Source organism: Populus euphratica, unplaced genomic scaffold, assembly GCF_000495115.2.
Source record: "Populus euphratica unplaced genomic scaffold, PopEup_1.0 scaffold383.1, whole genome shotgun sequence".
NCBI classification, from domain to species: domain Eukaryota; kingdom Viridiplantae; phylum Streptophyta; class Magnoliopsida; order Malpighiales; family Salicaceae; genus Populus; species Populus euphratica.
In genome coordinates, this window is record NW_011500175.1 from 109,594 (window position 1) to 166,015 (window position 56,422).

General features: G+C 30.4%; 4 protein-coding genes and 1 long non-coding RNA gene across 5 annotated transcripts; 1 reads left to right on the forward strand and 4 right to left on the reverse strand.

Moving 5' to 3' along the window:
• Nucleotides 1-11,424: 11,424 nt before the first annotated feature.
• Nucleotides 11,425-17,812, reverse strand: LOC105111426 (ARF guanine-nucleotide exchange factor GNOM-like). Its single transcript, XM_011006771.1, has 3 exons — nt 17,520-17,812; nt 16,457-17,233; nt 11,425-15,685 (listed from the first exon to the last, which is right to left on the reverse strand). Exons 1-3 carry the CDS (start codon nt 17,667-17,669, stop codon nt 12,014-12,016), a joined length of 4,599 nt encoding a protein of 1,532 aa, XP_011005073.1. The 5' UTR covers nt 17,670-17,812; the 3' UTR covers nt 11,425-12,013.
• Nucleotides 17,813-24,939: 7,127 nt separating this feature from the next.
• LOC105111429 (uncharacterized) lies at nt 24,940-26,648 on the reverse strand. Its single transcript, XM_011006772.1, has 2 exons — nt 26,034-26,648; nt 24,940-25,597 (listed from the first exon to the last, which is right to left on the reverse strand). Exons 1-2 carry the CDS (start codon nt 26,517-26,519, stop codon nt 25,511-25,513), a joined length of 573 nt encoding a protein of 190 aa, XP_011005074.1. The 5' UTR covers nt 26,520-26,648; the 3' UTR covers nt 24,940-25,510.
• A 1,298-nt stretch (nt 26,649-27,946) lies between these two features.
• Nucleotides 27,947-33,147, reverse strand: LOC105111432 (vegetative incompatibility protein HET-E-1-like). The gene is made up of 8 exons (XM_011006775.1): nt 32,741-33,147; nt 32,489-32,666; nt 32,250-32,347; nt 31,524-31,629; nt 31,065-31,282; nt 30,304-30,346; nt 29,090-29,343; nt 27,947-28,708 (listed from the first exon to the last, which is right to left on the reverse strand). Exons 1-8 carry the CDS (start codon nt 32,914-32,916, stop codon nt 28,297-28,299), a joined length of 1,485 nt encoding a protein of 494 aa, XP_011005077.1. The 5' UTR covers nt 32,917-33,147; the 3' UTR covers nt 27,947-28,296.
• Nucleotides 33,148-36,593: 3,446 nt separating this feature from the next.
• Nucleotides 36,594-45,822, reverse strand: LOC105111431 (V-type proton ATPase subunit d2). The gene is made up of 10 exons (XM_011006773.1): nt 45,441-45,822; nt 45,201-45,321; nt 44,708-44,815; nt 44,524-44,626; nt 38,737-38,817; nt 38,545-38,630; nt 38,302-38,361; nt 38,155-38,203; nt 37,488-37,622; nt 36,594-37,013 (listed from the first exon to the last, which is right to left on the reverse strand). The coding sequence occupies exons 1-10, from the start codon at nt 45,619-45,621 to the stop codon at nt 36,882-36,884; spliced, it is 1,056 nt and encodes a 351-aa protein (XP_011005075.1). The 5' UTR covers nt 45,622-45,822; the 3' UTR covers nt 36,594-36,881.
• LOC105111430 (uncharacterized) lies at nt 38,824-43,986 on the forward strand. Its single transcript, XR_839603.1, has 2 exons — nt 38,824-40,259; nt 41,031-43,986. It is a non-coding gene; the product is annotated as an uncharacterized LOC105111430 (long non-coding RNA).
• Nucleotides 45,823-56,422: the final 10,600 nt, after the last annotated feature.

The following is a 56,422-nucleotide window of genomic DNA, read 5'->3' on the forward strand; positions in this document are numbered from 1 at the left end:
GACATTTACCACAAATTAAAGTTATCTTATATTATTAGATATATTATTATAAAATATGCTTTGGTTAAGGAGTTATTGATACTTCAAGTGCAAAATGATGATATAAAACCATGATAAAAATGCACTTTTAAGTACTAATCAAAGTGATTGGAGAGGATTTAATATAATGAAGGAGGGTTTCAAAGGAAGTAAAGATTAAGATTTGTTCTTAAACCTTACTTTAAAAACCCATCATATTTGAGTTGATTGGAAGTGGTAAGAGGCATTACTCTCAATTATCTTTATGTATGTTTTTTAAATTTGAATGATGTCTTTAATGATTGTTGTTATGTGAAGTGAGGGGGTATGTTAGGATAAATTGAAATTGATTATGAAAATGCTATTTTACTTAAAGTTGTTAGGGTTTTTGTGTTATGAATGACATATTTATGAGACAAATTCATACAATTAAGGCCAACCATGATTGATGAATTTTAGGGAATTCTAAAATTAGTCATGAATTCATGTTTATTGTATGTGGTGATATGTATAAGTTTGCTTGTGATCATTATAAATTTATTTGTAATGTTTTTGAGATATTGTTGGTGTATTTTAAGAATGTTAGGTATGATAAATATTTATGTTAGGAACACTTAAAAATAGATGCTTTACAATGTGTTTGATAAAATTTATAAAGGATTATAAATGGAATTGTAATGTGTTGAACTATAGTTGTGATGTTTTGAAGAAATTATGTATGTATAATATTTATATAAGAGATTATTTAAATTTGATTCCTTACCAAGTGATGATATGTGTGAATAAAAGCTGACTTATTAAATGGAAGATTGGCAATCTTAATTAGTTGTGGGGAGCCAAGTTTTATAAATGAAACCATGGATTAGCTATTAAACTTTCCATGTTAGATTGACAGAATATGATGTTATTCATGGAATTGCTTTGAACATGATTAATAAGCAATTATGTTAGACATTGAATTGGAATATGAAAAAATAGTTTATGAAATGCTTGGAAATTGAATTTGAATATAAAAATAACTGACAAAATGCATAAGCGTTAAAATCAGAATATAAAAATTATTTATGAAATGCTAGGAAATTGAATTTAAATATGAAAATTGTTTATGAAATACTTAGATATTAAATTAGGTTATAGAAATACTTGATGACATATTAAACGTTAAAACGCTTGATAAAATGTTAGACATTGAACTTGATTGGTGAATTGTTAGACATTAGGATTAGTTAATGCATTGTTAGACATTACGTTTAGTTTACAAAATGTGGCATAATAAATACTTGAATGGAATGAATGAATTTGAGACCAACCATTGATTTTTAAACCATATTTTGTTCACTATAAATGTGTATATCTAGGAAGTTTTCAATTTTGAATATGACTTAGTGTAAATGGTATGTTTGAATTATTTTGTGTATGATATGATGATAATTTGCATGTTGGGGTTGATTATGTTGTTCTTAAAATAGATTATGATGTGTAAATTATTGTTGATTTGTTTAGGGAGTTTGGGTATTTAAGATTATTATATAGAAAAAGGGTTGATAATATTGCACAAAAAGTGTTTGATAAAATATTTGAATGAGATGAATAAGTTAATGATTAAAATAACTTGATAAATGTTTGAATGAGATAAGCGAGTTAGTAGCAAAATAACATGATAAATTTTATGCAGAATAAGTGAGTTGATAGCTTAAATAATGAAATGAATGTATGGGAAGCTAAAATGATATAATGGATAGCGATGTAAATAAATAGTTGAAAAAAATAAATTAGAATAAATGGGTACTAACTTAGATATATTCTTAAATGTTATGTGGGATATCTGAAGTGAAACTAGTTGCAAAAGGAGCAGGCATAATAAGAGCATCAAGTATGTATTCATCATCATATCTCGTTTTGTAAAAGAAATGTTTTTGGTTATAAATAAATTTAAGTCAAAGTTTAGAATGTGAATTCGATATGAATTTTCTGAATATGATTTGAAAATTTTAAGTCAACCACAACAACAAAGACTAATTGGATAAATTTTTAATTGGTTGCAACAACAAGGATTAATTATATAAATTCTAGGTCAACTACAATAACAAGGACTAAAATGTTTATTTAGGCTTGTTTTATTGTCAAGTAATTTGATGATATAATGATATAAATAAGGAATGGCTTAGAAAAACAAGCAATGTTATTGCTAGGATCAAAACAGAGCATTTAACAATGGCATAGAATCATTTTAATAAAAGAGAATGGGAAAGTTAACTCTTAAAGAGTAGCATGAAATAATTGGAAAATCATATCATATAAATTATGCCTACAAGGTGGGAAAATGATATAATATCAATTATTCCATTGGGACAGAATAATAACATTAAGTGAAAATATGCTAACATGATGAAAATAATATAAAAAGGAATACACTTTTGTGGTAGGGAAAAATAAATATTTGACAAAGTCAGAACCTGAAAAGAGAGTTAAGATATAAAAATTAAATTGACCGGAATAACTAAAGCTATTATTTGAAAATTTAGCTAATTATAATGGCATGGACTAATGGATGTCTTATATCACAAGATTACGAGTATTGAAATGAATCAATGAATATGATTGATGTAAAAAACTAATTATAATGATTGAAATTGATCTTTAAATATATGGTCAAAATAAGCACAAGCCTTGTGTAGTGAAATAGATCGATAAATGCATAACTGACATAATATGTTATGAATATCAAAATAAATTGATACATATACGGTAGACATAAAGTATAAGGCATAAATATTGAAATGGACCATTGAATATGGTTGATCTAAAATATGAGTTATGGATGATGAATCAGGATAGATAAACATGATTAATATAAAGTATGACCTATGATTATCAAAATGGGTAAATGAGCACTTATAATTATTGAAATGGAATAATAAATGTATAATTAAAATGAAACACGACTTACAATTATTAAAATAGAAAAATGAATGCATGGTTAACATAAAGCACAAGATAAGATTATTGAATTTGATCCATAGGTACAATTGATTTTAAAGTTATAAATATAAGCACTATTTTGAAGTAATGAATTTCATAACAGAACCCAAACATGAGTTATGAGCATTGATGGGATAAATGAATTCATGATTGAAATAAAAGAACGAGCCTATTGAAGTGGATTAACAAATCCATAACATAATTGTAGCACAAACTATAATTATTAATCTGGATAAATGAATGCGATCATGTAAAGTTAAAATCATGATTATGAAACTGAGTTTATAAACCTTATAATTAAATCATGATTATGAAACTGAGTTTATAAACCTTATAATTAAGTTAAAGTTTGAGTTACAAGTATTGAGTTAAATAAATGAATATTGTTATCTTAAAGCATATGCCATGAATACAAAAATAAATTAATGAATCTCAAAGTTGAATTAAAACATGAGCTATGAGTATGATATAAGATTTATGAATAGCTAATTGGATTAATAAACGAGCTATGATTATTAGAATAGGCTCATGAATACAGTTAATTGTAAAGTATAAACTCTGATTATTAAAATATGGTTAACTTAAAGCAAAAGTTATGATTATTTGAAATGAGTTGTTCAATATATAGTTGACAAGAGTTTAAGGTATTCATGATGATAATAACCTAATTTGTAAAAAAAAAAAAGGATAGTTTATCAGTTGATGAAGAGAATACAACAAATTCAAAATCTAGCATAAATTTAATATGCTAAAAAAAATTATATTTTCATGGCAACCATAGTTATCAAACTCGGTCAAGGGGCTGGGGCTCAGGTTAACCCCAAAAAATTAGAAAAAAATATTTGAAGTCTTAATATTTTATATGAAAAAATTAAAAAACAATTCATGTGTATATAGATTACACATGTTATAAACAATTAAGTTTAAAAAATTATTTCAAAATTTTTTTTATCCCACATTGAAAAAATATAATTTTTTTCTTGTGAACATATACTATATATACTAAAGGACTTCAAATCTCACATTGAAAAAATAAAACATTCTTCAAGTATTTATATAGTGAACTTTGAAATAAGTTAGTAACCCACAAAAAAAAATGAAAAACAGGGGTATTTCGGTAAGAGAAAAAAAAATTTGAAAAAAAAAGAGATCTTTATCTGATGGGTCGACTTGTTTACTTCGAGTTAATTGCAAGCCTGAATTTTGAAGGAAACAGACTCGACCAAGGGGTCACCCAGCTAAATTTTAAAAATATATTTGATTTTTTAATATTTTATATGAAAAAATTAAGAAATAATTCATATAAATATATGCTATATATATATTATAAATAATTAAGTTTAAAATATTATTTTAAAAGGTTTTTTTTATATCACATTAGAAATATACTATCTTATTTTTCTAAGTTGAAATATTTAAATAAAAAAGTTTTATTATCCCACATTGAAAAAGCATAACGTTTTTCATGTGAACATAAAATATATATATTAAGGAGCTTTAAATCCTATATTGAAAAAAATAAAAAGTTCTTCTAGTATTTATATAGTGAACCTTGAAATGAGTTATTAACCAATTGAATAATATGAGAAAAGAAAGGTTTTTAGGTAGGAGAAAAAACACAACGAAAAAAAAGGTCTCTACAGGATTTTTATTAGATCACTCGAGTTCCGGGTTAACCTAGCAAGTAGACCAGTTTACTCTAGGCCAATTGCAGGCTCAGATTTTAAATGAAACAGACTCGGCCAACGTTATTAGGTCCTGCTGGGCAGTAGGCCCCATCACTATTAGGTCCTCCTCATTAGTAGGATCCAACAGCATTGGAACTGCCGTCATGCCACACCCAATGCTTTGGGTCTGGTTGCGAAGCCAAACACAATGCTTTTGGTGGTTAAGTCAGATTGAATGCTATTCGGTCTACCTATCTAACAAGACCCAACAACATTGGGTTTCGCTACCTAGCCTAATCTAACAATAATTTTTTTACTAAACATAAAAAAGACAACGCCCCCCCAGGGCACTATAATGTCGTCCAAAGTTCAAATACTCTATATCAAAAAAATATTGATATAGTATTTTTTTTATTCTTTAAAATTTATTTTTTATATCATCACATCAAAATAATATAAAAAACATAAAAAAATATTAGTTTGATATAAAGAAAAAAATAAAAAAATTGAAAATTTTTATTACCATATTTGAAATGTAAAACCAAACATGTTTTAATAAGAAAATCCAACCCAACCTGAAATTTAAACAAAAATTATCATCACCCAACTTTTATACAATATATAAAAAATCACATCAATTTATTTTCTCTTTATAGTATAAAAAAATTAATAAGAGAAAAAAAAATAAAAATTAAAGAGAAAAATAAAATAAATTTGGAAATATATTAAAAGGGAAAAAACTAAAGGGAAAGAAATTTATTGTCAGTGTATTGAACATTGCTCTCTTATGTGCTACTCATGTTGCTGCTATAGAAAATACATTAATTGAAGATGGTATTATGCAAATATCTTTTGTGCTTTTAACATATCTCAAATACTTTTACATTTGAGAAAAAAATTATTATTGACCCGTTGTGGAGCGCGGGCTCATATGCTATTTATTATATTATTATGTAATGATTATTTTTTAAAATAATATTTTAAAAAAAAATATATTGAGATATTTTTTATATCATCACATCAAAATAATACAAAAACATCAAAATATATTAATTTGAATTAAGAAAAAAATATTAATTAATTTTTTTAATTTTTTTATTGACCCAATCTTCTACGTTTAGCTGGGCATCCATACCCAATACTTTTGAGTCCAGCTGCCCAGCCAAACCATTGATTTTTTTTTATTGACCCAATCTCCTGGATTTAGTTGGGCAATCAAACCCGATACTTTTGGGTTCGACTGCCCAACAGCCTACCAACATTGGATCTAGTTGCTCAGCATCAATTTTTGACTAAATACAGAAAAAACAACCTCCTTCGAGGTGCTAGATTGTCATCCATAGTGCAAACACTTTATGTCAAAAAAATATTGAGATAGTATTTTTTTATTTTTTAAAATTTATTTTTTATATCATCACATCAAAATAATACAAAAACATCAACAAAATATTAATTTAATGTCAAGAGAAAAATAAAAAAATCAAAAATTTTTAATACCATTTTTGAAACGTAAAAACAAACATGTTTTAATAAGAAAATTCAACCCAACCTAAAATTTAAAAAAACAAATTATCATCACCCAACTTTTGTATAATATTAAAAAAGTCACATCAATTTATTTTCTCTTTACAGTATAAAAAAAATTCAATAAGAGAAAAGAAAAAATTTAAAGAGGAAAAAAATTGAAAATATCTTAGAAGGGAAAAAATTACAGGGAAAGAAATTTGTTGTCGGAGTATTGGATATTGCTCTTCTATGTGCTATTTATGGTGCTATTATAGAAAATATTTATTTAAAGATGGTATTGAGCAAATACTTTTTGTGCTTTTAACCCAATTCAAATATTTTTACATTTGAGAAAAAAATTATTATTGAGAAAAAACTTATTATTGATCTGCTACGAAGCACGGTCCCATATGCTAGTTATTATATTATTATTTAATGGTTATTTTTGAAAATATTTTTTAAAAAAAAACATATTAATATATATTTTTTAAAATTATTTTTATATCATCATATCAAAATAATATAAAAACATCAAAATATATTAATTTGAATTAAAAAAATATTAATTTATTTTTTTTATTTTTTTATTAACCCAATCTCCTAGGTCTGGCTAGGCAGCCATACCCAATACTTTTAGGTTTGGCTGCCCAAGTAAACCTAGCAGCATTGGATCTAACTGTTTACCATCAATTTTTAATTAAATATAGAAAAGACAACACCCTCCATAAAGCTACAATGTCGTCCACAGTACAAACACTCTATGTCAAAAAAATAATGAGATAATATTTTTTATTTTTTAAAATTTATTTTTATATCAACTCATCAAAATAATACAAAAAATAAAAAATATATCAATTTGATGTAAAGAAAAAAATTGAAATTTTTTAATACTGTTTTTGAAACGTAAAAACAAACATGTTTTAATAAGAAAATCCAACCCAACCTGAAATAAAATAAAAATATATCATTACCCAACTTTTGTACAATATCAAAAAAATCATAACAATTTATTTCCTCTTTATAGATTGAAAAAAAAATCAATAAGAGAAAAAAAAAAGGAAAAAAATAAAATTGAAAATATCTTAAAAGGGAAAAAGTTAAAGGGAAAGAAATTTGTTGTCGGTGTATTGGATGTTACTCTGCTATGTGCTATTCATATTGCTGTTGTAGAAAATATTTTATTTGAAGATGGTATTGTGCAAATACTTTTTGTGCTTTTAACTCAACTCAAATATTTTTACATTTGAGGAAAAAATTATTATTGACCCTCTGCGAAACGCCGACTAATATGCTAGTTATTATATTATTACATAATGGTTATTTTTTAAAATATTATTTTAAAAAAATGTATTGATTTATTTTTTAAAAAAAATAATTTTTTATATAATCACATCAAAATAATATAAAAACATTAAAACATATTAATTTGAATTAAAAAAAAATATTAATTAATTTTTTTACTTTTTTATTAACTCAATCTCCTAGGTCTGGCTGAGCAGCCATGCCCAATTCTTTAGGGTTTGGCTACCCAGCTAGACCAGTAGCATGGGGTCTGGCTATCTAGTCTGACCCGATCAAATTTTAACTAAATACAAAAAAGATATCGCCTTTTATGATGCTACAATGTTATGCACAATATAAATACTCTATGTCTATTATGATCCACGGTACATACATATTGTTTTTCTCATGTCTTTTAAAGTATAGTATACGTGTGTATATCTATATATGTTTGAACTCATATATAATTATATATATAAAAAAAACTAAAATAGAATCCACTTTTACTATGTCTTATCTCACAAAATTATTGTAAACAACATCATTCATTTACATTACCCTTAATATTTAAATCAATTTATGTGTTAACATTCATTTTTATTTGCAAGCTATCACATATGTTGTATTTCATTGGTGAATTAAAGTTAATTTCATGAAAAAAATTAATTTGTTATTTGAAAAAAATTGAAAGAAAAAGAATAAAAAAAACAAGTATTTTAAGTTTTTGTTTAATAAGTGTGGAAAACTTTGATTTGGTCCCTAAAATTTTAATTTTAAATTATATTTAATCTGTGTTATTTTAGAATTTTATGTTGGGGTCTTAAACTTTATTTTGCTTATATTTTGGTCATAGAATATTGAGGAAGAAGGGAGAAAGTCATTGAAAAAAAAAAGTAGAGAAAAAATATTTGATTGGCTACATTTGACCACAAAAAAAAGTTAATCTTGATAGTAATGAATTTGTTAAAAAAACAAAAATGGAATTTCATGTGAAAGGTTTGAAACTTTCATATTTTCAAAACAAATAGATTAAAACTTGAAAAAAAATTTAATCAGTATTTTTTTTATGTTTAGATTGATTTTATGATATTTTAAGGTTAAAAATAATATTTTTTTTTTTTAAGTTGGAAGGATGTTTTATAAATATCTTTTGATTAAAACAATTTCAAAATGGATGTTTTACATCCGAGAACCTAATACGAGACAACATGTTTGGCTATGTTTTTTTACGCTACAACAGTTATGTTTTGAAGAAACTATAATTTTATGTTGTTTGGTTAAAATAGAAAGTAGTGTTTTTAGTTCATGAGACCCACCAAAAATCACATAAAAACACAGGCAAGGGAGAAGCAAGTTATACCTGCTTTGCTAGTACTGTTCACTTTTGTTAAGTGAACTTAATTCATTCTACACACTGCTCACTTTCAGTGCACTCCACACATTTGTTTGTTAACACGTTGACAGTGCAGTGAGTTTTACTTTCACTGTTTATATAAACAGTAAAAAATCTAATTTAAAAAAAAATATTTTATTAAAAAAATTAGTATTTAACGTCATTCATTGATATTGTATAAATTAAAAAGAAATTGCATGATAACGTAACCTTTACAGAATTTAATCACAATTCCAATTTTATTCCTAATGATATTTTACCTATTTTTGTTGTATGCTCAAAAAACCATGAAAACTGTAATTCTTCTTGGATGACGTGATGAAATTATAGATAGTTTAATGAAATAATAATTTTTTTATATATAAAGTATTATTTATTTTATGATATAATAGCAATAGTTAAATCTATAATATTTAAATTAAAAACCATCAATATTAATATATATCACCAAACACATTAAATTATTTTTTAATTAACTTTAATTTCAATCATGATTTTAATTAAATATATATAAAATATCAAATCAATCTCAATTAAAATTATTTTTATAAAATTATTTTTTAAATTATAACTATAAAAACTATCAATGTACTCAAAACTAAATGATGATGGAACCTTTGCCCAAGGCAAATGACATTTAATCCATTTTATTAAAGAAAATTAACTTTGGGTAAGATGCACAAACCTACATTGTAGGCTTGGACAGGCGTTGGGCTCTTTTTTTTATATTACTTTTTAATTTTAATTTTTATTATAATTTCTAATAAAATTCACTATAATTAAAATGATATTCAAAATAATATCCCGCCATGTTTTCAAATAAAATTATATTTTTTTACGGTAACATCAACAATTATTTTATAAATTATTATATATAAATCTAATATCCACGATTTATGAAAAGATATGCTCATGAATATTAAATGATAATAAAATATATTTTTTCATTGTAAAGTTTTTTTTATAAATTTTTAGATTAATTAATCTTTTATTTTTCTATCATGCACAATTATTGAATTATGATTTTTTTTAATTTTTTATTTAACCTTTCTTTCCATATCATGACAGGTTTTTGCTTAGAAAGCAATGATTCTTGTTAAGAAAAAAAAAACTTTGATTTTTATCAAAAACAAAAAAGAAATATATGAACAAGTTTTGATTGAAAAGATATAATTTTTCCTTCTTAATTTAAACGATTGACATTTTTATGAATATTTATTTAAATGATCTTTTGTTTTTTTAATTAAAAAAAACATGTTGCTAAGAAGAAAAAAAATATGCTTTATAAAAAAAAATACATTAATAAGAAAATGAAAATTAACCTAATAAAATATATTTCTTTTTCAAAATCTAAATCATTACATTTCTCTTAAGTATGTATTCTAATTACAACAAAACTAAATAAATATTGTTTTTGAAAACTACCATGGGAAAAAAACTAGTAATCATTAAAAAAAAATTAAAAAAAAACGAATATATATATATATAAAAGACAAGATATGCCATATTTGGAATTCTTATTATTAAAACATTAATATAATATAATGTAAGGATAGATCCAATTATTTACTCAAGGCTTACAACTAGCCATAATTTTCATTCAGAGATCCTATACTACGAGGACATTTAAATTGCGAAATCATCTAAATCAAAATATAATAATAAAGCGGTGGTAGTTCTAATAAAAAATTCTATTAAATTCTCATGCGGTGGTAGTTCTAATAAAAAATTCTAATAAAAAATTCTATTAAATTCTCAAATTTTAAATCTAATGATAATGAGGATGGGTCCCTTTTAACTCTAAGGAGACTCATAGAAAATGTTTTTGTGTTTCAAAGGAATTTTTTTTAAAAAAATTAATTTATTTTAAATTAATTTTTTATAATATTTTCAGGTTATTTTAATGAGTTAATATCAAAAATAACTTAAAAAAATAAAATAAATATTATTTTAATATATTTTAAAATACAAAATATTTTAAAAAATATCTACATTTACACTCTGAAAGTTAAGCTTAAACTGAAACAAAAATATCATTGCCCTTCCACTTAATAAAGGAAAAGTTCCATTGCAGGCGTTTCTGCAAAAGGGAGAAGCTGCAGTATTCCCTCTCTACGTCGTTCCTAGAGAAAACCTCTTCTAAGAACAATATATTAACCGAATGTGAATTTTAAAAATAAAATAAATATTTTTTCTAGTTAATTATATACTTTCCTATTTTCTATTATTAAAAAATAACATTTTTTGGCTGGACAATTTTTTTTTCTATTAAAAAGAAAAATAAATTAAATAGGTTGAAACCGCAATATATAGTTTTGTTCCTACCTAAAAATCATATAGTCTGAATTTATCCATTTAAGCATAGCAACAGAAAGGGTTGCCAATGTTCCTGTCAAGCCTGGAGATGAAAATACCTACTCACCATAGAGTAGCAGATGAGACGCCCAGGTCACCCACATGAGCGCGGGCTCCTCAGCTACTTTTCTTTTACTTTTATAAACAATCGCAACATCTCTGTTTCGATAATTAGAGAGCTAGTTGAATGCTCCGATCATAATAATCACCGGTCCACAGAGCATCCAGAATCTGAAGAATTGTATTTAAATCTGCAAAACCATTCGCATGTCTCCAAACAACGGTACACTACATTTTAATTCCGAGTATAACCTACTTGAAACATACAAGTTTCAGATTCAAATTCTGAGTCCTGTACATCAACCAGAAAGTCAATAAAAATTTCAAGCTCAAAATTCCTGAACCCGTGATGAGAGCATTCTTCCCTGGAAGAATTCAAATAAAAGAAAGACTATCGGGTTAAATCCTTCATCTATTAACTATGTAACATCTTCAAAGAAACCCACTTTTGATGATAGCATGCATGGAAAGTTCTCATAAATGCAAAACATAAGGACAATGAAAAACACGCGGGGTTCTCACCGACTGATCAGCTCTGATGCCTGGAGTCCTGGACAAGGATTTTCATCTGTTCGATTCACTTCTTGACTACAGTTTACATAAAACCAAACTAGAAGATAAAGCTGAATCTTTCAGTACCCCAGTTGATTCCAATATTGGAACCTGCAAAAAATACCAATGCTTCCAACTATGTGCCCTCAGCTACAAATATCAACAAACCAATCATAGCCTGCTAAACATTGTGCAAATGTTAACCTCCTGTGCCAGCAACTTCAGCATGCACTGATTCCTTGGAAGAAACAGAATCTGTTTCATCAGACACAAAACTTCCACCAGTTTCACCCAGCTTATGATGTGACTGCTCTCGATCTTGGTCAGGGAACACCTCAGCTTGCAAAGATGGGGCAATGTTATTCACATGCAGCCATGTAAGTTCCCACAAGCTATCCCCACCTACAGCACTCCTCTGCACAAGCACTCCCCTACTCTTCATTACAAGCAAAGTATTCTTAAGTAGCTCAGGCACCGTTTCCTGGAGATTTTCATTCTTCTTCCCTTTCACTTTCACCTTAAGATATTTTTCCATTCGGCTAAGCACTCCTAACCATAGCTTGCAGAAAGTTGTCAGCTGTGCAAGTTCATTAAGTAACTGTAAAAACACCTTTGACAGGAGTTTTACAGCAATGATAAGTGTCCCTTCCATATTCCGGTAGTCTTTTTGGTGTCCCTGAGCAATATCAAGCAAGTCATCGAGCATAGTAAAGATCACCAGATCAAAACATTGTAACCACAGACCATGTGGAAGGTTAATCTCATCCACTCCTGTCAAGCACTTTTGCAATGATAAAAGAGCATGGTTTCTGACCTCTTCTCTCTGATCCAAACAAACTTTCCGTAAACCTTGCACAAGTCTCAGCCACATTTCCCCAATATCCTGTGATAATTTTGCAGATTCCTCCTCTCCCATTGTTTCCTTTGCATCATGCGACCACCTAGCCAAACAATTAACAGAACCTGCCATAAGTTCAAGTGCTCGTACAGATCTCTCTGCCTGTCCCACACGAGACTCTGAAAACTGCCTTGCTGCATCAACACAGAGAACATAATTGGCAGGCAACAAATGAGCTGCATCAGTCATAATGAACAAAAGCGCATCGAATCCTGCTTCAGAAGCTTCTGGGTGACGAGCAGTGATGGAAAGCAAGGATGTAATTGTACGCCACCCCATTAGAGATCTTATGTGTGCAGCATTTGCTTTCACAAGGCGACCCACTTCCTGCGTAATTTGTTCACAGTATGCATCAGCAACACGGGCATCAAGCTTCAAGACAAGTTGCAGTGACCTCAAAAGTTCATCAGCCAGGTTCTCTTTGTAGGGCAGCAGCCGCTGGCAAATCCGGAGGAGTCCAAAAACAGCCTTCTCTACTAAGGCACAAGGCATTACAGTTGATTGAACAATATTAGCTATGTGCTCATAAACACCCTGCCACAATAGCACAATCCTGTCCCTGTTGTTCAGTGTAATTGCAATGAGCAATTCAAGGCAGAAAACAGCAGTATCTTCATCCTCTGGTGAACTGTTCCCTTTCTGAGGGCGACCTGCAGCCCAGATGAGTGCTCGTGCTAGCTGCAACAACGATTCAGCTTGCAAGAACTTGCTCTCAGTAAATATGCTGTCAACATGGCACTTTTGGATTGTCTGAAGGGTGCGTCGATGAGCAGCAAGTTGTTGTTCAGTGGGTTGTGATCTTTGCTCCTCAGTGTCTAGAGACAAGAGCTGACTGAATCGGCCCATTAATCCAGAAGATCTCCTTGGAGTTCCCATGGATTGCATGTGAACTGATGACAGAGAATTTGTAATAGGTTCAGCATGCCCAGGGTCAGCAGCAAGCTCTGATTCATCAGCAGCATCACTGGCCACACGAGCAGGGAGGAGACCAAGTTTGTGCAATCGCAAGATGCAGTCCAGGATATTCCTCCATCCTGTGCGAATGTAATCACCATACCTATTTGCAATGGTAAAAACTGTCACAGTTGCCATCCGTGCTTTTGCATCATCACCAAAGGCTAGCACCGGTTCCTCAGCTGAAGATGGATTCAGGAGGGTTGTGAACTTGCACAGAGACACAACTAGGTCATCCAACACATCTTCAAGATGATGGCATGCAGAGATTTTAGCAACAGCCAGGAATCCATCAATACATGTCTGGTAAACATCCTCATGTTCTGCATTATCAAACACCACAGAGATAGCAGCGATTGTTGGACCTGACATTATGGCAAACATATCGTGGTCAAGGTATGCTCTAGAATCAGATAAAATAAACGGAGCAGTCTTTTTGGACTTGTGCATTAGATCAATCCAACGGCTTGGGGTCATTTCAGGGTAACCAAATCCTTGTTCAGGAGTTGTGCGGATCTCATTTTTGCAAATTGAATGGTAAAGCTCCGTAAGAAATTCTCGAGGTAAGTCATTGCCTCCATTGATGTGTCTATTATTCCGGATGAAGTCCTCTTCCGTCATTTTTTTCTTCACCTGTACATTGTGCTGATCTGTGTTGAGCATGATAAGGGAATAAGACAGCAAAAGAGCTGCATCCTTGTTAGCAAGAATCTGTGGTGATTGCTCATAATATCTCTCAGAAAATGCCTCAAGCACCCTTTGTATTTTTTGTGATTCTCCAGGCAGTCTAAAAGTTTCCAAGAACAATCGCAAAGCAATATCAAGATTCATGTCTTGGAAATCAAAAGTCCAAGCAAATTCATGGAGAACCTGAACGCAAAACTCATCATGATTTCCCAAGAAATCACCAACAAGATTCTTATCTAACCCAGCAGTGTACCTGAAAAAGCAAGCCACACTTTGAGGGTCCAGTTTGTCAGGTAAGAGATGTGTTCCTTGGAGAAATTCTAGTCCTTTCTTTGGGTCACGATTAAAGTGATCAGCTCCGATCATCAACCTTCTCTTAATGTACTTCCTCCTGCGGACAAATGGAACCCAATGATTAGGATCATTATAGTTGTCACACTTCACCATCCAGAACGGGGTGTACTCCTCAAGATTCACTGGTCCCTGCTCTGAACTTACCGATCCATTGCCTATCCTTTCAGCCATCCCCTGAATAACAGCAATAAGGCCATCAAGAGCAAGAATGTGCATTGGAGACAAAGGGCAATTCACTGGAAAAGCACTCTTTGACAATAAATTAGCAAGCTCTTCAAACACGTTACTGCATGTTATGTCACAATCTAAATTGGCATACATCTCCACCATAAAGGTTTTCTGCCTGCAGAAGTCTACAAGAGCCTCCATGGCAACCTCTTGCTGCTGGTATGAAGCACCATATCTGCTCTGCGCAAGTCTCAAAATCACACATGAGAAGAAAGCCTCGAGCTGGAGTTTGAGTTCAGTTCGGAGATGGTGATACAGATTGAGAACTATACTACAGACCATTGAGAGAATAAGCGGGCTCGCTGACAAACCAAATTGCATCAGATTACGAAATAATTCATCCTGAATCAAACTCAGTAACCTAGGGTGACAACGAATAGAAGGGCCGCCCAATTCTATTGCAGAATTAATTAAACCCAAAGCAAAAAGTGGGACATCTTCGTCAAATGCTATAGTGTTTGATCTGAGACCCATTCCAATGTGCTCAACAACATTTAATAAAGAGCACAAGAAATGAAATATCTCTACCATGCAAGGCACTCCATATGGTTCTGTCATAAGGTGCAAATCAAATGGAAGGCCATCCTTTCCACCACCAGTCCCAATTGCATTTTCTTCCCTTGCCACCAGAGCTGTGGAAGCATTGGAACCAAAGCTCACAGTGGAACCTTGGCCATCCAATTCTGAATTACCATTTCCATTCTCCATCTGTTTACTCCCAAAAGTATAATCATTATCCAGCCCACCAATCTGCATAAGAAACAAGAAGCTTTACATATTTTTGAAAGTAGGGGAAAAAAGACAAAAAAGTAGATGATTCTGTTCAAAGGCACAAGTGCCAATGTTTATCTTTTCCACTCTTTTCATCCAGATCACATAGTTTTCCAAAAACAAAACGGTGCTTATAGTCCATCTGCAGGCCACAGTACATATACCACCTAATTTGTTAGAATGAATAATATTAAGACATAAATTTCCACACAAAATTTTCCAGGCTCTTAAATGCTATGTGCCAGTCTTCCAAAACTAAAAGAAATAATCTAAAGAAAATAGTAAAATACATAAACTAAGATCACAAAAGTAGCCTCACAATTTCACACAAAAGTAGGGGAAAAGAGCCAAACCACCTCTACCAACTAAGACTTTTGAATTTAATCAGAATAGGTTTTCACCTAGGTTTTCCCCTAAAGCTCTATTAATTTTCCATCCATGCAACATTGGAAAAAGAATACAGTTTTCTGTTGCTTCGACTACCAGGAACATGCAGTTGAGAATCCATAGCATACCATCAACCATTCATCACGATCATTTGAGAGGAAGTTTTAATCCAAATTTACCACAAGTCAAAAGCATCAATAAGCTATCAACGTCTAGCTTTCCAGACGAACCCCTCATCATGATTATTCTTTTCATTTCAAGTTTTCCAGCTTCTCATTTATCCTATGTCTAAGCAAATAACATAAGCATAATTGACAGAAAAGATATTGCAACAATCAAGATGAATATGAGATGCAATTATACCTCATGTTTGTGAGAAGTAACTCCATTAACCAATATCCGTTCAGCGCTTTCAACATCTGGAAGGTGAGAAAAAATGCACTTGACAAGTTCATGCATAGTGTGGCGAGAAATCCTCTGCAGCAACTCGCTTTTACTGCCTGCTTGATGTACTATACGAAAACAAGTGTTCACTATGGTACAAACATGTTGATTACTCAACATGACAGATGCCTTACTCTTCATGCAAGCCAGAAGAACCTGAAGTATCTTCATCAACACCATTTCTTCAGATGAAGGATCTGTCACCTCAAACCGGCAACTAGTCACAGCATCAACTACCAGCTGCATAGCATCTTCAACATTTACAGTATTTTGATCAATGACATCAAGAGTTAATATCTTGTAAACAGACAACAAAGCAACCCCGGTGATTGGTGCACCCGTTTCATCGGACCGAATGACATCCAAAAAGGGCTGAAGATAAAGAGCAGGGTTGATAGTATGCCACGGATTCTGCCATGAGAAGATTTGCTTCCTCAACGTCTTCAAAGATTGAATTAGAGAGTCTTCTAGCTGGTCATCACCTGAAATATAACGACCCCCCCATCTCACGTTTCTCCTCATGACCGCCAACACGGCACTGACTTCAGAATTAATCGAATATGCTAATAAATCAGCCCTATTTGATTCAACAGCAGCATCACGCTCCTCAGGCTCTTCCTCAATCGACTTAATCCCAGTGTTTAGCTTTAATCTCCCCATTTCCGTACAATGTAACCAAATGTTGCAAGTGCTTGACTGAAGCATACAGAAATAAATAAATCAATCAAAACCCTAATTTTAAGGGCAGAAAAAAACGCAATTCGACACTAAAATATTATGCCAAATGCAAACAACAGATAGCTTCTACTCTCACAACTTTGAAATTGCCTACAGGAGGAGAAGATCCAGCTTCAAAAAGAAAAATCGAAAAGATTACTTAAAAAAAATACTGCGGAAATGGAAGTGATTAAGCAAGCAAGAAAGACAGAGTCAAAGCATGGAGAGACAAAAGTGACGGATCAAAGAGAAAATGGTTCGTTACCTGTTCTGCGTGGATCGAGAGAGTGAGATCTGTACATACACACAGACACCCACCAACAATCTCTCTACCTGTCTCTCTCTCTCTCTCTAAGACCAAGAAATGAAATGACGACTTTTCTTTTCTTTTCAATTGTTGTACAGAACGCAACATAAACTTCACGATCACACGGCCATGATAGCTTCGAATTATTGCAAGATTTCGACTATTTTGTTTTCCTTCAACAGGTCCCTCTACGAATAATTTGGGTTCATAAAAACCTCCACGGTATTGTTCAAATCTTATAATAATATTTCTTATAGCTCTTCGATTGATTAGCTTCTGCTATTAATTTTTAAATTATATTATTTATTTGATTTTAGATTGATGCTTTGCATACATTTAAAAAATAGAATATTATAATAAATTTTTACTCAAGTGTTACAAATCTCGAAATTATTAAAAATTTATATAATTATTAATTTTAAAATTTATAAAATTAGTAAAAATATATATAAGTTGGTCCAAATAAATATATTGATAAAAATATATAATATTTTAAAAACATATTTATTTATTTTTTAATATAAAGTATGTATTTTGCAATGAAAATAACAATTCGAGCTAGTATTCAAAGGCTCATTCTCCTCCAATATATTAACTCAATAACTCATTTACTTGGATTTTAAGAAAAAACTTGATTTTTTTAATTAAAATAATATCATTTTATATTTTTTTAATTAAAATAATATTATTTTATATTTTTTTAAACTTATATTATCTTAAATTAACTTTCTTAACTCGCAACCTAAACTTTAAATCGAAACTATTTTTAAGTCAAATCATATTATAACCCCATGGTAAAATTTGATTTAACTAAAAAAATTATAGACAACATTGTCTTAAATTTATATTTATATATATATATATATATATATATATATAGTTTTAGGTCAACATGGGTCTTCAATTGTGACCTAACTTTGGCTAAAATTCAGCTTGTTTTTTAAAAGAAAAATTAAAACAATATTAGAATTGTCACACATGTACAATGTAATAGAGATCATCCTCCCAGATTGAGATCTTTGAGATGATAGGTGGAAAAAATAAAGAATTCTTGTTTCTTATCAAAAAATAAATTGAAATCGTCATCTAGTATTTTTAGTTACTATGAACTGTAATTAATTTTAAAGTCTGGATAAAAGGATTAGTTGTGTAAAAGAAAGATACATCATCTCTAGCACATCTTATCAAGGGTAACCTGTATTATTTGTTTGTTTGATATAAACTAAGGTATTATTATATTTTATAACCCATTGCTCTATCTAAGATTTAAGAAAAGTCATCATCGGTAAGGGGGTTCTTATCTTATAAGATTAAAACTTAATTATTCTAATATCAAAATATATTTTTGTTTACATTTTTCTTTTAACATCAAGAATACATTTTATGTATAAGTTTATAATCCTTATTATTCGAACAAACAAAAGAAGTTTTTTTTGTATTTTTAAAATGAAGACCAAGTTCTCATGGATTTCAGAAACATGTTAGTAAACTAAAAAAAAAACATGCAAAGATATTAACAAAAATATTTTTCTTGAATTTTAGTATTCATGTATGCTAAATCATGTCATGTATTTATTATTATTATTTATGCAAATATGATTTTATTTTTTATTTTTTGAGAAACTTGACCATATGCATATAGATAAAAACATGTATTTTTTTATTTTTCTTTGAATAAGTTTATGATTTGTTTTTTATAATTTTCTGAAATTTAAGAAGAAAAACTGGTATATTTAATATTAGATCAGTATCTTACAATATAAGTCTACAATCTAAATATTAAATGAAACGGTTGGAGAATATGCAATGGATCTAAAAATAATTTTAAAATGATCCTTGATTTTTTCATAATTTTTTAGGAATTATTTGAGGTCTGTTTGGCAAAAGTAAAAAAAAAAAAAACATTGCTAGAAAATTGGTAGGGCATATTTGTCAAACACGCTTTCAACTAAAAATCAGAGACTAAATTTTTTCTTAATGTCTTGTTTAGTGAACATGTCTTAAGAAAAAAAAAATACACTTTTTCTTTGATAAAAATCAAACTCCTCACAAAGTATCATATTAAAAAGATAGGTTAGGCTCAATCCAGCCATGTAAGTTGGGCTTCCTAGCACGAAGGTCCAATCTCACAAACAAGGTTTGGAAACAAGAAAAAAGCATTAAAGATCAAATATTAATTTTTTTTTTTGCTTGAATTTGATTAAGAATACGAAGAACAATAAGAAATGAACTTGGAATACATAAATTTGATATGAGACCAAATTGCACAAAATTAAAGGCATAAAATCACACACAAAAATCATTCAAACTAGATTTTGAAGCTAGATCATCACCATAATCCAACAAAAGCAATGCTTATTTGATTTTATGCACAAAATAAAAAGATCAAAAGTCATAAAAACAATGTTTTTAAGCTTTAAAAACCTTAGATTAAAGACCAACAAGTATGCAAGTATATATAAGAACCAACAATTGACCAAAATGATACCAAAATCAAAGACTTAAGGAAAATTTCATGGCAAGAACATTAACCCAGAAAAGTTCGTAACCCATAAACCCAATAACATACTTAAGCCCATAAAAAAATACAATATAACCCAAAATAGCGATTAAACCTAACTTAAGCATAATACAACCTGCTTGAATCATCAAAACTAACAAGAAAAAATAAATAGCAAATATAGTAAGTAAGGTTAAGTAAAACAATGGGTAAAAATAACATTTTTTTAGGTAAAAAAAACATTGTTCTATTGGATAAATTCAATGTCTGATGCTTAAATAACATGTACACATCTTTAACAAACCTAGTAGGCTATCTTAAAACAACTTAAATAATAGGAACTTTAAAACTTAAAACACATTATTATTATTTAAAAAGTGATAATCTTAACATCAAAACATGTAAAACAATACTTTATACTAACATTTAACACTCCAATGAATATAATTAATCATTCAAACAAACTTCAAACAAAACACATACACACACATTATTAAATCATGTCATAACTAACCATTTGAAAAAGGTCAAATAAAGCATTAAATGCATCAAAATTAATAGCTAAAAAGAAAATGCATAATAGACCTCTATTACCAATGTTTAACAAGCATGATAAAAAAAGAGAGGTTGTGCCCAATATTCTACACCCTCTAATCAAATTTTGAGGATATACCTTGTAAAGAATGTATAGATTTCACCTTTAGATTCTTGGTTGCTTTTCCTTTTTATCTTCAACTACTTTCTACTCTTAACTAGTTTAGATTCTACTTTGATTTGGTACATTAATCCTTTGGTTTCTTTCTTAAATCAATTATAGGATTCCATTTCAACTCTTTAGGTATTTTCTCTACCTTTTCTTTTCCAGTACCCCATTTCATTTTCCTCAAAAAGCAAATACTATTTTATATGTAAATTCAAACCAACAGTTGCAAAACCAAGATGATTTTGCATAAAAAGTAGGTTGTTTATAGAAGATTCTTATCCATGCTTTCCTAACATTCTTAGAAAAACAAGTTATGGTTCTTTTTATTGTTTTATAGGCTTTCTATAACCAAGAAAAGGTAGCCCCAAAGCTTAGTTAATCATGTTACTTCTCTTTCTTGGTCATGATTGACTAAGTGTGCTACTTTGATGAGCTCATTGTGAAAAATTAAGCATAAATATGTCCTAGGTGCACCTGAGTCATGTAAAGGGGATGTATACCTTTAAAAGCAAACCATACTCGGTTTGGAGGTATAAAACTCCACATTTATTGCTTGGAAGATTGGTTATTGATTAGCTTAAATCTATCAATGTAAGACAGTTGATCAAAGACATGTTGTCTAATTTGTTGAAAAAAATAAAGTGTAAATGTTTGATGGTAATAGCTAAATCATTATGAAAGAAAAATTCCTTTGTCTATTAGTAGTGGTTAGAGCCTTTAAAATGGTCGGAGATGTCACATTCATTTGCATGAAGATAGCATTTTGATTAGCCTTCATAATCGGGGAAGACAATAAAATAGGGGCAAATGACATGTCACTCAATCTCTTATTAAAACTAAGTGACATGTTGTTTGCTTAAACCCAAATTAGGGTTTTTTAATTGGGATTTGAAAAAACTTTAATTTGATTTTTGTTGTTTTAATTTAAGTTCAAACATTCTTGATTGAGATAAAATTGACTAATTTTATGCAATGAGACCTTTGCCAAAAATCAATTGAGATCCTTTAAGTTTGTCACCTTTTACAGGGTATCGTTTGGTTTCCAGTTTATTCTATTTAATCTTTGATTAAGCTTTAAACTTTGATTTTCTTCAATCTAATCCCTGAAAAGGTTTGGTAAAGCCCAAATGTTGTGTGTTTTTTATAGAAAGGTCACTAGTCTTGAATTTTTTCAATTTTGCTCTTAATTAGCCTTCAAACTTCAAATTTCTTGTAATTGAACCCCTGATTACACCAATTAAGCCATTAAAGTTTCAAATTTACCTTTAATCTTTCAATATTTGCAATTGATTTGAATGAGGCATTCATACTTGATCTCTCTTTAATTAAGTCCTTGATTGAATCTTCAAAAGCTATTGAAAATTTAATTATGTCATTGAACTTAATTAATTGTTCTAATTTTAGGCCTAAATTGACTTTTAGACTTAATTTTGCTTAAATTACATTTTTAATTACATTTTTAAATTGATTTTAGACTTAATTTTGCTTAAATTACACTTAATTTTGCTTAAATTACATTTTTAATTAAATCAATTAAACCTATTAGAAGTTTAATTGAGTCCTTAAACTTATTAATTTTTTCTAATTTTGGTTAAATTAGCTTTCAACCTTCAACTTTGTTTTAAATTAATTTTTTCCTTTTTATCATGTCAAAATACCCTAATCTGGTTATTCTTCTAACATCTTGGTCTATTGTAGCTTAACTTTTGTTTTGAAAATATTTTGGGATTTTAAATTTTTTATTTCTTTGGATTCTTGAATAAAAATTATTTTTCATAAAATTATTTTAGAAATCCAAAATTGAGTTACGACAAAGACAACGAGATTTTGGATAGACTCGAATCAAATCAAGCTAACTCACTCAACCTATAACTTGGGTCAAAGCCCTTAGAGGTTTAATAACCTTATCTTTAGAAATTTATTTTTTATTTAATTTAATGGTAAATAATTTAAAAATAACATAGATAATATTAATTAAAATTTAAATAAAAAATTATGTAAAACAAAAAATACATAAAAGGGTATTAATTAAAATTAAAAAATGAAAAGAACATAAATGGTTATGCGTTGTTATGCCTAGCAAGAAACCCAAAAGCTCAGGCTCGAGTTGATTTCATTTTTCTTATGCTTAGGGGTTAATGACATACTTTTTTAAAAAAAAATGACTCGTTGTTTGTTACAACAAATGATGCATCATCTTAAATTTCAGTTTTTAACCATCACAAAGATAGTAAAAAAATCAAGGTCCAAATGTTTTGACCCTAAAAACCAATTTTTAGATTTGTTTCACATGATAATACTTTAAAACATCCAAAGAACCACGATAAACTTATTTTTTAAAACAAAAATCAACTAAATTGAAAAACAAATAACAAACATCAATATACTTTTTTCAACATGTTTATAGAAAAACATAACCACCATTGAACTTTTCGAGAGAAAATAAACCTTTTAGCATCAAGAATGACCTTTTCCATCGCTGAAATATGGCCAAAATAATATTTTCTCTCCTCTGATATTTTTCAATAACCCTATCTACTCCCTTAAATCTAGGGACTAATATGTAAAGAAATGAAATTTTAAACTAAAACATAAAATAGAAAAATTACAAGTACCAAAAAAAAATTGTAAAAAAATTCTTAAGGTAAATTTTTAAGAAAAGATGATGACAATATAGTGATATAAAACGGGATGCATGCTTGTTTTATTATTGAATTTGATCTTTAAATTTTCAATTTTTGTTAGCCAACAAAACTTAATCTTATCTTTCCATATAGAACATTAATCTAATGTCGAAACATCTATCTCAAGAATTTTATAGGAAGCTATTCAAAATAAATTATGAGCTTGAACTCTTATTGAACCTAATTCGTAAATACCTAATTAAAAAAATAAATAGCTAAAAAAATCCAAATCACTATTCTAGTAAACAATAATTTATGACGGAACATGTAATGAATTCAGCCAATCTTTTATTTTTTTGAATTATAATGTAGTTAAATGTGAGTTTGTATTATAGATATTAAATTGTATATATAATAAATTATTTTATATATAGAAGTTACTTTCATATTATATAAATATATTTTTGATGCAGACTTCTTGATCACATGGTCAATCGACCCCAATAAAGTAAATAATAACTTAGAAAGTTAAAAAACAAGTTTGATAGAATCTTGACCAAAAGGTAAATTATGCATCTAAGAACCAAGGCATTGAAAAAGAACTTGGATTCAAAGATAACTTTGTATATAAAAATCATAAATATGTGAATGACATCACGAAACCGGTTAATTTTTGATAAGTCAATATATGATCTTTTTTCTTATAAAAAAGCATTGTTTTGCCAAAAAAAAAAATTCACTTTTATTCTTGAACTTGTTACCCAAATAGTCTCCTTTAACTATTATTAATGGATCTCTTTTGGGTTATAAGTTAATGAACCTAAACTAATAATCAACTAACATAACTAGAATAAACCCAAATTAAAAATAATTATTAATAAATAAATTAAATAGATAAAAAACCAAAGTCTTTATGCTAAAATTTCTTAATATAACCCGAATTTTCAATTTCCGTATATTTTTGGCATATTTCAATCATGACTTTAAACACTTCATTTTCTCTCGTATGGATAAATCATTGAGCGTATTATATATGGTTGAAAAGCTTGAGATGTAATTTCCAGTCCAAATTAAATCACAATAATATTCTACATGTAATTTTATATTTGTCTTAAACAGTATATGAAGATCTAGTCTAACATATTTAACAATACTCGTTTAATAACTTTGATCATCTGAAATAATTTATTTCTAAACACTAGCCTAATAATTTACCAAAACATAATTTCATGTGTCTAGTATTTTCCTGTAAAATTTCAGCTTCATCTATGATTCAAGAAATATATATAATCACATAAAACTAGTGAAAACTAGTGAGCAAATATTTTAATATCAAATTTAAATAACGATTTATACCAAATTCTATATATTATTTAAACATATTTGAATAAGGAAAAAATTGATGAAAAGGAGAGAATCTCCAAAACTACTGCCGTTCTAAAAGTTGGCTCAAAGAGATTTTAAGGAAACTGACACTGCAGTTATCATAAGAAAAAAAAACTCCGATGCTGAATTTGCATTTATATTAAGAGTTTTGGGATGCGAAGAAAATCAAACTATCACTGAATTTGCATTTAGTTGATCTTGCAAATGTCTGATTTTTATAACTACATCCAAGTTCATTACTTGCAGTAGTCGTCTTCTTAACACATGACAGCATTAAACATGAAGCCAATGCTAGGGAGATGGAACTGGAATGCACAGCGATGGAGAGGTAATTCTATGTATTTCCTGCCGTTTAAATGTGAGCTACTTACTTATCTCTGTGTCCTGGTTGCATACGATACATAGGGATTGGATAAAACAAGTTTGAACAAGTGATCATAAAACATATTAGACCCTATAAGCACTCTTCCATTCTTGAAATTTGAAACTGTTTGCTGATGATAAGAGCCCAGGTAACTAAAAATGATCGATGAAACAAGCTTGGACAGTACATAGTTGCTTATATCCAACTGAAGGAGCTGATTGAAACTAGTCCACTCAGCAAATCAATATTCATGATTCTAGCAGCACGCACGCTCATGTATCAGTACTCGTTTCTCCTCTTCACATAATTTTTTAAGCAGCTGTGGAGAATTCCTGAACTACGTACCGTCAGCTTTCATGTAAGATCGATCAGTCAACCAACTCGGATGACTGCAACCTTGCGACGCGACAATAACATTTCTTTCATTTGTGCAATTTGGAGCGAGAGCTGGCTAATAGTCTGCAGAATATTAATCATGTCAAGGCAATCAAGCATGTAAGAAAGCATGCGTACGGAAAGCACAACTTCACAGCACCATGTGTTCTTTAGGAGTACTTACCCAGCTATGAATTTTGCTTGCAAAGCCAAAAATATTGTCTAGAGGATAGCCAAAATGTGTGTGTTTCATAAATAGCCACTCCTACTAAACATTAGCTTTTCTCACTAATGAATCTAGCATCCAATTCCTAGGTTTCTTTACTGTCACCACTCCCCACTAATGGCATGCGGCAAAAAACAAAAAAAGTGGCAAGTTCCCTGCATTATTCTTTATTCTTAGTAGTGAATCCGAGCAACAGGGCCTCGCGATTTAGGTTAGGTATGCTGCTTCCAAACTAATGCAAATAGGCATCCTATATGCTTAGAAATTCAAGAAAAAACGAGGAGAAAGGGGAACCTGGTCTTTCTCTCTGAGACGAAGGATGAGATGATTCTTTCTCTCTTCCTGGATCCATTTACTCCACCTTTGGAACCTGGAGAATAGCAACACTGCTGCTACCAATACAGTAAGCGAGGCAATTGAGCGAAACCCACCTCTGTAAATCACATAATAATGAACTCTGCTTGCTATCCAAAATCCCCCGAACCTTAAAAGCTTCCCAATTCCATTTCGCTCCACTTGTGGCGCCATGGAGTCAGACCCGGCTATTTTCTCAGCTTTCACATTACATTCAGCACTTGAACATGGTTGGCCAGGAATAGTTTGTGACTCCGGTGGTGGCTGTGGGATTTGAAGGCCTTCATGGTTGCTTGGAGGGAAGATACAGGGGTCGGCCTGAAGATGGTTCTTGTTGTCTCCAAAAGCAACCATTTCCCATTCTCTTAATTGATTTGTTGGGCATTGGATTTGTTCCCATTCATTGAAGGATTTGTCACCTTCCATTGCTGCCTCTACTTACCAACTAGGCTGGGATTGTATGAGCTGTCAGAAGAGTTCAGCAAGGCAAGTTTTTATTAAGTTTGCACTGTGCTCGAGTGGATAATTGGTTCATCGGTGGATTTGATTTTCTGGATGATAAATTCATGTCTTTTTTTTAATTGCGGGTGTCCTGTATAAATATATAGGCTAATTTTTCGAGGTTTTAAAGTTGATAATTATATAAATTTTAATGATTCTAAAATTTATGATATTTAAACTAGTAATTTTTAAAAAAAAAAAATTAAAGTCTAAATAATTAAATTACACCCATTAAAATTATATTGCTTATTTAATAAAGACATGAAGATATAGAAGGATGGATATCACATATAAAATGTGATGAGGTCATTTTCAATCCAGTAGTGTAGATTCGAAGATAGAAATTGGATCAGAGATAAAATTATTAATTTTCTTGTTTTTGATAATTTAATTCACTTTTTCATGATGAAAATCCCTCCCTATAAATGGTTTTTTTTCCTACCTATTTAAAGATTTTTTGATAATTAAATTAGAATTAGGTAAGGAAAAATCAACTACTCCTCTGAGTAAAGGTTTTTCTTTAAATGTAGAATTGTTATGGTTAAAGCGACGAGAAAAAAATTTAAATCTGGCACATTTTAATTTAAATTCATGTCAGATAAAATATATTTAATTTATCAAAATAAAATATATTTGATCCATTAAAAAATATCTTAACTCAACTCAACGTTCGGCCGAGTCTTACTCAAGCCCATCGTGGATGATAGATTCCCTATCTCACCAGACTACAAGCATCCAGGCATAGCATTTAGTTAAAGTCCAAGAACAATAGGTTACAACCCTCTCAAAGACAGCTTTTTGAAAAGCAATTTTGAAGAATCAAACAAAAGGCCATAAATACTGATGCATCAGTGTGGTTCCTACAATATCTGCTGAGGAAATAGAAATATCTAAGAAAAGGGTATGAAGTAGAGTAGATTGTCAAATGCTGGTAAAATAATATCATAGATCACGACAGCGAGTGGCCCCAGTAGAGAATGGCAGCCATACCGCACAGTGAGTTATCACCTTCAAACACAAGTAGAGAAGAAAGGGTTAAGCTTCAAAAGAGAAGAGTGAAAAGGAAAGGAAATGCAGTGAAGAAGTCCTCCTTCTCGTATTCCATCAGCCATGATTTGTAAAACGTGCCTTCCATTTTCTTAAACCAAAAGATGGCGAATACACGCCTGAAATGAATGGCCGGCAAATTGAGTTAATTACCACTGCTGCCATTGTAGCATTCGTGATGTTTTCATTAATCAGTAAAAAGAAAAAAAGAAATCTGCCTGGCACAGCTCTGCTTGAAAGCACAGCTGCTAGAGCAGAAGCAAAAACAAATGCAGAGGAAAAATTATCACAGGGACATCACGTGAGGAGGCATCTGTGCCAATGCATCACATTAAATGGATTACTCACACTTTAAATTCAACGTTGTTTTGTTTCATGGAGGCATGACTCTGGTGAGACTCCCAGAGGCCATCTGCATCCTTCCTCATATTCCATCACAAATCAACGTAAAACCAGTTCTTACAGCCCTAAAACAGCCTCTAAAAGTCGTATTCGGAACAGCCCCTAGGGCTGTCCTGCATCACTACATTAAACAAACCCCATTGCATTTCTTCTATTCACAAGAAAAGCTCACCAATGACCTAAGCACAAATCAGAGAATCATTTTGATAACAAAACCTCTTGCTGAGTTAAGAGAGAAAATCCACTCATCTATCTAGCTAAATGCATCACCATGGATATAAGATTGTGGATCCCAAAACTTGGAAGCAAGCACATCTTCACGTTTTGAAACAGCACAGGTAGCATTGGAGAAGTCCCTGAAGCATAACAGTCCATGTTCTTCACCATAGCTAGCAGTGACAATCCGTGTCCCATTCACAGCCATGGCTGAACACCCCATGCCAGAGCTGCTACTTGCAGCATCAGAAGGACAGCAAATAAAGGAATTTGTTTGTGCGCCAGTGTCAGTCTCCCAAACATTAATGTAAGAATCCCCAGGCCCCCCTGTAACTATTTTGTATGGATCCATGTGCACCATTGCCACCGGACCGGTGTGCCCATCTAACTCAGCTACTGGTTCTGGTTTCAGAGTCTCTTGGTTTATCCTTATATCCCAAAGCTTGGCTCTGCAGTATTAAAAAGTTTTCAACAGATAAAGATTCACAACATGGCACACATATTAGGTGCTATGAATATGGCAAAGTGAGGAGGTAGCATTTGATTATTATAGTCTCTACTGCATGGGCTGACCCATTAAAAAACAAAAGAAGCCAACAAGCTATATAAGAATCTCATTTTGGGTTCAAAAGAAACAGCATAAGTCACAGATCATTAGGGAGTTGAAAACTTGGCCATCCAAAGAAAAATGAATTAATACAGTGTGGTGTAAGCAGCACAAAATTTTTTTAGTTTGTCACAAGCAAGCATTGACACCTAATTGAATAACGACAACAGCCTATTAACAAACTTGTAAAAGGTAAATGAATGCTTTCCATAAAATGCCTTACTTGTCATTTCCACCAGTGCAGATCAAGGGCTTTGAAGGCACAATGGAAAATGAACACAGTTTTGGTTGGTAGATAGCAACAGTGGTAACCTTTTGCATTGTCCTCAAATCAATTGCTACGACAGAGGAACCAGCAGCCACATATAACAATGATTCACAGCACTTCACATCAACGGGTGCGCCAGGCACAGAAGTCATTCCAACACAGCATGACGAACGAACAGCAGATGATGTTGTGGTATCCCAAACCCTAACCTATTAGGATCACCAGAGACATCAATGATCAATCAATATCCAGAAAACAAAACAGCAGAACAATCAAAGATTCTAAGTAAATTATGGGCTGGGCCATTTTCTACCAAGTTGAAACATGATATATTTCCCAGGATAACCATCATAATGTTTTAGGTGACATCGCAATCCATGTCTGGTACCAGTCCATGCACTAATCAGAATATGCATCTAGAACATCAACAAACAGGGGCAAGCCTGATTATTTTTTACGCCACAGGATTCACCAAAAATAAAAATTTGGAACAATGAACTGCCACAAGTTCAACAACCCTACAGTATATTAAAATAGCTGCTTGTCCTAACAGAACAAAATCCTTCGTAAAATATCTTCATTTCACCTGAGGCATCCACCAGTTTGACCATAAGCATTAGATATAACAGGTACCAACTACAGAATTCAGTGAGAAAGATTATATTGTTCACTTGCAAAGAAGTTGAAAACCACAAGGCCATAGACAATAATAAGATTCAAAAGGCAGTATTAGCGCACACAGTTGCCATCCATTACACTGACGCATATAGTAATTTGTATCAATTTTTTGCGTACTCCTAAGCTTAAGTATTTTGGGGCAGGAAAAATGTATTTTTCAGTTTCGAGTGGGCCACTATGCATCAACATTAAAATGTTGTTCTAAAGGGCTTTAGGGTGAAAACGATTTCTAGGGGAACCTATATTTTGTCCATAACCTATTAACCAGTTCTCAATTACATCCCAAAAGAAAGATCTTCCAATTATGTCCCTGATGTTTCAAACATTCTTCAACCACGTCCCCTTGTCCATATTTGCAAAATTCAAGCTTACTTATGACTCTCATAGTTTTGAAAGGACAACTAAATAAAAAACAGAACTTGTCTATGCAATCTAGACAGGTGAAATAATAATTCAGACAATGAGGCACTCAAAAGATGAAAAAAGAGTACCTTGGAATCTTTTGAGATGGTTGCCAAAAGAGATGTTGTGTGCCTGAAGGAAATATGGATTAGTGTCATTATGGGAGAAGATAAATAAGATGCTAGGCACCACACGAAGTAGTTGCTGTGAACCCAGATAAATAGAGATAATGTTTGCCAAAAGCTTTCAAGAACTTTGGATGGTTACTCATTACTAAACCATATGTGATCCTTTTCAGTCACCAAAACAAAGCACAACACCATTAAACCATGTAATCTATCAACTTTTCTTTTCAGCTATGAAACTGATAATTTTTGTGAGTAAAACTGGCACAGGCCATAAAATCAAACCACTAACAAGGAGAAATAAACCACCAAAGGTTATATTTGGTCAAAACTAGAACCTCAAACCAGTCAATTTTCACAGAAGCTATCACTTCTTACTAGAGAAAATCAACCATGAATACAGCAATGATCAAAATTAAATTCAAATAGGAGAATGCATCCCCTTTCTTCAGTGTTAAAAAATATATATAAATGTTAACTGACTAGAAGTTGCTTCTTCTTCTTCTAAAGGCATGATAACCTCAACACGATTCAGTGAAATCAGAAGAACTAAAAAATAAAACTGAAAGAAAAAGATTTGCAAATTTGTTTCCTCCCTCCAATCTTCATAGTAGCAAGTTAACAAGACTGAACAACTTTGAAGATATTAGTGAAAACAACAAAAGGCTAAAACTTTAATTTCTTCTAGTTTTCATTAGATGCTATATTAAGAAACCAACTCATACCCAGCAACTGACATCAATTTAATAGGCTTTTCATGTCCGTAAAGTGTAGCCTTTAAAGTATGTTGGCCACGCTTTCCACTTGAACTGAGGGACCAAAGTCGAACTGTACCATCCTCCCCACCGCTCGCCAATACTTTGGCACTGCCATCGCCTAATAATTTATCAGACAAGGTCAAAACAGGACCGTTATGACCTCTAAAACACTGTTGGCAAGAACCCTACAGAAAAGCACGAGACCAATAAAACAATATCATGTAAAATCGACAAAACATTCCTCTGTTTGTCAATAGAAACTTACAAAACCAGCATAGAACAGGAACTACTGATAATTTATGTTGTCCTAAAGTTTCTGATCAGTTGAAAGCATGCATGACCTAGTAAGAATTTGGTAACAAGAGAGCTACAAATTGAACAGTCTCACTTTGATGAAAAATTAGCAACATCAAAATTCATGTGTACCTTCCACCAGAGACGAATTGAATGGTCACAACTTGAGGTTACCAAAACATTTTCCTTCCTTTGTGTCTCACTTCGAAAGAGAGAGGTTTCACTAAGGGGAAACATTCTGCACACATCATTCTTCATATCTCAAAAAACAATCGCACAAAACTCCAGTTCAGTTAAAATGAACGTTAGCATAACAATAAAATTTCCAAGTAAGCATTCCAACTATCCAAACTCACTCCTCTCTATTTACACCCACAAACCAAATTCCTCGTCACACACTAATATTCCTTGCATCAGTCGGATCCAAAGAAACACTTCAGCCCACCCAACAATACAGATTCTAGCTCTGTTTATGTTTTGAGGGAAAGGAATGGAAAGGAGAGTAAAGTAAAGGAAATTAAGTCACCTTCATTTGTTTGGATGCTGAAATTATGAATTGTAAAGAAAACAAAGGAAAGGAAGGGAAATAAGGAGAAAATAAATCTTTGACAGAATTTTGCTAATTATATCCTCTAAAAAATTGTTTTCTTTTCTTTTCCAGCAATATATCCAAACAAAGAAAACTAGATTTCTCTAGCTTCTCTTAAATCAACCAAAAGATACTTGATTTCCTCATTTTAATTTCTCTTATATTCCCTAGTATTTTTTTTAGCTGCCCAGCATACTTAAAACAGCTCCTCAAATGTACCCAGGAACAAGTTTAGAAATGGCAAAAGAAAGCCCATCAGAAAGTCTAACCTCATACAAGTGATTCTTGCATTATGATCACTCAGCGCTGTGACACCGTCTCTTCCATTTAAAAAGCTGTCAATATTTGTCATTTGTACCAAGGAGCCCTAAACAACCAAGAAAAGGTTACAACACAATGAATGTCATAAAAAAAAAAAAAAAGGGGTTGATAACACTCATAATTACAGCGCCCCCCCCTCCCCCACCGCCCAAAAACAAAAACAAAAAACAGTGATGGGTTAATATACCTGGGAAAAGGTAATATCATTCTTGTCCAAAATGATATGATCAAAAGGTTTGGCATCTGTAATGTACAAGTCAGCAACCAAAGGATCAACAAACTTGAATTGCTGAACCGCAACACGTCGTTTTAGATATGCCTCTCTCAACCCTGAAGTTTGTAACAATTCGTCTGGCCAATGCTCCCTGCATGTACGCATTCATTCAAACAAACAAAAGCTGTAAATAAAAAGAAGAAAAGGGAAATGGATTCTTGAAACCTGAAGCGGTGTTGCCAGATGGGATCAGAATAAGCAACGCGTTTGAGGGATTTGCAGGTCGTGGCTAAATTGGAGATGTCCTGAAGGGACAAGTAAGTGGCACAGTGAGCCAGTGAGTCCTCGTTCAAATCCGTAATCCTGGTTGTTGCTGTTGTGCTTGATGGCTCTGCTTCCATTTTTTCCAGCTTTCTTTTGGCATAAAGAAGATTAACAAAATCAAGATTGGTATTAGCAAAGCCGGCTCTCCTTCTTGTTAGTGTGCACACAGAAAACTTGTGATTGATTTCCCTCTGTTTTTTTTTTCTTTTTTTTAACAGAAGCAAGAGGCAACTATTTTGTGTCTGAACCTTTAAGATTTTCACTTCTGCGTGTCTCAATTCTTCTTCTTTTTTCTTTTTTCTTAAAATAAAATTACATTCAATGATGAACAGATGTAACTGCTTCGCAGCATTTGAATAGAGATGGACTCGTTAGTGGGCTTGGCCCACGCTTCGCAGCATTTGAGATCAAATTTTAATTTAAGAAAACAAATAATGAAATTGCAAGTGTTTTAAACGTTTTTTATATAAAAAAATTTAAATTGTAACTTAAATTTAGATTTATCATTAAATGTATATATAAATAAAAAAATTATTAATTCCAACTACGACTGTATTAGAAAGATATATTATGCAATATGTTTATAAGCCAGGTTGTGTTTGATAAAATGTTTTTGAGATTATATTTTTATTTAATTAAATAATAATAAAAATAAATATATACAAGAAAAAATATTTAGGGAAGAAAAAAAAAACACCTGTTAATATTATAAAAAAAATAGTATAATTTTATTTAAAAAAAAAGTAAAAATCAATAGATATTTTATTGAAAAATATCATTTTTTTAAAAGAATAATAATTATCTTAATTAATCTCAAATAAAATTAAAAACCACAAGGTTGGACATCCTACACATATATTTAACTAATCTAATTTAGTGAATTTCAATTTATACCAAAAACAAATAAAAAAATAAAAGGTTAAAAAACAAAGATTATAAAAAATCTAGCACTCAAACATGGGCTGACAATAAGTCTTGTCCATTAAAAAATAAGGACACACACACACAAACTATCAGGAGATATCTTTGAGTGTTTTTTTTTTGTTTGTTTGCTAAACCAAGGGGCATATATTTTATTGAAAAAAATAAAACAAATGACACATTTATTAGTTTATATGTTTTGTAATCAATCGAGTAGTTATATATATCATTGACTTTATTCATGTAAATATATTTAATTTATTAATAAAAATTTATTTATTTTTAATATTCATCAAATATTTAATGTATGAATCTAATATTTAATTAATAAATATAAAGTAAAAATAAATTTTATAATTATAAAAATTTCATTACATCAAAGCATTGTTAATAAATGTTTATGTTTAATGCTTTATTAAAACTAAATATCAATTAAAGTTGTTGGGACTAATATATATTATGCTATTTTTTATGAAAGGAAACAGTTGTTCTTATAAGTTGAGATATGAGGAATGCCTAAAACTAATATGTTAGTACTTATAAGATGACATGTATATTAAATTGACTTACATGAGAATTACATATGAAAATATCATTTATGTCTATAAAAAAACTAATGTTATGTCTATGTAAGTGATTTGTAGAGCAAATATCACTAAGTTATTTTACTTATAAAATATTATGTTTTGATCATGCTACATGTGTCTTAAATAAGGGTAACAAATAGACAAATATTATGTATAATATTAACTATATTAATGTATTTAAGTAATTAAGAGAGAATTCATCATCTTAAATGAATTAGGAAAAGTGTTTCATTTGTTCTCAAATAGTATTGATTGTAAATCTTTATGCAAAATGAAATAAAATTTTAAAAGAGTTTCAGATCTTGTTTTAAAAGTTAATGATTATAGTGTTGAAAAAAAATATAATTGATAAAGTGGATACACTCCTCATTATAATATATAAACCATAATATTGTTGATAAAGAGATAATAATTACATCGAGAAACTAATAATTGAAATGTTAAGTCAAATCATGTATGACTTTTTAAAATTTGAGGGATTATGAAAAATTGTTATATATTGTAATTGATCTTCAAATATAAATCAATCAATTGTTTAATTAACCTGCATGAAAGTTATCTTAACATGACCCAATTAACTTGACAAATCTAAAAGAACACAAATGATTAGTAAAAAGCATAGTTTAGATTAAAAAAATAAATTAAAGATGGGCATACTTTTATTTAAATATTGAGACAAATATATTAGATTGATTTGGGTTTTATAATTCAACTTGCTAAACCCATAACCTGGATCATGCATTCCACTAAGTTTAACAATATTAAATTTTTATTTTAAACTAATGATATGATAATAAAGCAAAACACTCATAAAATTGAGTTTCAATCAAATAATAAAATATTTATTTGAAATTGTAATAACCTCTTAGAAAGCAAATTAAAAAAAATTATGAAAATAAATTTCAAATCAACCAAAATTTGAAGAATGCAATTGAAATAAAAAAAGTAACAAAATTCAATCAAAAGAAAAAAAAAATGAAAAATGGAGTTTTTTTTTTTAAAAAAAGCTTGACTGAGTGGGTCAACCTAGAAACCTCCAAACCAAATTTCTTGTCTAATTTGAATTTAAAATTAACCTGGATATAAGTTGCCTTAAAATGGCTCAGTCGACTTGGCTTATCTAAAAAGAATCCAAACAAGTAAAAAAAATAATTTGACTTTGAAAAAATTCAAGATGACATCTTTTTTTTCAATATTGAGACAATAATATATTAAATTTACTCAAGTTTCACAGCTTAACCTATCAAACCTGCAATTTAGATCATGAACACCATGAAGTTTAGCAACTTTATTTTTTTAACTATTTTTTACTTGATGATACAATAACAAAGATAAATATTCATAAAATTGATCACCAACTAAATATCGAGATATCTGTTTGAGATTATAATAACTTTATATAAAATAAACCAAAAAAAATTATAAAAAAAAATTCAAAATCAATAAAATATTAAAAAATAAAATTAAAAAATAAAAGATTACAAAGAATTCAATTACAATAGATGCTCAAAAAATTAAATATCAACCAGCTTTGAGAGCTTTTGTTTGAAATAATAATAATATCATAATAAATAAATTATAAAAAATTATAAAAAATAATTTAAAATTTATAAAAAATTAGAGAATAAAATTAAAAAAAATTAATAATTTTTTTTTTGTTAACAGACAGTGAAGGAGTTCTTTTAGTACAGAAGGTAATTTTCCGGGCATTTTCCTTTGTGACCTAGCAGTCGCTACTGCAGGTAATCTCATTTGAAAATTAAGGTTAGGCTACGAAGCAGGTGAATCGAATGTAAAGTACAAGTTGGATTGAATATACTTGTATTATATAAATATATTTATAGAATATTTAATTTTTTTTCCTTAATATAATAATTTCACCTTAATATTGAAAACAATTACATATATAATATTTATTGTTTAATATATATATATATATATATATATATATATCTTAAATAATAAATATTATTTATGTAATTGTTTTCAATATTAAGGTGAAATTATTATATTAAGTATATATGTATATATATGTATTATTTTTTATTAATTAATAAATAATAAATATCTATTAGATACTCATTTCTTGTCCATGTCAAGAAATCCAATGGCCGTACCCATTTTAACGCAGTGGATCCTCATTTATCCACAGATGCTCAAATCCTCCATTCATTCATGCAAGTTTGAATTACTTGTATAATTCCTCCTCCCACTAAAAAGATACTATAAACTCCAAACATCAGAAATTCAACTATAGCATAAGTATCAGTCGTCTTGCACCATGCTAAACAAAGTCATTTCTCCACAACCATTAATATTGTTGAATACTGATACATTATTTGTGCCTCCGAATAACAAATAAAGTATTTTTCATTTTGGGAATACAAATAAAACATATTTCACCACTTATTTTAACCCACATCTCCAAACAGTATAACTAGGCATGCTGATCATCAACAGCGTCATGGAAAGGCAATTTACAGTGGATTATCCAAAAAGGCCACATGTTTCATTCCTAATGGCCTGTAAAGCAACTAAAATATGAAGACAACACTGTCATGAACTCTAGACTTCTGATTCTGAGCCACACATTCAGATATCCACATCAGATTCCTGATCTCCTGCTCCCTCAATCTTATGTATGCAAAGAAGACTGCATAATGGAACTGCAGACCAAAGAAGACATAAAGCAATTCATGACGCAAAAGAGGACAGCAGGAATTAAATGAACTAGAGAAGGGGACTATATGAATGCCACTGCATGCTAGGGCTACTTCAGTTAGGTTCTTTTTAAGGAAAAAAAATCAATAGATGAGAATTGTTGTAAAATCGAGGGTTATTCATGAGCAAAATACTGTTTCCAGAATGTAAAATCGCTCAAATTGAAAACTACAGGAAAAAAAAAAAAAAAAAAAACAAAACAAAAGGAGCCATAAAAAATAAGCCATGCTCTTCCTTGCAATATAACGCTCAAATTGAAAACTACAGAAAAAAAAACAAAAGGAGCCATAAAATAAGCCATGCTCTTCCTTGCAATATATGAATCTACTTTGAACAGACAAGATAGATGGGGCCAAAAGAGGGGGTCATCTTAGAATATGGAATCAGTGTATATGCCCTACTCAGCCACCAGTACAAACCTGTTGCTCAAAAGCTAAGCACAGCCTCTTCACTTCTTCTTCGTAAAATGCTTTGTCAAGCAGCTGACTCTCACCATACGACAACTTGGCAAAGATTGACTGATAAGGAGGATATTTTTCCATGACACCACGAACCTGCAATGGCAAACAACCAGAAGACCCAGAATCACGATATATGTTATATACATCATTCTAGGAAATAAAGCAAAAACAAGTCAAAGACAAAAACACTTGTGTCAAGCAACTATTTATAGAGAAATCCTTCATAATTTCATTTTACCCACTCATCACATCAAATGATCACAAAGACAGTTGAAAAAAATTCACTATATGACCTTACAAAGTTTTGAAAACAAATTAATGTTACAAGTTTCTTCTTGAAAGATTCAAAGACCAATAAGAGCACAACTATTTGGCCGAGTAACACAGAGACATCAAATAGATCTCAACATGGCCTTGATGAAAATTGAATTGAAACAAAAATGAATGGCAGGATTTCCTATAAACATGTTTATTTACATGTATCTTCCAAAATGAATAATCATTAACATAAGCCAACCATTCCAAAAACAACCAAGCAGGTAATTTCAATCCACATAATCATTCAGTTCTATATAAGACCCCATTTAACAACAGCTTACTAATCATTCATAAATCCATAACAGACCTGATCCAAATCCTCACAGACAGCAAGTTCCTCATGTCCATAGGGGTAACTGTTCAATGAAAGCACAAGCTCATCAGAGTGACGCATTACAGAACAGCAGAAATTATAGAAGGCACATCAAGAATCAAGCATCAGAAAATAGCTTACAGCAAGCCAAAATTTGAGTACAGCTTCCTACGATCCTCCCGAGTCAGCTCAGTGCCAATGCTGAACATAGCAAACAAATCAATGACATCAGAATGGATGGAAGGTAAATTTAACAGTTAACCCCTCCCCCCCCAAAAAAAAAAAAAAACTGGGAACAATGACATCAGAATGGATGGAAGGTAAATTTAACAGTTAACCCCTCCCCCCCCAAAAAAAAAAAAAAAACTGGGAACACTAACAAACCTATTTATGGTGATATTGACAGCCCTTCTGTCAGCCTCAAAGGAGAGGAGGTCAGACATGATCTCAGCTGTGGCACCTCCAAGTTTCTAGTCAAAGATCACATTAAGTTTAAGTTTATAAGAAAAGAGCAAAAGGCAGAACTTCATATATACCAGAAAGAGATTTCATTATCCTTCTTGTGGGTAAGCTAACCTGACAAAACCTGTAAAAATCCTCAAGATATGCCTTGTAAAGGGTATTCCTCATAATTTCAATATTCATGTCATCCAAGTCCTAGAAATGCCAAAGCAGAAAATCCAGAAGATATAAAAACATAAAGATGTTAATAGAAACAATCAAATATTCATATCACCTCACAAAAAAGATCCTACTGCCACCTTCGCTGTCAAGGACCAATTAGGAGGCACATGTGAGCATACATACAAGTTAACAACTAGGTGTTAATAAATTCGTTACAATGTTAATCAGGTAACAACATATGGTCTTTAATAGGCCAAAATCATCTTGTTTGTCAATGTTTATTGGTCAATAATTTTAATTCAACAGCATCACATGACACAGGAGTTTTCGGATTACCAAATATTTTTCCTAGGTTATTTTACTTTTCTTATTTAGTTGGAATCCCAATGATAGTTAGATTCTATATTAGCCCTATAACCTTAAAAAATGATTCCTTTTCCTGCAAGGATTAGGATTAATGCCTAGAATTAGTATAAATAGGGTTGTCTAGCTTATTTTTCAGACATTTATTATGTTATTTTTAATCATTATACGTTTTAGAGGTTCTCTACAGACCCTAAACCTATTTTTCTAGTTCCAACTTCAATTTTCTTCTAGTTTTAGCCAAAGATTCTGTTCTTTGCTGTTTTGAGTGGGTTTCTCTTCCCATGCTAATTCAAGTTTGTATCAGACCATAAAAGATCCTAGATTTTTTTAGGTTTTGATCCTAAACCATGGCTGGATGTGCTAGATGTTGTGGATGAGGAAATCAAGATCACCGAGTAGATATGGCTGCACCGAGACAAGAAATTGAAGAATTGTCATGGGAGCCCAAATGGAGAATTTGGAAGGCAACCACAACCCCTTGGACATGTCAGAAGGTGATCTTGAAGGTGAACATGTTGATGAGGTGGACAAAGACCCTTTTCATGATGCTGGAGTAAGAAGTAGATTTGAAGAGTGTTTTAGCCCATGACCTTGATCTGAATGGAGGAATTAAGATAGACGTTGCTGATTTTTATGAAAAGATTCATGTAGAGGGTTATTTAGATAGGGAAGCTAGCTTGAATAATTATTTTGAATGGAAAACTATGGCTGAAGCTAGGAAAGTGTTGTTCGTTAAGCTTAAATTGAAGGGCGCTGCACTTCAACAGTGGAAGAGAGTTGAAGAGCAGCACGCACAGCAAGGTAAGGCTAAAATCGGCAGCACTTGGGAACATATGAAAGCAAAATTGTGCAAGCAATTTTTACCACCTGATTAAACAAAGGAGTTGTATGGGAAATTTCATTTATTAAAACAAAGAAGCATGTCTGCAGAGGAGTATATGACTGAATTCAACAACCTTTCAATTCACATAGGGCTGAATGAGGTAATGAGCGACGTCGTGCTATCTAGCTGGCTTGAATCAATCTATTAGGGATGAAATGGGAGCGGTTCAATTATTTAGTCTTGAAGATGCATGGCAGCATGCATTGATGGATGATATGGTTACATGGTGTCAGGAGGCCAGTGTTTGGAAGACCATGGGATTGTGCAAAGCAGTGCTAGATCTGTTCAGAGTGTTAAGGATGACCAAACAGCTCTTGGAAACAGTCAAAAGGCATCAATTACCAGCCATCCTAGTGGGGGGGGGGGGACTTTGACAACCTTGATAGGAGTGAAAAGAGGAAACGTTTGATGAGGTTTGGGGCTCCAAACAGTTCTGGATCTACTTTTCCTAAGGCTGGCAGCAGCTCCCAAATTTGATGTTTCACTTGTGGAGAAAGGGGGCATAATTCTTATGATTGTCAGAGTTAAGGGTGAATTTACCTGAGCTAGAAGAACAAGAAGATGATGTCGTATCACCTATTTATGATGAGTATGTTGAAGAAAATGAAGAAGATATTTATCCAACAAAGGAATCTTTGGAGATTCAAAAAGTGATAACCACAGACCATGAGGAAGAGGAAGATTGGAGGAGTAGCATCTTAGAACCAATTTATGATGTTTCTTCTGATGATAAGCAAGAAGACAAAAACAATGAACACAATGATGATGATGCCACTAAAAATCTAAAAGTTGAGCATAAAGAGAATATCATAGTTATAGATCCACAAAAGAGATTCACTGGGTTAACTTATAATGATTCTTTTTACTTCCTGAATGATACCATCTCAAGGATAGGATATTACAAAGATTCTAAGTTGGGAAGACATGTTGATGATGCAAATCCATGCCATACAGTCTACTGTTTTGAAGACGAATGGATGAGAGGTGAAATCATGAGTAAGAGTTCATATTGCTACATTTAACCTAAGGGAGCTAAGGCTGTTATTAAATGTTGTCATACAGTTGAAGTTTCGAAAGAACAAAGGATGGCAAGTCTTGGTTGGACATCCACAAGAGATCAAGGAAAGAATGTTTTCAACTGAAGGGTTTTTGTTTTTTTTTGTTTTTTTTAAAACCTAAGGGAACTGGCATAGGAGCTTTTGGAAGAATAAATATTTGTCCTTAGTGATTTTACATTTTTTTTTTTAATTAAGTTTAGGAATCATAATGCTAGTTAGAATCTATATTAGCTATATAACTTTCAATAAGGATTCTTTTTCCTATGAGGATTAGGATTTAGTCCTAGAACTAGAGTAAACAAGGTTGATAGGTTATTATTCAGACATTTTTATATTATAATCAATCATTATACATTTGAGAGGTTTTCTACAAACCATGAACCTATTTTTCTGGTTCCAACTTCAATTTTCTTCTAGTTTTAGCCCTAAGTTTCTGTTCTTAGCTGTTTTGAGCAGATTTCCATTCACAAACTACGTCAAATCAAATGATATTCTACTTACATGTGAAACTAAACAACGATAAATGTCAAAATTCTACTTATGACTTGGAGTTCTATGCATTGGTGAGAACCATATGACCATTGGGAACATTATTTTGGCATCTTGAGTTCATAGTTTATTATAATCATCAAGCATTAAAATAATTAAATTCAAAGAAGAAGTTGAATGACTGTCATGTTAAATGGAGTTCTTTTCTTGATCAGTACAGTTTTACTTTGAAATACAAGACTGGTGAATCTAACAAAGTAGCTCCTGGGTTAAGTAGGCAGCCTTCTCTATTAGCTGTAATAAGTATGCAAGTTGCGGGGTTCAATGAACTCAAAACTAAGTATGAAACAGACCCCTATCTCAAACTGATTTTGGAGAAATTAAAAGGGCCAACAAGTTTGGATCAGTTACCATATAGGTTGCATTAAGGTCATATATTCAAAGGCAATCAATTATGTATTCCAAAGGGATCATTGTGCGAACAAATAATGTTGGAGCTTCATGGTAATGGATTAGGTGGTTCTTTTGGTAGAGGCAAGATTTTGGCAATGGTGATATATTGTTATTATTGACCACAAGTGTATAGAGATGCAGTTACGTTGGTAAAAGATGTTCTGGGTGTCAATTCAGCAAAGGTACTAAATAAAACAATGGTTTGTATACTCCTTTGCCAATACCAAAAGCTACATGGATTCATTTGAGCATGGACTTTCTCTCGGGAGTTTCAAAGACAGCAAAGGGATATGATTCTATTTTTGTTATGGTGAATGATTTTCAAAGCTGGCACACTTTATTCCATGTTTCAGAACCTCTGATGGTACATATATTGCTGATTTATTCTATGGAGAAGTCATGAGATTACATGGTGTACCTTCTTCAATTGTTTCAGATAGGGATTTTAAGTTTATGGGGCACTTTTGGAGGACTTTATGGAGGAAAATGGGGACTGAATTGAAATATCCCAACACTTATCATCCTCAAATAGATGGCCAAACTGAATCTATTAATAGAAGGTTGCGAAATTTTCTGAGATGTCTAGTTGGAAATCACATGAAGAGTTGGGATTTGGTTATTCCTCAAGCTGAATTTGCTCATATCAATTCAATTAATAGATCAATAAAGTAGACACCATTCAAAGCAGCATGTGGACTCATGCCACAACACGTTCTTGATTTGGTGTCATTACCTCCAGAAGCTAGACTTAGGAATGACAGTGTGGCTTTTTCGGATGAAATTAGAAGGGTTCATGAAGATGTAGGGAAAGCTTTAAAGGCTAGCAATCAATCCTATGCCACTGCTGCAAATGAACATCACAAGATCAAAGAGTTTGAAGAGGGAGATTTGGTACTTGTACATTTAAAGATAGAAAGGCTTCCTACGGGAAAATATCATAAACTCAAGTCAGGTAAGTTTGGGACATGTAAAATATTAAAGAAAAATAGTTCCAATGTCTATTTTATAGTGCTGCCATCTGAATAACAGGTCAGTAAAAAATTTAATGTTTGTGATCTGTTTCCATTTGAGGGATTTGATGGAGAAGCAGCTCAAGTTGCAAAGAAAATGGTTCAACCACCATAGGTGCAACAAGATGTTATCGAAAAGATTTTGGGCCAGGTAAAATATTAACGAAAATTAGTTCCAATGCCTATTTTATAGAGCTGCAGTCTGAATTACGGCTCAGTCCAATCCATAATGTTTGTAATCTATTTCCATTTGAGGTATTTGATGGAGAAGCAGCTGAAGTTGTAGAGAAAATGGTTTAACTACCAAAGGTGCAACAAGATGTTATAGAAAAGATTTTTGGCCATGTAAAACATTAAAGAACATTAATTCCAGAGACTATTTTATAGAGCTACAGTCTGAATTACAGATCAGTCTGATCTTTCACGTTTGTTATCTATTTCCATTTGACGGATTTGATGAAGAAGCTACTGAAGTTGCTGATCAAATGGTTCAACTACAAAAAGTGCAACAAGATGTTACTGAAAAGATTTTGGGCCATGTATACTATTAAAGAAAATTAGTTCCAATGCCTACGTTATAGAGCTGCCTCCTGATTTATAGATCAGTCCAATCTTTAATGGATGTGATCTATTAACATTTGAGGGATTTGATGGAGAAGCAACTGAAGTTGCAGAGCAAATGTTTCAACTACCAAAGGTGCAACAAGATGTTATCAAAAAGATTTTGGATGTCAAAGAGGTCAAGTCAAGATGAGGTAGACAGTGCAAGCAATTTTTGGTAAAGTGGTTCAGTAAACCAGCTAGTGAGAGAACTTGGATGGCTGAAGAAGGGTTGAAGAAGGCTGAACCTGAGTTACATGATGAATCCGTGAAGGTTTTCTCGCCTGAGTCAAGTTTTCCAATCCGAGGGGATTGATGCAGGGATTTCTGGATTATTAAAAAAATTTCCTTTGTTAGTTCCTTAGTTATTTTACTTTTTTTATTTAGTTTAGGAATACTAATGCTAGTTGGATTCTATATTAGCTATATAACTTTCAATTAGGTTTTTTTTTTTTCCCATGAGGATTAGGATTTAGGCCTAGAACTAGAATATATGTGGTTGCTAGGTTATTATTCAGACATGTTTTATATTAAATAATCAATCATTATAAGTTCGAGAGGTTCATTGCAAACCATAAGCCTATTTAGTTCCAACTTCAATTTTCTTATAGTTTTAGCCAACAATTTTCTGTTCTTTGTTGCTTTGAGTTGATTTCTCTCCCCACACTAAGTCCTCACACCCATCAACAAAACAACATGGTAGCATAATATGTGACTGACAAACAGGAATGAACAAGTTGTCGATCATTTGAAGTTGCCATAAAAGCCTATTTTATGCTACACAACAATGTATGAAAGATTTGGCGCAGAAGTGAATATCACAACTGCGAGAATCAAAAGAAAATTAGACGCGAGACAAGCAAGGGATGCTGTAACATACATCTGATGTGATGCACTCTGAGAAATATGGTGCCAGGGGTGTGTCAACAAGCACCAATCTGTAAAGCTCTCGCATATTCTGAGCAACAGCCAGGGTGGCAATACTGGGGGCAATACAAATAGAAATCACGAAAGGTTCCATAAATAATCAAGTCTAAAAGGCAGCACAACGTAGGATAACAAACCTGTCAAACATGCCCAAAGGATGGCACTTCTCCAATAGCTCCTGAACATCTCTCTCATGCAAGGTTCCGGTTACAATCAAGACAACATTGTCTATCATGTGACCATATCTGGTCAAAACAGAAGAACGACAAGCGTTAGCCTTCTCTGCCTATTTCTAGAACAATTAAAAAACATGAAACCAACCTCCTAAATTAACAGTATGCACAACGAATTGCCCTAATGCAGTGCCCACCTGTTTCCTAGAAGGCAAGTTGGGTACTGCTGACGAAAGTAGCAAAAAGTAGACACTATGCTGATCGATTCAAGACTAACCTTAACGAAATATATATATACTTACACGAAACTCTTTATTGAAACGCAATATGCAACAGTAACCTCATATCATATTTCAAAGCACATGGTGGATCTATCTATAGAGGAAAAACACACACTCAAAGATCTTAAGAGACAAGGAAACCAAATAAGTAGAAGGAACAAAGGGTGTTGACATACGTGCAATACTCCAAGAAGGTGGATAAGGGCTCTGTGGCTTGGGTTAGCATGTGCTTGTACTCATCAACTAATTTCAGAGTGCATTTCTCCACAATAGTAATGGTATGCAACGGAGAAGGTTCTGCAACAAAAAATTAGAATTATAAAAATCACAAGATAAAAGAAAATCATCAGATCTCTTCAACTAATTACAAAATTGAAGTAGATAGATCACAATAAAAACAAGAAGACTGCACTGACCGTTTTGAAGATAGGGACCGTACTCGGTAGCAGAGAGATGCATCTTGATATCATCAAGGGTTTCACACTGGCAGAGATTGTTGTAATCAGATGCTGTTAAAAGCCCTGATCTGTGCCCCCTCACGATGGCTTCCAAGTACCCTCCATGGATGTTGAATGTCATGGCCTCGAATCCGTACATTTTCAGACCCGGATAGATCCTTTTCAATTATAATTCCAAATATTTGTGGTTAGTTCAGGACCACGATGAACAAGGTGAAGAAGAACCAGAGGGCAGGCTCTCCTTGTAATCAAATCTTGAAAGATCAAAATGTCTTGTTTTTCCTCCCTTTTTGTGGTAATGACAGGAAGGACAGTGCTGCCTGGTTTTTGTGTTTATTTATTTATTTATTTTAAATGATAATTTGATCTGTTTCTCTTGTTTATTATTATTATTGGGCTAGCCAAAATGCACTTCTGGATTTATGGACTGGAAACGATGGGGCTCTTGATTCATAATTGGGCTTTGAGCCCGTATTTCTACATTCATATAATTTAATCATCAATGATATTTGTTACTTTCCATTATAAATATGCTAATGTGAATAAGTATATATGAAATGTTTGTATTTAATAAGCTTTTTTATTTCATATTTACACTTATTTTTTATTTATATTTTAGCACCTATACTCGTAAATTTGATTAATAAAGTATGTTTATTAATAAACAATGGAAAGATATTGATAATAATTTCGAAAAACTTCATTTATAATAATACCAATGTTATACATGATCCTAATCCCACCATAAAAACATTTTTTAACCACTTATAAGTATATTTTTTCACCACTCTTTATAGTGTGAGCACTAGATTATTACTTTATATCATGCATGCCACAGGTTGAGTAAAAAAAAATTAAGTAAAAAAATTATTTAAATATTATTAACATGTTTTCTAAGTAGAAAAAGATTTTAAACCATGTGAGGATTTATCTAATATGATTTGATTGTTTAGTAAGTTAAAAAATAACTCATATAACCAATAAAAATATAACTTGCTGAAAAACACTCGAAACAATATCTTTTTTTAATCATAACTTAGGTCATAAAACCATAATAACTCATAAAAAGAAAATCAAAATAAATCATGAAACTCAATTCTCATTCAACCTAATATTGAAAGATGAAATTTAAAAAAAAAATAACAAAAAACCTCAAGTCCTCCTAGTTAACTTGTCAAACCCGTAATCTGGATTATGAGAGTGAGATAACCTAATTAAAAAAAATTCAAAACAATTATTAATCTTAAACCCTATTAAACTTAGTATTAAATGATAAAATTGAATAAAATATTAAATTAAATTAAAAAAACCATAAAAAACTTTTCTAGTAAATAGTGTTTTATGAAAAGGTGAACAATAAATTCATCTTCTCCTTTTGTTTTAATAATAATAATTTGACCAAAAAAAACTTTTAAGTCTTAAATCTACTTCCAATTATATAAACAATCATATAGAATAATTTTTTTATTATTCAACTCTTTAACAACAAGGAAAAAAAATGAAAATGTCGTCTTATTCAAAACCCTAATTATATAATGCTCCAACTACTCATACCCCAAGAAAGATACATAGAACATTAAGCCATCCAAAAAGTGTTTTTCTAAAGAAAACTTTTCTAGTAAATTTTATTATTGACTAAAATAAACTTTTTTAGAACATATGAAAAGATGAACAATAAATTCATCTTTTTCCTTTTGTTTTAATAATAATAATAATAATTTGACCAAAAAAACTTTTAAATCTTAAATCTACTTCCAATTATATAAACAATCATATGGAATAAATTTTTATTATTCAACTTTTTGACAACAAGGAAAGAAACAAGGAAAGAAATGAAAATGTCATCTAACTCAAAACCCTAATTATATAATGCTCTAAATACTCATACCACAAAGAAGATATACAGAACATTAAGCTATCCAAAAAGAACTTGAAGGATTAGACATCAAATACTTATGATAATGCAAACTATATTATATTTCCTCGTATTTCTAATCCCCAAGCCTCTTTTTTTGTTTGTTTTCATTTTGGAAGAGAGACAATTTTTCTTACATGACTAGAAACACCGTTATCATTTTCATAAATAAATAAAAATAAAAAAGCATTGCATTTTAGTTCTACAATTTTGATGACTTTAATAAGAAGAATGATAACTGATGTATACTAACTCTAAGTATAAATATTATAAAAGTAATAAGCCAAAGTCTTCATCTTTTATACAAAAAGGATTTTTGTTGTCCATTACGGTAATCTACTAGTTATTTTCTTAAAAAGAATTTGTTGTTACCATTACTCAATTCCTTAATAGTAAGTTGCATTTCTAGATATTTAATTGGATGCTACCAAAAATAATTATAAACGTGTTAGAAAGAATTCTATAATTTATTAGTAGTTGTATCATAAATAAGTTCACTTTAACAAAATTACATTGTATACCTGATAAAGGGTGAAACTCTTGCAATACAATCTTAATAACTATAATAACTTGCATGGAACCTTTAGAATATATTATAAGATCATCAACAAAGAAAAAATAGGTTATTGAGATTTTTCTCTTTTTTTGATAATATGGAATTCTCCCTTAATCAACTAATGCATTTAAAAATTAAGAGAAGACTTTCCTAGGAATCATAAATAAGTAAAAAAAAATAAGTTCACTTTATATAAGCCTTTTCTTTTGCCTTTAATATAACCACATAAGTTGTTATAATAGAAATAAAGTAATTGGTGATAGTAAATTAACATTTGATCCAAGTAATGAATTGGTTAGGAAGATTCATTACTTTAAGGACATTGAATAAAAATTTTCATTGTATTAAGTTATAGCCCTTTATAAGATTAACCTTAAGTATGTACTACAAAGAATTGAATCTTTATAATAAAACTTTAAAATATTTTGAGCAAAAAGAATGTTATCACTAATCTTTCTATCTTTAACATAAACAATTTGATTAAAAGGTGAGGAAGACATTCTTTAAGGCTATAACACCTAATATAAATATTTGGCCTTCAAAATTAAAGGGAATATGGAAAATGAAGTAACCACCAACTTTTTAAGGAAACTAAGGATTTAAAATATGCATAGGATCTAGAAATATAAATAAGAGGTTGTCTATTTTTAAGGAAAGATAGAAATCCCCTTTACCATATCCTTTACAAAGAAACATTATCTTGACTATGTGTATTCTTTTAAATTTATTTTATAATGTCATTAATTGTCTAAAGTATTTCTAAGCTTACTCATAAGCTATTTATTCTCGATGGATGTTCATCAAATTAGCATTTGACCTTAAATCAAGAGTTTCACAACTCAACAATATATATAATTTTCAATAAAAAGATCATGCCAGGTATATATTGGTCTCTAATACTAGAAGACTTGTTAACCTACCCATTAAAAACCATAATTTAACCAAAACAATGTCAATTTAACGAAAACTTGATGAAAATTTATCAACGCATTCTCGAACTCATTTAAGATCAAAACATTATGTTAGGTTTACATAGGGATCTAAAACTAGGAGAGTCATCGATCTAACCGTTCAAAGAGCTTACACAAGACTCAATGAAAACTTGATGAAAACTCATCAATGCATTTTGAACTTGTTTTAATGTTAAAAACTATGTGTTAAATCTATGTTGGTCCCTAAACCTAGGAGATTCATTATGTTGGGTTTCTTGAAACTTTTGGATGCAATGAAATGGTAATTTAATGTTTTTTTAGAAGTCTTAAGGATCTCATTAGACAATCTATGGTATTTTAGGATTTAAATAAAATTTACCTAAAAATCATATCTTATTTTTTTTTATAGATTTGATCAACTTTTTAAAGGATTGGTTGTCTCAAATAATAAATTTTCTAATTGTTCAATCTCTAATGGTAATCTACATGAACTACTAATAAGAAATATTATAAAACCCTTTCAGGAAAGAGGGATCATTATGTCTTTAAGTGTTAGCCTTTACTTTTATGTTTTTAGGTGCATCTTTGTATTATTTGTTTTGTAAAATTTGTACAACTCACACTATATATTCTATAACATACTTCTCTCAGTAAAAATATAAGACATAACATTCTATTTATAAGAAAAAACCTTATAGCCCTACAAATAAAAAATATCATTTTGCTCCCTGAATAATATCATATATATTATTTCAAAACAACTTAAAAAATTTAATAAATCAAGTTCCTATTTGATTTTTCTAGGTCTAAAACTGAAATTCATTGTATTAATTATATTTTAATCCTTAATTTTTAAAATTTATTTACAATCAAGTCATGTTTGATTAATTATTCTATTTTAATTTATGACTAATGATTTTTATATGTGTGAACCATTATGTTCCCTAATGTATTGACACAAATAAAAACCATAATCCTAAATAAAAATAGGTTTGAATAAATTAAAAAATTTAATTTATTATCAATACAGTAAATTAATTGAGGATCAAGTACAATATCTAATAAAGTGTTATAATCTCCTAAATATTAAAAAAATCATAAGTAGTTTAACTTAACATTTAAATGAATAATTTCTCAGTATAATTATTATCTCTTCACCAATTTGATGTTACGGAAGGAACTAAATATGTAATAAAGCAAATGAGTGGAGTTAATGAAAGATTATGACCATCTACTATATTATCATCTAGAAAGAGAAAATGTTGTTGTTGATGCCATTAGTTAAAAAAAAAAAAAAACTAGATAGTACTAGATGAGTTAGTAGATTGGGATAAAAGGAAGCTAGTAAAATTAAAAAAGATAAATGCTTATTTGAAAGTGGGATCTAAATTATCTTTTTTAGCTAAATTAAAAGTATGATCCTTACTTTGAGATAAAGTGTTAGAAACTCATCAAAAGGATTAAGATGGATAAAGTGAGAGGTAAGGTACAATCCGGGATTGAAACTCCTTTTTGCATCTAAGAGGATAGGGTGGTAGTAATATATAGATGAATATATTTACCCAATGATAAGATGTTTAAAGATGAAGTGTTGAAAGATGCTTATAAATCTAGGTTTATTGTACATCCAAAAAGTACCAAGATATACAAAGATTTAAAAGAATTTTATTTGTGGCCAAACATATATATATATATATATATATATATAAAGGAGAATATATGACTAAATATAAAGTGTGTTAACAAGTGAAACTAAAACATCAAAAGCTAGTGAGGCCCTTACATCCATTATGACTACCTGAGTAGAAGTGGAAAGATATCACTATTGATTTCAAACGAGTTTTCTTAAAGAAAAAATAGGTAATGATGCTATTTAGTTTTTATTGATTGATTGATTGATTAAGTCAGTGCTTTTCCTACCTATGAAGATGATAGGCTCAATTGATAAGTTGGAAAAGTCATATATGAATGAAATAGTGAGATTACATAGGGTACCGAGGTTGATTATGACAAATCAAAACTTGAGTTTCACTTCTCATTTATAGCCAGGTATCCAACATACTTTAGGATGAAATTAAATTTAAACATGTCTTTTCACCCTCAAAATAATGTACAATTTTAAAGACCAATTTAGACTTTAAAAGGTTTGTTGAGAGCGTATATATTAGATTTTAGGGAAAATTAGAAAAACCACCTACCTTTTATAGAGTTTACTTATAATAATAATTATCAAGCTATAGTCAGAATGGCCTTTTATGAAGCTTTATGTGGTAGAAGGTGTTGAATACTAGTATGCTGGAAGGAAGTTAATGATAGAAAATTAGTTGGGGTAGAGCTGGTGCAGGTTACCACAAAGAAGGTAAGAATCATAAAATATAAAATAAAAATGACATGGGATAGACATAAAAGTTTTGTAGATAATTGAATAAGGCTTTTACGTTCAATGTTAGAGATAAAACATTTTTGAAGGTTATCCATTGGAAACATATATTGTAGTTTAGTATAAAAAGGAAGCTTACATCGAGGTTTATTGAACCTTTTGAAGTTACGAAGATGATTGGTCATATAGCATACAAGTTGGCATTGCCCTCGTAATTATCCAAGATTCATAATGTGTTTTATATTTCAATCTTATAGAAGACAAAAGTAAAACCATCATGAGTACTACCATAAGTTCCTCTAGAAATAGAGTAAGATTTGACCTTCATAAGTTCCTCTGGAAATAGAGTAAGATTTGACCTTATAAGTAAAACTTGAAGTTATGAAAAGGATTGGTCCTGTAGCATATAAGTTGGCATTGCCCATGTAATTATCCAAGATTCATAATGTGTTTTATATTTCGGTGTTATAAAAGGTAGAAATAAAATCATCATGAGTGCTACCATAATTTCCTCTAGAAATAGAGTAAGATTTGACCTTAAAAGTAAAATCAGTGAAGGTGTTGGATAAGAGTGAAAAAAACTTAGGAATAATAAGATTTTTATGATAAAAGTTTTGTGAAGAAGCTCTCAAATAAAAAAGGTGACTTAAGAAAGAGAATCGAAAATGTAGAAGAAATATCCCAAGCTATTTATTGATGCAGGTAAGAGATGCGATTTTGAGGATGAAATTTTTAAAGATCGGGATAATGTAAACCCCTCCATTTAAAAATATCATAGTATCAATAAAATATTGTAAAATTAACTTATAAATAAAATGGAATGTGTGTGTGTGTGTCTAAAATGAAGTTTATGGATTAAAACTTTAAGACAAGGTAAGTTGTAATAAAGGTCAAGATGAGATACCCAGGTAAACAAAAAACTTCACAAATTATAGTATAATGACAATATTGTAAATATCAATAAAAGGACATATAAATAACTTTCTTGACTTATCTTGGAAGCTAAAAGCTACCAAACTTTTAGGGAAGGAAAAAAGAGCAATAGTTTTATGATTTCTTCTTGATTATATTACATTAAAACACTTCAGATAAAAAGATTTAAGTGTTTGGATAAGTTTTAAAGGATTTAGGAAAGGATTTCAAGCTTTAGCATTTAAAACTACTACAACTAATGATGGAGCTTGAAAGGAATGGTAAGAGAGAGGAAGGACAAAGGGAATTCTTGTTAAAACCTTTCTAGTTTTAGTGTTATTTAGAGGTAAGAAATATTTTTATCTTAATTCAATAAATCTTTATTATGATTTGAGAAGGTGGTCATTTTAAATTCATATGGAAGTTTTAAAAATTGTATGCTATGTCTATGGATTATTGTTTTTATGTTTAGATTTTTATTCTCGGTCATGAATACTGAATGGTTAAATGACAATTGAAAGAAAAATTGAAAAATAAAATGGGCGTTCTTGTGTAGTGGGGGTTTTGGCCAAACTAAATAATGGAGAGTTTGGACATGTTTGATCAATTGACTTATAATTCATAATAAATAGTGTTCAAAAAAGAATTTAATGAATTAGTTGTGAATTAAATTCCAAAATCCAAGAAAAAAAACATACCCCTTTATTGTCTAAGGTATAAGCAAGGGGTTTTGTATTTGTTTGATAAATTTGTCATGAATTTTGGTTAGAATTATGTTAGTTATATGAAAAATGACTAAGTAATATGTTAACTACAAAAAATTGAGGAAGATTCATACTTCCTATTTAGAAACGTAATTTGGCTATTAGCCAAATAAAGAGGGATTGATTTAATTTATATAGAAATTATATTAAATTATGTTAAATGAAATAAGTGAAGTGTGAATGAAAAATAAAATTTCATGAAAAAGTGAAAGAAAAAATCATATTTCCTTTATGAAAGATTTGGCCAGGATATTTCAAAAGAAATAAATTGAGTTGTTTAATTTAGTAGGATCTTTAGGCATGAATATATTAATAAAAATACCTATAGGGTGAGGGAAGTCAAAATTGAAGGAAAAATTAAATACTATAATATAATACCATTATAAACCATGTTTGGTCAAAAGAATTTAATAGAGAAAAAGTTGAGTTCTAATTGAGTTTATGTTTAGATAAGTTAATATAAATCAAAATGGAAGGACAATATATATATATGTGTGTGTGTGTGTGTGTGAAGGAGCTTTATAATTTTCTTGGAAGTGGTTTAAAAGTTTGTACAAAAATAAAAAATTTGGAATGCGATTTCAATGATGTTCATGTTGTAATGATGTTTGGATTTATGTGGTAACAAAAGAGGCTACAGGTTCAACAAAGCAACAAAGGACTATATCTAAAGTTCAAGCACTATATAGATGTTTTTATTTCCACCATTTAAGTTGTTAAAATCTTTAATTGCCAAATAACTAAAATTCTTTAACTACATTGTTCTTTATCTCTCTCTCTCTCTCTCTCACACACACACACATTATTTGTGATGTGAATAATAATGAGTAATGAAAAGGGGAATTTAAAATTGACTAGTACCTAAATGGTACTAGAAATATTAGTTTATCTAATGACCATGAATTTAAAATTTGACTAGTACTTGAGTGGTACTAGAGGCATCATTTTATCTTACAATTGATAATTTAAAATTGACTAGTATTTAGATAATACTAGAGGTGTTAGTTTATGTAACAACTAAGAATTTAAAATTAACTAGTACCCGAGTTATACTAGAGATGTTAGTATACCTGACACCTAGGAATTTAAAAATGACTAATACTCTGAGCAGTATTTAAATGGTACAAGAGGCCTTAGTTTATCTAATGACTAAGAATTTAAAATTAACTAGTACCTGAGTGATACTAGAGATGTTAGTATAACATACAACTAGGAATTTAAAAATGACTAGTATTCTGAGCAGTACTAAAAGCGTGAGAATAATTGACAACCATAACTATATATGATGAATTTTTCTTAAAAGGATTAAATACATTAGAGTGATAGATGACTTGGATGATGTGTTTGAGCTAATTGATTTTAATAATATAGAAGAATTAATGGTATTGTTAATTATGATATTATTGGATTGATTAAATTATTTGATAGTTGGTTAATAATCTTTGTAATTTAGTAATTGTTGTTAAAGTTACATATATAAATTGTTAGATAGTGTTTCTTATATTACAAATTAATTTGACTATAGGTCCATCACAAATTCAAGCTAAGCAGTAAACTATTTTTGTTATGTTATGTAATGTAATTTTGATAATTTCTTTTAATATGTAATTAAATTTATATTTAAACATGTACGTCTTAACTTAATTTCTCTAGTTCATTATAGTATTTTGCATAATCTTACTCTTTTACATCTTAAATAGGAATGTATAGGATTTAATTTATAAATCCTTTATAACTTGTTTATGTTAAGTTTACAAGATAATTGTACAACAATTATTATATGGAATGTAAAGTGAAAAAACAAAAGACGAGATGTTGGATCTTATGTAATGTAATTTTGATAGTCTATTTGATCTTGTTGAATATTGGAATGATCCATAATGTTGGATCTTATGTAAAATTAGGATTTGTGCAAGTGAATAATGATGTCGACACTTAGGAATGTTAAAATTTAGGAGAAACTTTGCTGAATTTTCAATAGAAAAGTTATATATATAAAGAAATTTCCCTGGTTATATATTATCTATGGCTTTGAATATGTTAATTTGTGTTTTAAATATTAATGTCGTTACAAGGCACATGTTACATGTTATCGACATGGGCTCATCGAATACAAGTTATAGATATAGCATCCCATATGCTAAAGAACCTTTTTTTGGTAAGCTTATAGCAGAATAGAAACAGAATTACAACATATAAGAAAAAAAAATTATTGTCGATGACATTAACTTAATAATTACCTTTTTATATAGTTTTTCATTAATTAATTGATTTTCATCTTAATGAATATGAAAGTTGTCTGTATGATAAAATCAATGATAAAAAGGTCTATGGAAGTACTTTTATTTCAATGAAATCAACTTAGAGATCATTCAAAATGGATGCCTATGGTTGAGACATGGTAAAGGAAGTTTAAGGATAGTAGATGTTTAATCAATACTTTTAGATAATATTTATGTTTTTTAATTTGTAAAACTAATTATATTATGAAAATGATTATAAGAAAAAAAAACATTTAATGGGATGCTACAAACTCTAGGGTAGCTAGGTGAGTTTGGAAAAATCGTAGAACTAGGTAAGTTTTAATGTGTGAAGTGTGTGTGTGTGTATATTTGACTTTGCAATCTTCTTTTTCTTTTTTAATGAAATTTTAAACCAAGTTGTATAATTTCTAGTATGATGCATACACCTATGCTAAAAGAGAAACCGAGTAATTTGACTTTGAGGTGTAGATAAATTTTAGATCTTCATATATCAATAAGAGGGATTAGTGGAGATATCTAGAATCTTTGATTTTAGAGGGCTTTAAAAGATAGTCACAAAGTAGGTCCTCAAACATAAATAAAAAGACTCATGGTTTTGTTAGCAAGCATATTAGTGGATCACTTTATTTTATTCACGATACAAAGCGTCTGGTAAGAGCCTAATGTAGTTTTAGCTATTTTTCTTTAAATGTTAGTGATTATTTGTGACAAAGTTTAACAAATTCTATATTTTACAAGCTATATAGCTTGGGCACGAGTTAAATCTATTGGAGTTATAATTAGTACTTAAAAGTGCATTTTCATTATAGCTTTATATCATCATATTCTATTTTTAGTATCATTAAATTTTTTAATTTAAGCATGTTTTATAATAATAAGTTTGATAATATAAGATAACTTTAATTTATGGTAAATGTTTATTTGAAATGCAGACATATCTCACAATTCAAATGATTAATTGATGTAATTAACTATTGAAAGTGAAAGGACGAAAAAAAGGCTAGGTTTAGAAAATAGATGCTAGTTCAATTTAAACTGAAACATCATTCAGTCATTGGATTATATCTATAGCTGTAGATCTTAAATTGCAATTGATACAACCAAAAGATTGATGTCTTCTTCCAAGTGCAGGAACGTTGAAGTAATAAATAACTCGGTAAGACCAGGTTCGAACCACAGAGAGGTTAATTGTATAAATTATAGATAAAAATAATACA

Excerpts from the sequence above, each read along its gene's own strand:
- LOC105111429 (XM_011006772.1), bottom strand. The coding sequence starts at position 26,519 with ATGGAAGGTGACAAATCCTTCAATGAATGGGAACAAATCCAATGCCCA. Across the intron at positions 25,598-26,033 it reads GTCTCAGAGAGAAAGACCAG|ACTATTAGCCAGCTCTCGCT; the intron begins GTTCCCCTTTCT and ends AATATTCTGCAG.
- LOC105111426 (XM_011006771.1), bottom strand. The coding sequence starts at position 17,669 with ATGTTGCGTTCTGTACAACAATTGAAAAGAAAAGAAAAGTCGTCATTT. Across the intron at positions 17,234-17,519 it reads TCTCGATCCACGCAGAACAG|TCAAGCACTTGCAACATTTG; the intron begins GTAACGAACCAT and ends TGTATGCTTCAG. Across the intron at positions 15,686-16,456 it reads TTACTTCTCACAAACATGAG|ATTGGTGGGCTGGATAATGA; the intron begins GTATAATTGCAT and ends TTTCTTATGCAG.
- LOC105111432 (XM_011006775.1), bottom strand. The coding sequence starts at position 32,916 with ATGGAAGCAGAGCCATCAAGCACAACAGCAACAACCAGGATTACGGAT. Across the intron at positions 32,667-32,740 it reads ATCTGGCAACACCGCTTCAG|GGAGCATTGGCCAGACGAAT; the intron begins GTTTCAAGAATC and ends GCGTACATGCAG. Across the intron at positions 30,347-31,064 it reads AAATTGATGTCAGTTGCTGG|GCACACAACATCTCTTTTGG; the intron begins GTATGAGTTGGT and ends TATTTCCTTCAG.
- LOC105111431 (XM_011006773.1), bottom strand. The coding sequence starts at position 45,621 with ATGTACGGATTCGAGGCCATGACATTCAACATCCATGGAGGGTACTTG. Across the intron at positions 45,322-45,440 it reads CGGTCCCTATCTTCAAAACG|AACCTTCTCCGTTGCATACC; the intron begins GTCAGTGCAGTC and ends TTTTTGTTGCAG. Across the intron at positions 37,623-38,154 it reads TCTGTGAGGATTTGGATCAG|GTTCGTGGTGTCATGGAAAA; the intron begins GTCTGTTATGGA and ends TTGCCATTGCAG.